The sequence below is a fragment of the Triticum urartu genome, chromosome 2A, assembly GCF_056163025.1.
Source record: "Triticum urartu cultivar PI428250 chromosome 2A, HENAU_Tu73, whole genome shotgun sequence".
Classification (NCBI taxonomy): Eukaryota; Viridiplantae; Streptophyta; class Magnoliopsida; order Poales; family Poaceae; genus Triticum; species Triticum urartu.
The window spans coordinates 99920770-99987210 of NC_141874.1; the positions used below are offsets into that span (position 1 = coordinate 99920770).

The 66441-nt window shown below is 46.5% G+C and overlaps 2 protein-coding genes and 3 pseudogenes across 6 annotated transcripts in view; 3 read left to right on the top strand and 2 right to left on the bottom strand.

Annotated features, from left to right (window-relative positions):
• Positions 1–34060: 34060 nt before the first annotated feature.
• LOC147984080 (uncharacterized) lies at positions 34061–36344 on the bottom strand (annotated as a pseudogene).
• A 1656-nt stretch (positions 36345–38000) lies between these two features.
• LOC125536023 (uncharacterized) lies at positions 38001–44289 on the top strand. 3 transcript variants are annotated; one of them, XR_015615843.1, is made up of 5 exons: positions 38001–38389; positions 38965–39692; positions 39766–39893; positions 39974–40059; positions 43893–44026. XR_015615843.1 is itself a non-coding variant. In XM_087543364.1 (4 exons), the coding sequence occupies exons 3-4, from the start codon at positions 42176–42178 to the stop codon at positions 44101–44103; spliced, it is 1803 nt and encodes a 600-aa protein (XP_087399490.1). In that variant the 5' UTR covers positions 39858–39893; positions 39974–40059; positions 41999–42175; the 3' UTR covers positions 44104–44289. The 3 variants fall into 3 exon arrangements, 1 of the variants encoding a protein (XP_087399490.1); XR_015615842.1 differs by lacking the exon at positions 43893–44026 and adding an exon at positions 41999–42173; XM_087543364.1 differs by lacking the exons at positions 38001–38389; positions 38965–39692 and adding an exon at positions 41999–43767 and having other exon boundaries at positions 39858–39893; positions 43893–44289.
• A 175-nt stretch (positions 44290–44464) lies between these two features.
• Positions 44465–45133, bottom strand: LOC147984081 (uncharacterized). The gene is made up of 3 exons (XM_087540974.1): positions 45077–45133; positions 44815–44991; positions 44465–44740 (listed from the first exon to the last, which is right to left on the bottom strand). Exons 1-3 carry the CDS (start codon positions 45131–45133, stop codon positions 44465–44467), a joined length of 510 nt encoding a protein of 169 aa, XP_087397100.1.
• A 1743-nt stretch (positions 45134–46876) lies between these two features.
• Positions 46877–60313, top strand: LOC125535212 (uncharacterized; annotated as a pseudogene). The gene is made up of 20 exons (XR_015615380.1): positions 46877–46906; positions 47487–47540; positions 47629–47688; positions 47853–47906; positions 48796–48864; positions 48998–49060; positions 49421–49468; positions 49547–50748; positions 51769–52763; positions 52853–53188; positions 53533–53791; positions 54110–54332; positions 55009–55408; positions 56523–56672; positions 56766–56987; positions 57069–57290; positions 57377–58027; positions 58350–58610; positions 58731–59087; positions 59793–60313. The product of XR_015615380.1 is annotated as an uncharacterized LOC125535212 (transcript).
• A 4422-nt stretch (positions 60314–64735) lies between these two features.
• LOC147984082 (SAGA complex/NuA4 acetyltransferase complex subunit Tra1-like) overlaps positions 64736–66441 on the top strand; it is a 4147-nt pseudogene continuing 2441 nt past the window's right edge. Inside the window, exons 1-3 of the transcript XR_015615841.1 lie at positions 64736–65085; positions 65160–65587; positions 65822–66441. The exon at positions 65822–66441 is cut by the window's right edge and continues 682 nt beyond it. The product of XR_015615841.1 is annotated as an SAGA complex/NuA4 acetyltransferase complex subunit Tra1-like (transcript). The remainder of the gene's footprint in view (positions 65086–65159; positions 65588–65821) is intronic.

A 66441-nucleotide genomic window follows, 5' to 3' on the forward strand; every position in this document is an offset into this window, starting at 1 on the left:
GCCCATGGGCGGTGGGCCCCTTCAGGCAGAGAGACACCCGGAGGCGGCCAGGCCTCCCCCAGTCGGCCCGAGACAAGGCCGGCTACCCATAGCCAGCTCGCTTCCTCCCTCAAAGGAGGCGCCCCATTAAGGAGACAAGACGAGGTGAGGCTACAGTGATCGCCCGCCGGGAAGCGGGACTGTAGCCACGATTACCTCGACAAAGCCCTCGTCACCAGGATTGAGGCAACAGTAACCAGCCCCCAACAAGGCCCTTGGCAGTGGGGCCAGCCTGTCGACCAAGGAGCCGGCGGGCCCCAGCAGCCGGCGCAGAAGCCGGCGGGCGTAGACACTGACGGCTAGGGCCCGCGCCCAGCCGGATTACCATTGTACCCCCGGGGGTAGGCCTATATAAACCCCCCGGGGCACCCATGCAAAGGGTTGATCTCAGCTAGTTTTACACACCACATAGAGAGAAAAGGAGAGCTAGCCGTGCCCTTCTTCTTCCTCACACCGAACAGCTCAAGGAGCATCTTGTAGCCACTTGTTCATCTAGTGATCATGCAGAGACCCCGCAGAGCAGCAGTAGGGGTGTTATCTCCGCGGAGAGCGCCGAAGCTGGGTAAGATTCGCTGGCGTGCATGTCTTCGCCTCATCCCGCTACCAGGCACCGGCGACGTCTTATTGGCTCCCACAATGATAAGCCACCCGTTGGCATATGTCGCACCTACCACCCGACAAGGCGACTTTAATCCTTCTTATGTGTTATGTCGTGCTAGTGATGGGCATGTTTATGCGTTGTTGGTTCTCCTCATGAATATATTGAATGGTCTATTTGGGTTCCCAAGACCCTTGTTACTAACATCAAAGGACCCAGTACAAAATGGGTACCTAAAACCAAGCATTGATCTCTTGTAGGTGTTTGCTTCCGGTGGGGGATCATGGTTGCTCGATAGTGGAGCTACAAATCATATGACTGGAAGCAAGGACTTGGTGGTGGACGTGCACAAGATTCCATCTATGCCCACCAATGTCGAGTGGGGTGATGCCTCGTCTTCTAAGGTATTGGGACTCGGCAAGGTTGTCGTTTCTCATGATCTCACGATCGAGAAGGTCATGCTTGTAGAGTCCCTTGCATACAATTTCCTTTCCGTTCGTCAACTTGCAATCATGGGCTTTGCCACTTTCTTTGATATTGATATCGTGGCCCTCTTGTGGAGCAAGACTCTTAAAGTAGCCTTTGTTGGGCATGTCGAGAACGGTCTATATGTGATTAACTTTTCGGAGCGACCCACTAAGACCGCGACATGCCTAATGGCTAAAGTTGACGTGGGATGGCTTTGGCATCACCGTTTAGCCCACGTTAATATGAGATCTTTGCAAAGTCTTCTCAAGGGGGACCATTTCCGTGGACTAACGAATGTTAGTTTTGCTAAAGATCGTGCTTGCAGTGCCTGTATCGAAGGAAAGCTACATGAGAAGGCTCACCCTCCCACGACTATCATTTACTCGAAGAGGCCTTTGGAACTCCTTCATTTGGATCTCTTTGGGCCTCCATCCTTTGATAGTCTTGGGGGTAGGAAGTATTGCCTGGTGATTGTGGATGACTATTCAAGATACACTTGGGTGTATTTCTTCAAGAGGAAGAGCGAGACCCAACAAACCGTCATTGACTTTGCGAATGAAGCCCAACGTCAACACAATGCAAAGATCTTGACTATAAGAAGTGACAATGGCACCGAGTTCAAGAACTACACCTTGGATGAGTTCCTTAGTGATGAGGGCATCAAGCATCAATATTCCGCACCTTACACCCCTCAACAAAACGGTGTTGCGGAGAGGAAGAACCGGACGTTGATGGATGCGGCAAGGACCATGATGGCGGAGTTCAAGTCTCCATACAACTTTTGGGCCGAAGCCATCAACACCGCATGTCATGCATCCAATCGGCTCTACCTACGCAAGGGCTTGAACAAGACTCCATATGAGATACTCACCAGTAACAAGCCCAACCTCAAGTACTTCCGGGTGTTCGGGTGTAAGTGTTTCATTCTCAAGAAAGGTGTTCGGTTGTCTAAATTTGAGGCTAGAGCTTATGAGGGCATATTTGTTGGTTATGCTACAAACTCTCATGCTTACCGTGTCCTCAATAAATCCACGGGACTTATTGAGGAGACGTGTAACGTGGAGTTTGATGAGAATAACGGCTCCCAAGTGGAGCAAAGTGGCACTTGTGATGTAGGTGATGAAATTCCTCCTCAAGCCATAAGAAGAATGGGTGTTGGTTTTATCCTACCCATTGAGGAACCCCTTGTGGCCGAAGGAGAAGGACAATGCTCCACTCAAGTGGAGCCATCACCAACCTAAGGCCCACACGCTTCCGATGAAAAAAGTGAAGGCCTTCAACCTCATGAACAAGACCAAGGGCAAGATCATGCTCAAGAAGGTGTTGACACACCAAGTGATGCCCAAGGTCAAGTTCTCTCCCCCGAGCAAGTTCAAGATCAAGAACAAGCTTAAGACGGCGCTCAAGATGATCAAGTGACCGCTCCTCAACTCACCGCCGAGGAGGAATTAGAGCGTCGTGCCGCCAAAATTGCATCCAAGCTCTCCACCAAGGGTCATCTCATGAAGAATGTGCTTGGAAGCATTCAAAAGGGGGTAAACACGCGTAGACAATTGGCAAACTATTGTGAACATCACGCGTTTGTCTCTTGTGTTGAACCCCAAAAGGTATATGAAACACTCGAAGATCCGGATTGGCTTAATGCCATGCATGAAGAACTCAACAACTTCGAATACAACAAAGTGTGGAGATTGGTGCCAAGGCCAACGGGGAACCACAATGTCATTGGAACCAAGTGGATATTCAAGAACAAGCAAGATGCTCATGGGACCATCATTCGCAACAAGGCAAGATTGGTGGCACAAGGCTACTCCCAAGTCGAGGGTATCTACTATGGTGAAACCTTTGCTCCCGTTGCTCGCCTTGAATCCATTCGTTTGTTGATTGCTTACACTTCTCATCACAACTTTAAGTTGCAACAAATGGATGTGAAGAGTGCTTTTCTTAATGGTCCTATTAATGAGTTGGTTTACGTCAAGCAACCCCCCGGGTTCGAGGATCCCTACTTTTTCGATCATGTGTATCAACTTGATAAGGCACTCTATGGCCTTAAACAAGCCCCACGTGAGTGGTATGACCACCTTACCGAGTTGTTACAAGATCGTGGGTTTGAAGTTGGGCTAATCGATCCCACTCTTTTTACTAAGAAGGTCAAAGGGGAGTTTTTGTGTGCCAACTATATGTTGATGACATTATCTTTGGTTCCCCTAACAAAGCTTTCAATGAGGAATTTGCCACACTAATGACCTTAAAGTTCAAGATGTCTTCCATGGGAGAGTTGAAGTTCTTTCTCGATTTCGAAGTGAAGCAAAGAAGAGAAGGTACCTTCATCAACCAAGCTAAATACACTCAAGACATGCTCAAGAGATTCAAGCTAAGTGATGTCAAGCCGGCTTCCACTCCAATGCCCACCAAGTGCCAACTTGACATTGATCCCAATGGTAAAGCGGTGGATCAAAAGGTATATCGTTCCATGATTGGATCCTTGCTTTACCTTTGTGCATCTAGACCGGATATCATGTTGAGTGTGGGAATTTTTGCACGGTTTCAAGCCGCACCTAAGGAAAGCCACTTTGTGGCGGTCAAGCGAATCTTTCGATATTTGGCTCATACCCCCAAACTTTGGCTTGTGGTACCCAAGAGGAGAAAACTTCAAGCTTGTAGGATATTCGGATTCCGATTGGGCGGGAGACAAAGTGGATAGGAATTCCACTTCCGGAGGGTGCCAATTCCTTGGTTGCTCTTTGGTAAGTTGGTCTTCTAAAAAGGAAAGTTGTGTGTCTCTCTCATCCACCGAAGCGGAGTATGTGGTGGCTGGTAGTTGTTGTGCACAACTCTTATGGATGAGGCAAACTTTAAAGGATTACGGTGTCATTTGTGACAAAGTGCCTCTTTGGTGTGACAATGAAAGTGCCATCAAGATTTCTCTCAACCCGGTGCAACACTTCAAGACAAAGCATATTGAGATTCGGTATCGCTTCATCCGGGATCACATTAGGCGAGGGGAGATCGAGCTCAACTACGTCAACACTCATGATAACCTTGCAGATATCTTCACGAAGCCTTTGGATGAAGCAAGATTTCGCGAGTTAAGGCATGAGCTAAATATCATTGATTCGAGCAATGTTGCTTGAACCCTTGCACACCCCACCATACTCAGCTTGTTGTCTTGTTTAGGTGTAGGCATGGACATAGGGGGAGTGTTGTTCTCTCAATGAACTCTCCCTCCCCCCATTATGCATAAATTGATCAACTCTTTCACATTAGCCATTTTTATGGTACTTGTGCTTCAAAGACGAGTTTTGGTCATGGGCCCAAGGATAATTCTTCGCGGTGCCATACCAATTGACTCAAACATAGGTGGCTCCGGCCACCACCCTCTCTTTGGAGAGGTGGTGTCTCGTGGTTGTCTCTTGTTGTCATTTTTTCTCTTCGTGTTGAGCGTGTTTCAGTGGTGTCTTGTTTGCTTGAAGTTTCCATGTGAAGATCTTTTTTTTCTTGTGTTTGAAACATGCATTTTCTTGAGCTCACGGTACTACCATGGCCCGCCACGGTACTACCGTGTGTGGAGAGTACGGTACTACCGCCCCAGCGCGGCAGTAATTTTTTACTGCCGGGAGAGCGGTACTACCGCTTTGGTGTGGTACTTCTGCCCGAACGGTAGTACCGCGATGAAGCGCGGTACTACCGCGCTGACGAGTGTGCGTGGGGGTTATGACTCGGGCAGGGGAGTTCCAACTCCCCATACCCATTCACTTCTTTCTCTCCACGCCGCCTCTCTCTCTCGCTCAAGACCGGCGCCGGAGGTCCTCGCTGGATCTCCGTCTCCGGCCACTCTCCTCGGATTCTGACCGGTGGGATCGTTCCCCACCACCTCCTCTTGCCATGGAACAAGGTTTCTCCCCCAAATCTCTCTCTCTTTTGGTTGTTCTTTTGCTTCTAGGTTTTTGGGGAGATGCATGTGTTCTTGAGATTTTAGGCCAAATCTATGCAAGAGTAGGATGTAGGAGAGTAGTGCTGCGTAGAAATTATACTTGATATGTTGTCCCGTGGTAGATTTGATCCACCGTAGTACCGCCATGTTTTCGCGGCTTTTCTCGGATTCAAACTGATTGGGATCTGTCGCCGTGCGGTACTACCGCATCTAGTACGCAGTACTACCGCCTATCAGGTGCGGTACTGCCGCATGAGCTGTGGCACTAAAATCCTACTACCGCTCCGAGCCCCGGTACTACCGTGCCCTCACACGGTACTACCGCGACTAGGAGCGGTACTAATATTTTAGTACCGCACGCCCTGGCAGTACTACCGTTGTTGTCCAATCTTTCTCGTGGCAATTACCACGTATGCTTTCTACTTGTTTCTCTTGTCTTGTTAAGGTCTTTGCATCGATTCTTCTCGCTCTTTGTGTGTGCTTCTCTTGTTCCTTAGGTGGTGGCTCTCGCCGTTCCAATCCCAGTCGTGACACTGGCTCCAAGCGACTACGTAATCAAGATGAAGCACCAGAGGGCTCCAGTGCCCCCAAGCGCAATGTCAAGACCTCAGCTAGCAAGTACAAGGAACTCACTAAGGGCATGGATTAGATTCCCCTCTCTGAGTTTATCCATCTCAGGCAGATCGACCCTTATGTGAATGCTCGTTGAGGGAGTCCTGGATTAGGGGGTGTCCGGGTAGCCAGACTATACCTTCAGCCGGACTCCTAGACTATGAAGATACAAGATTGAAGACTTTGTCCCGTGTCCGGATGGGACTTTCCATGGCGTGGAAGGCAAGCTTGGCGATGCGGATATTCAGATCTCCTACCATTGTAACCGACTTTGTGTAACCCTAACCCTATCCGGTGTCTATATAAACCGGAGGGTTTTAGTCCGTAGGACGACTTCATCATACAACAATCATACCATAGGCTAGCTTCTAGGGTTTAGCCTCCTTGATCTCGTGGTAGATCTACTCTTGTACTACCCATATCATCAATATTAATCAAGCAGGACGTAGGGTTTTACCTCCATCGAGAGGGCCCGAACCTGGGTAAAACATTGTGTCCCTTGTCTCCTGTTACCATCCGCCTAGACGCACAGTTCAGGACCCCCTACCCGAGATCCGCCGGTTTTGACACCGACATTGGTGCTTTCATTGAGAGTTCCTCTGTGCCGTCGCAATCAGGACGGATGCCTCTCCCCGTCTTTAAAGACGGCACCGTTATTAAGGGAGCCATGGCTGTCGGCCAAACTCTCCGGCTAGGCGGTTTTCCTATGACCGCATGTTTGGCTGTTGCGTCGACGGTGACCTCTCGGGTCATCAAAAGCAATCTTCACTTCATCTCGGAACTCGTCGAGCAGTTGGATCCAATGGAGCTCTCTTCCGTAAATGAGCTCTTGGATCGCATCGCCGCCCTGGGAGTCACTACGGATTAAGACCAGGTTGGGCTTAAACCCGATCTAAGAGAGATTAATTCTCCCCAAGTCACCAATCATGTTGCCGTATTAGAGGCGCAGTGCGGTGACCCTTCATCTATCCTAAGGACTAGCTACGTCCGGATTACCGATCCCTCCAAGCCGGATAACCGCGGAGGGGAGGATGCAACTCAAGACCTGAACTTAGAATCAGGCAACGGGCTAGACTCATTGGACAACATCCGAGAATCCAAACTTCAGAGTTCGGAAACTCCTTGGCCTCTGAGTCTCAAATTGGGCAAGGTCTCGGATTTAATTCCACCCACCCACCCAAACATAAGCGATCTATCCCAGATCAGGCAAAAGCCCGAAGAAACAGTACATCATTACAGGGCAAGGTTCCTCCTGGTTATGAACAGGATAAAGGACTGCTGTGAGGAAGACGCAATCTCAATCTTCTGCAATAATTGCACGGACAAGGGAATCCTCAACGCCATAAGTCGTCGTGATATTACACGGTTCGCTGACTTGGCATCCATAGTACAAAAGTACTGTGCGATGGAAAGCGCTTGGAAAACCGAAATAAAATTTTGGGACAATCCGGCCCTGAATAGAAACCTCGTCCAAAACAAAAGGGTGCATCATCATCAGACACCCGGGTTAAAAACCAAAAAACCAAAACCCTCTACATGGCATGGAACCGTACTGGAGGGATGGCTTAATGGACCCTGTAAGATTCATAGTACAGAGGACGCCACACCAACTCACAGCCTTAGAGCATGTTGGATACTCCGGCAGGTGGCCAAAATGGGTAAAGATCTCCTAATTCCGGAGGCCGCAGAAAGCCACCTCAAGGACCCCAGTACAGTCCTAACAGTCTTCGAGACTTTCGCATCAAATAATATGCGAAAAAGAACACTCCGCAGCCTCGCCGAAGTCTATCAAGTAGCAACAATAAACCCATGGAGTGACACGGCTATTACTTTTAATGCCAGTGATGAACCTAAATTCCGAACAGCTCGAGCACCAGCCGCACTGGTCCTCAGTCCAATAGTGGACGGCTTTCGCCTCACCAAGGTACTCATGGATGGAGGCAGCGGATTGAACCTCATTTATGAGGAAACCCTTCAAAAAATGGAGATAGACTGGAACCGCATTGAGCGAAGCAGCACAACCTTTAGAGGAATAATCCCCAGTCGGGAAGCGCGCTGCATAGGAAAAATCACACTAGATGTGGTGTTCGGCACGCCGGATAATTATAGGTCCGAAGAGGTCACATTCCAGGTGGTCCGGTTCAGTAGCGGATACCACGCTCTGCTAGGGCGGGAAGCGTTTACAATCTTCCAAGCAATACCCCATTACGGGTACATGAAGCTCAAGATGCCCGGGCCGAACGAAATCATCACTCTTGCTAGTGATCCGGACATAGCACTCCGCGCCGAAAACAAGACAGCCGCATTGGCCCTTGAGGCACTGTCCGAAGCCCTAGCGGCTGAGGAACTGACTACGCTGCGCTCCATGGTAAACAGGGAAGATGTGATACTCGACAAAAGATCCAAGTCCACCTCCTTTAAACCAGCGGATGAAATAGTCAAATTCCGGGTCCATCCAATGGACCCCAATAAAACAGCTTCCATCGGGGCACGATTAAACCCTGATGTAGACACTGCACTGCGAGAGTTCCTATGTGAGAACTGGGACATTTTTGCCTGGCACCCTTCAGACATGCCAGGAATCCCACGCAGGCTGGCCGAACACAGCTTAAATATCCTTAAAGGATTCAAACCTGTCAAACAAGCCCTTCGGAGTTTCTCTGAACCCAAGAGATAGGCTGAGGGAGTCCTGGATTAGGGGGTGTCCAGATGGCCGGACTATACCTTCAGCCGGACTCCTGGACTATGAATATACAAGATTGAAGACTTCGTCCCGTGTCCGGATGGGACTTTCCTTGGCGTGGAAGGCAAGCTTGGCAATGCGGATATTCAAGATCTCCTACCATTGTAACCGACTCTGTGTAACCCTAACCGTATCCGGTGTCTATATAAACCGGAGGGTTGTAGTCCGTAGGACATCAACTCCATACACAACAATCATACCATAGGCTAGCTTCTAGGGTTTAGCCTCCTTGATCTCGTGGTAGATCTACTCTTGTACTAACCATATCATCAATATTAATCAAGCAGGAGTAGGGTATTACCTCCATCGAGAGGGCCCGAACCTGGGTAAAAACATCGTGTCCCTTGTCTCCTGTTACCATCCGGCCTTGACGCACAGTTCGGGACCCCCTACCCGAGATCCGCCGGTTTTGACACCGACATTGGTGCTTTCATTGAGAGTTCCTCTGTGTCGTCGCCTTCAGGCCCGATGGCTCCTTCGATCATCAACAACGATGAGGTCCAGGGTGAGGCTTTTCTCCCCGGACAGATCTTCGTCTTCGGCGGCTTCGCACGGCGGGCCAATTCGCTTGGCCGCCTGGAGCAGATCGAAAGCTACGCCCCTGGCCATCAAGTCAGGTTTGGAAGCTTAAACTACACGGCTGACATCCGCGGAGATTTGATCCTCGACGGATTCGAGCCACAGCCAAGTGCGCCGCATTGTCTCGTGGGGCACGATCTAGCTCTGCCGCCGAACAGTGCCTTGGAGGCCGCAAACGCACCGGTTCTGACCCTTAATTCGGAGCCAGTTGCGTCACTCGAGGATGAGCGGTTGGACGTCACCTCAGGGGCTGCGATCTCAAAGGCGATCGAGCCAAACGCCAGCCCCGCACTCCACGTGACTCATGACTCCGAACCCCCCGTGCCCCTGCCAATCGAATCCGATTGGGCGCCGATAATGGAGTTCACCGCCGCGGACATCTTTCAGCACTCGCCTTTTGGCGACATCCTGAATTCTCTCAAGTCTCTCTCTTTATCAGGAGAGCCCTGGCCGGACTACGGTCAGCAAGGATGGGATACGGGCGATGAAGAAATTCAAAGCCCACCCACCACCCACTTTGTAGCCACTGTCGACGATTTAACCGACATGCTTGACTTCGGCTCCGAAGACTTCGACGGTATGGACGAGGAGGTAGGGGACGAACAGGAACCAGCACCTTTAGGGCGCCGGAAGGCCACCTCGTCATATGACATATATATGGTGGATACTCCAAAAGATGGAGATGGCGATGGAACAGCGGGGGATGACACCTCCAAGAAACAGCCAAAGCGCCGGCGTCAGCGGCGCCGCTCTAAATCCCGCCAAAGCAAAAACGGTGATTCCGGCACGGGAGACAATACTACCCCGGATAGCGCCAAAGAACACCCACCTCAGCAAGATTCGACGCAGGAAGATGGAGAAGCCAGCCCTCATGAGAGAGCGGCAGACCGAGAGGTTGAGGATGATAACTATATGCCTCCCTCCGAAGACGAGGCAAGCCTCGATGACGACGAATTCGTCGTACCATCAGACCCCGCCGAACAAGAGCGTTTCAAACGCAGGCTTTTAGCCACGGCAAATAGCCTCCAGAAAAAGCAGCAACAACTTAGAGCTGACCAAGATTTGCTAGCTGATAGATGGACTGAAGTCCTTGCGGCCGAAGAGTATGAACTCGAACGCCCCTCCAAGAGTTACCCAAAGCGCAGGTCGCTACCCCGATCAGAGGAGGAAGCGCCTACATCACCAGCGCATGACATGGCAGACTGGCACCTCGCGACCGCGACAGAGAGGCCTCTCGGCCCTCCACCCAAGCCATGCCCCGACGCCGCTCAACTAAGGCACGGGAAAATGCGCCAGACCTGCGAGACGTACTGGAGGATAAGGCAAGACAAACAAGATCGATCTACGGATCGCGCAGGCGCCCTACGGCACGCGACGATGATCTCCACTCCGGATACAACAAATCCGGCCGGGCCGAACACAACAGACATAGCTCTTCCGAGCTGCGTCGTGATATAGCCCAGTACAGGGCGCCGCACACCCACTATGCTTCACAGATGAAGTAATGGATCATAAAATCCCAGAGGGTTTCAAACCCGTAAACATCGAATCATACGATGGCACAACAGATCCGGCGGTATGGATCGAGGATTATCTCCTTCACATCCACATGGCACGCAGCGTTGATTTACACGCCATCAAATACCTCCCGCTCAAACTTAAAGGACCGGCCCGGCATTGGCTTAACAGCTTGCCAGCAGACTCAATCGGTTCTTGGGAGGACCTGGAAGCCGCATTCCTTGACAACTTCCAGGGCACTTACGTGCGACCACCGGACGCCGACGACTTAAGCCACATAATTCAGCAGCCAGAGGAATCGGCCAGGCAATTCTGGACACGGTTCCTAACAAAGAAAAACCAGATAGTCGACTGTCCGGACGCAGAGGCTCTAGCAGCCTTCAAGCATAACATCCGCGACGAGTGGCTTACCTGGCACCTGGGACAGGAAAAGCCGAAATCTATGGCAGCCCTCACGACACTCATGACCCGCTTTTGCGCGGGAGAAGATAGCTGGCTAGCTCGCAGTAACAACTTAGCAAAGAACCCTGGTAATTCAGATACCAAGGACAAAAGTGGCAGGACACATCGAAATAAGCAAAAACGCCGCGTTAGCAGCGACAGTAATGAGGATACGGCAGTTAATGCCAGATTCAGAGGCTATAAATCCGGTCAGCGGAAAAAGCCATTCAAAAAGAATACTCAGGGCCCGTCCAGTTTGGACCGAATACTCGACCGCTTGTGCCAGATCCATGGCACCCTCGAAAGGCCAGCCAATCACACCAACAGGGATTGTTGGGTGTTCAAGCAGGCAGGCAAGTTAAGAGCCAAAAACAAAGACAAGGGGCTGCATAGCGAGGACGAGGAGGAGCCCAGGCCGCCGAACAACAATGGACAGAAGGGCTTTCCCCCACAAGTGCGGACGGTGAACATGATATACGCAACCCACATTCCCAAGAGGGAGCGGAAGCGTGCGCTACGGGACGTATATGCGATGGAGCCAGTCGCCCCAAAGTTCAACCCATGGTCCTCCTGCCCGATCACTTTTGATTGAAGGGACCATCCCACTAGCACCCGTCATGGCGGCTTCACCGCATTGGTTCTCGACCCAATCACCGACGGATTTCATCTCACAAGAGTCCTCATGGACGGCGGCAGTAGCCTGAACCTGCTTTACCAGGATACAGTGCGGAAAATGGGCATAGATCCCTCAAGGATTAAGCCCACAAAAACGACCTTTAAAGGCGTTATACCAGGTGTAGAAGCCAACTGTACAGGCTCAGTAACACTTGACGTGGTCTTCGGATCCCCAGACAATTTCCGAAGCGAAGAGTTAATCTTCGATATAGTCCCGTTTCGCAGTGGCTATCACGCCCTGCTCGGACGAACCACATTCGCAAAATTCAATGCGGTGCCGCACTACGCATATCTCAAGCTCAAGATGCCAGGCCCTCGAGGAGTAATCACGGTCAACAGAAACACCAAATGCTCCCTCCGTACAGAGGAGCACACGGCGGCTCTCGCAGCGGAAGTACAAAGCAGCCTTCTTAGGCACTTCTCCAGTCCGGCCGTCAAAAAGCCAGACACTGCCAAGCGCACCCGGAGTAACCTACAATAAGACCGCCCGACACGTTCTGAGCAGGCGTAGCAATACGGCCCCAACCCCAGCCCTCACAACATAGCGAAACCAGTGCCTCGCGTACATAACTACGCCCTTGAAATACCATGGGCACAGGGGAAGGGGCACAATAACGGCACGCCCAAAATACGGCTTAAAACGTACTAGGGGCTGCCGGATTCTTTTTCAATTTCTTCTTACTTTCAGGACTCCACACTTTGGATGACCTGTTCGGCAATTCGACTGCCGCACAAACGATGCAAGATCCAGGGAGGCAGACAAGCCATACCGCATTATGGAACTCTCAGGTGGTCTCTGTTACGAGCAGTACACCTATTTTAAATACAACTCTGCGGCCTGCCCCTGGTCAGGACATGTTAAATAGTCCAATATCTTTTTTGCTTATCGCACTACTTGTATCGTCCGGCTTTGATAAATAGCCTCTTTATAAACAATGCACAGGTTTTGTCTATTTTTTGCATTATTCTCTTTTCATACATATGTTTATTAAACGACATGATTGCACCCGTACACCATGGTACGGCAAACACGCCAGGGGCTTCAGTACCCCTCATTATGGTGTGAGAAGTCCGTACACTCTCACAAGTATGGCACCCCGAACTTATAGCACTATATGCATCGGCTCCGAATCATGATTTGGGTCAATAGTTGGGTTTTCCCGGCTCCTATGTTTTGGTGCCTTACGTTCCGCTATATCGGCTAAGGTAGCACTAGGAGAACCACTGCGATTGTGCCCCGGTTCAGCTGGGTTAAGCACCTCAGTGGAGAAAGCTAAAACTGACTGTCATGATGAGGCGAGAGACCGGTCGCTGTTCGAGAGGTTTTTCGAGTCCCTAAAGACTTATGCCGCTTTGAGCGAGGAGCTGGCTTTGTCCGGCCAAGGCGTGGATAGAGCCCCGAACTCGGTCTTCCAAACTAGGGGCTTCACCGAAATTTAAAATTATAAAGTTCTATGGCTAAGTGAGAGTGTTCAAGCATTATAGTCCGATTGCCTGGTTCGTTGTGCTGAGCGCCTCCCTCGAAGGACCCAACCATGGGAAAAAGAGCGCTCAGGTTTATCCCGAACACTCCAGCACTAGTGGCACGGGGGCAGAAGCCGACGACTGGCCATCTCTCAATTTTTGATAAACGGCCGCACAGAAAATAATATTTTAAATTCAATAAGCATTGCTTAGCGCATATGAACAAGTTTTCAGCGCACAGGATAAACACGAGCGAGTTCATTCAAAAATTACATCCTTGGTACATTCACCCGCCACAAGGCGGGCACCTGCAAGAACATCCTTGTAGTAGTTCTCGGGCTTGCGATGCTCCTTCCCCGGCGATGGCCCGTCCTTCACAAGCTTCTCACCGTCCAGCTTACCCCAGTGCACCTTTGCACGGGCAAGGGCCCGACGGGCACCTTCGATGCATTCGGAGCACTTGATGACCTTGAGCCTCGGACAGGCCTCCACCAGCCGCCGCACCATCCCGAAATAGCTCCCAGGCAGGGCCTCTCCGGGCCACAGCCGAACTATGAAGCCCTTCATGGCCTGTTCGGCCGCCTTGTGGAGCTCGACCAGCTGTTTCAGCTGGTCGCTCAGGGGCACAGGGTGTCCGGCCTCAGAATACTGAGACCAGAACACCTTCTCCGTCGAGCTGCCCTCTTCAGCTCGGTAGAATGCGGCGGCGGCGGATACGCTGCGGGGAAGATCTGCGAATGCCCCTGGAGAGCTTCGGATTCGGGTAAGTAACAAGTAGTTTACTTTTATATTTCTGCTTTGCATAAAGAATGCCTTACCCGCTGCTATCTTCCTCATCTCCTCCAACTCTTGGAGGGCCTTTTGGGCTTCAGCCTTGGCAGACTTGGCAGTCTCAAGGGCCGTCGCGAGCTCGGATGCTTGCGCCTTTGACTCAAGCTCCAAACTCTCATGTTTTTTCATGAGAGCCTGAAGCTCTTGCTGCACCTCGCCGACCTGAGCCCCAAGTCTCTCTCGCTCGGTGCGCTCCGCGACCGTTTTCTTTTCGACCTCAGACAGCGCCTGCTTGAGGGTTGCCACCTCAGTCGTGGCCCCTACAATAAGCAGTACAATCCTGTTATTTTTTTTGCAATCAAGCCTTTTTATAGGCACCTTTTTTGTAAGGTATTTCTTACCCTCTTTCTCCTCGAGCTACCGCTTGGCAAGGCCGAGCTCTTGCTCGGTCCGCCCGAGGTCCTGTTTCAGGGCACCCACCTCTGCAGTCAGTGCGGCGGTGGATAGCAGCGAAGCCTGCATACGCATATCGACTCCTTGCTGTTAGACTCCTACGAAATTTACTAGATCCTCTATTCAGCTTTTCTTTCCGAATGCCAAACAGAGCATCAGGGGCTACTGTCTATGCGGTAATATTCTTACATATTTTTACTTACCTTGAAGCCTGTTAGAAAGCTAGCGCAAGCTTCACTTAGTCCGCTCTTGGCGGACTGAACCTTCTGGATCACCGTACTCATAATAGTATGGTGCTTCTCGTCGATGGAGGCGCTGTCAAGCACCTCCAGCAGATTGTCCGGCGCCTCCGGTTGGACGGAGGCCGCCGGCTCAAAAGGCTTGCTCCTCTTGGAAGGAGTTCGCCTACCGCGGTCCGGAACTGCTGAAGATTCTGGCGCGGTGTCCGGCTCAAAGCCGGACTTGGAGCCCTGGGGGGGTCTTGTCCCCTTTACTCCTGGAGTCCGGGAGGTCGCCTTGCGGCTCCTCCAGGACCACCTCCTCCTGCCCCGGAGCTCGTTGCGACGCCACTTCGGCGTCGTCCGCAGTGCGGGGGGAGACAGCGGGCGGAACTGAGTTCACGTCCGATGAATCCAGGGAGCCGCTCGACGACTCGTCGAGTCCGGTCCGGGGCGGGCTGCATAATTATGTTCGACATTAGCGAAAGTTGTGCACCAAAGGAACGTCATGAGTTACTCTGATATCCGAATACTTACGATTTCGCCGGACGCTTGGCCCTGTCTGGCCACTCCTCTTCGCCTTCTTCGGCGTCGAGGGAGCAGTCCGGCGGAGGGGTCTTCCTTTTCCTAGACCCCTCGGCCTCCCCTGTTGGGGCGGCCTTCCTCTTCTCTCCCCCCTCCGCTGGGGGGGAGAGTTTTCTTCTTCCTCCTCCTCGTTTTCACGGGAAGAGGGCGTCTCGGACTCGTCGGATGACGAGTCCGACACCACCACGTTACGGGCACTCTTTCGGGTCCCCGTGGTCTTCTTATTCTTGGCCTTCTTCTCCGGCACCACATAAGGCGCCGGGACCAGTAGCTTCACTAGTAGAGCTGGGGCTGGGTCATCGGGCAAGGGAGCTGGACAATTAATCGGTGCGGATATTTCCTGCCAAGCCTGTCAAAGGTAAGGGAGTTTAGATCTCGCACAGAGTCAAACTGTGAAAGGAAAAAAGAGCTTAATATCCTGTAAAAGGTGAAGATAGCTTACCTCGCTAGCGTGACGCTGCGAGCTGTATCCGCGGTCCTCGGAGGCGGATGCGGGAGCCTCGGCGCCCTTGAATAGCACCTTCCAAGCATCTTCGTATGTCGTGTCGAAGAGCTTGTTAAGGGTTTGGTGCTGCGCCGGGTCGAACTCCCACAGATTGAAATCCCGTTGTTGGCACGGGAGGATCCGGCGGACGAGCATAACCTGGACTATATTAACAAGCTGGATTGGCTTGTTCACCAGGGACTGGATGCATGTTTGCAATCCGGTCACTTCTTTTTCGTCACCCCACGACAGGCTCGTCTCTTTCCAGGACATGAGCCGCATGGGGGGTCCGGATCGGAACTCGGGGGCTGCGATCCATTTCGGATCGCGTGGCTCGGTGATGTAAAACCACCCGGCTTGCCACCCCTTTAGGGTCTCCACGAAGGAGCCCTCGAACCATAGGACGTTGGCCATCTTGCCCGCCATGGCGCCTCCGCACTCCGCCTGGCTGCCGCGCACCACCTTGGGCTTGACGTTGAAAGTCTTGAGCCAGAGGCCGAAATGGGGCGGACGCGGAGGAAGGCCTCACACACGACGATAAATGTCGAAATGTTGAGGATGAAGTTCGGGGCCAGATCGTGGAAATCTAGGCCGTAGTAGAACATGAGTCCCCGGACGAATGGGTGGAGTGGAAAGCCTAGTCCGCGGAGGAAGTGGGGAAGGAACACTATCCTCTCATGGGGCCTTGGTGTGGGGAGAAGCTGCCCCTTCTCGGGAAGCCGGTGCGGGATGTCCTTGGACAGGTATCCGGCCTTCCTTAGCTTTTTGACATGGCCCTCGGTGACGGAGGAGACCATCCACTTGCCTCCCGCTCCGGACATTGCTGGAGAAGGTTGAAGTGGGAAGTGCGGGCTTGGACGCTGGAGCTCGAGTGCGCGGGGGATGGATAGGCAAAGGAGGAAGAAGGCGTAGGTAAAAAGGTGGATCCTTATCCCCTTATATGGGCGGATGCGGCTGTGCGTCCCCACCAGCCTAGTAAAACTCGCTTACCTCCCAAGCGCCATGATAAATGGCGCGGTTGGGTTACCCACGTCCGTATTGATGAGAATCCCGTAAAAAGGGGACACGATCTCTGTTTTGACAAGACATGCCAAGGAAACCGCCTCGCGAAACGTGCTGAGGTGGAAAAGTAAAAACGATTCGAGTAAAGGACTTGGCCGTAGATGACGCATTGCGGAATACGTCAGCAGATTTGATTTGTGTTAATATTATTCTCTCTATGGCAATACGTGGAAATTTACTTTGTAGAGCCGGACACTATTCTTGGTGTTTATAATCTTCTATGAAGGACTTCGAGGAGGAACCCGCCTTGCAATGCCGAAGACAATCTGCGCACCGGACTCGTCGTCATTGAAGCCTGGTTCAGGGGCTACTGAGGGAGTCCTGGATTAGGGGGTGTCCGGATGGCCGGACTATACCTTCAGCCAGACTCCTGGACTATGAATATACAAGATTGAAGACTTCGTCCCGTGTCCGGATGGGACTTTCCTTGGCGTGGAAGGCAAGCTTGGCGATGCGGATATTCAAGATCTCCTACCATTGTAACCGACTCTGTGTAACCCTAACCCTATCCGGTGTCTATATAACCAAAGGGTTGTAGTCCGTAGGACATCAACTCCATACACAACAATCATACCATAAGCTAGCTTCTAGGGTTTAGCCTCCTTGATCTCGTGGTAGATCTACTCTTGCACTACCCATATCATCAATATTAATCAAGCAGGAGTAGGGTATTACCTCCATCGAGAGGGCCCGAACCTGGGTAAAAACATCGTGTCCCTTGTCTCCTGTTACCATCCGGCCTTGACGCACAGTTCGGGACCCCCTACCCGAGATCCGCCGGTTTTGACACCGACACAGGCCATGGGAGAGGAGCTAGCCAAGCTATTGGAGGCCGGATTCATCAGAGATATAAAACATCCGGACTGGCTAGCAAACTTGGCGATGGTACCAAAGAAGGAAAAATCCTAGCGCCTGTGCGTCGATTTTAAAGACCTTAACAAGGCTTGCCCAAAGGATCCCTTCCCCCTCCCCCGCATCGATCAAATTATCAACACCACTGCAGGACACGATTCATTGTGTTTCCTCGACGCATACTCCGGCTACCATCAAATCAAGATGGCAGAGTCAGACCAGGCCGCAACGGCATTCATCACACCATACGGCCCATTCTGCTTCAACACAATGCCTTTCGGGCTCAAAAACGCCGGCGCAACATATCAGCGCATGATTCAGACATGTCTGGCAAACCAGATCGGCAAAACAGTGGAGGCGTACGTGGATGATGTGGTCGTAAAAACAAAACATGTCGAATCTCTAGTAGACGACTTGAGGCTTACATTTGATAACCTCCAAGCATATGACATCAAGCTCAACCCGGAAAAATGCGTTTTCGGCGTTCCAGCCGGAAAGCTCTTGGGCTTCATTGTATCCGGTAGAGGAATCGAAGCAAATCCAGCCAAGATCCGAGCTTTGTCACAATTGGATATCCCAAAGGACCTCAAACAAATACAAAAATTAACCGGATGTGTGGCGGCTCTAAGCCGCTTTATCTCCCGTTTGGGAGAAAAGGCACTACCCCTCTATCGCCTCCTTCGGCGCACCGAACACTTCGAGTGGACGGATGCCGCCACGGCCGGACTCGAGGAAATAAAAGCCATATTGGCAACAAACCCAGTCCTGGCCGCGCCAAACATCGGCGAACCAATGCTATTGTACATTGCAGCAACCCATCAAGTTGTCAGCGCAGTACTCATCGTCGAGCGGGAAACGGACGGACACAAATTCCCCCTTCAAAAGCCGGTCTACTACGTGTCCACTGTCCTCACTCCATGCAAATCACGGTACCCGCGTTATCAAAAGATTGCATACGCGGTGTTCATGGCATCCCGGAAGCTACGACACTACTTTCAAGAGTGTTCAATCACAGTAGCATCGGAAGTACCACTCAACGACATTATAAACAACCGCGACGCAACGGGACGGATTGCAAAATGGGCCATTGAGCTCCTCCCTTTCGACATAACTTATAAGCCACGGCGAGCTATCAAGTCGCAAGTTTTGGCCGACTTCGTCGCAGAATGGACGGAGGCCGAACTCCCTAAAGAGTACGGCACATATTCAAACTAGATCATGCATTTTGACGGCTCCAAAATGTTGGCCGGACTAGGGGCCAGCGTCGTTTTGACGTCCCCCACAGGAGACACAGTTCAATATGTACTCCAGATTATGTACACGGACTCCAACAACGTAGCCGAATATGAGGCCCTTTTACATGGTCTCCAGATGGCAGTATCCATGGGCATTCAACGCCTAGAGGTGCGTGGGGATTCGAACCTCGCGATATCCCAAATAAATGGAGACTTCGATGCCAAGGATCCAAAAATGGCAGCTTACCGCAACGCCGTCTTAAAAATGTCAGTTCGGTTCGAGGGACTCGAATTTCACCATATAGCCCGAGAAAACAATCAGGCGGCAGACGTCCTGGCACGCATCGGTGCAAAACGCGATGCAGTCCCCCCCAACATCTTCTTGGAAAGGCTATTCAAGCCATCCATAGTATGGGAAGGGGAACCCGACAATAATAGCCCGGACCCAGCCGCACTGCTCGACACCGAACAATCTGACATAATTGGAGGTTCTGCCAATGAAATTGCAACTTCAGCCCACGCAATAATGGCCATCATTGCCCCGTGGGCAGAACCATTCCTAGCCTACCTTACTCGGCAGGAACTCCTAGAGGACCAAAACGAAGCACGCTGCATAGTGCGGCGATCTAAAGCCTATAAGGTCCATGAGGGAGAACTTTATAAGAAAAGCACTACCGGAGTCCTTCAAAGGTGCATCTCCGAAGAGGAAGGGCGGAACCTGCTGGCTGAAATTCGTGCCGGACTTGGTGGTCATCATGCTGCAGCTCGGTCCCTTGTAAGCAAGGCTTTCCGTATAGGCTTTTATTGGCCAACGGCCCAGGCAGCCGCTCAGGACTTGGTCCAACGATGCGTCGGTTGCCAGCTTTTTGCAAACCAAAGCCATATGCCACCCACCGCCCTCCAAACTATCCCCATCACCTGGCCCTTTGCAGTCTGGGGGCTTGACATGGTTGGACCCCTTAAAGGTGGAACCCACAAGAAAAAATACTTAGTGGTCATGGTGGACAAATTCACCAAATGGATAGAGGCCAAGCCTGTTAAATCGGCCGAATCCGGACCGGCGATAGACTTTATATCCGGGGTCGTACACCATTATGGCGTCCCCCACAGCATCATCACCGATAACGGCACGAACTTTACGGCCGATGAGGTAAAACTCTGGTGCAAAAACATGGGCATCAAGCTTGATTATGCTTCCGTCTATCACCCACAAACTAATGGTCAGGTCGAACGTGCAAATGGTCTTATCATGAGCGGCATCAAACCCAGATTAGTGCGGTCCCTTAAGGAATCTAACACGCACTGGTAGAGGAGCTAGACTCCGTACTCTGGGGGCTGCGGACCACGCCGAATTGCACCACCGGATACACCCCATTTTTTATGGTGTACGGCGCAGAGGCAGTCTTGCCCTGCGACATAATTCATGACTCACCTCGAGTGCGCATGTACGAAGAAAGAGAAGCCGAGCTCGATCGGCAGGACAGTTTGGACGCCTTAGAGGAGGAGCGTGACGTGGCAAAAGCCCGTTCAGCATTCTATCAACAGCAGGCTCGAAGATATCAAAGCAGAGAAGTGCAGGCCAAAAACTACAACGTTGGCGAGTTAGTTCTATGCCTGCCGGACAAGAAAAAGGACTAGCTGAAGCCCAAGTGGGAAGGTCCCTTCATAATCGACCAAGTCCTGACTGGTGGAGCGTACCGCCTGCGAGATGCATCGGATAACCGACTCAAGCCGAACCCATGGAACGCAGCCTGTCTCCGAAGATTCTATGCCAAGCGCCGGACTCTGTGTTTGTCTCCTTCCTCTGTCCATTTTTTACATTTTCTGTCTTACATTTCTCTCCTTCCCCTCTTTTCTCTTATAGCCCTTAAGGGCTCATCAAGTGACGCACTACTCGCGCTCATTAAACCTGGGGGCTTCTTTACACAGAAGCTTATTTATACAGGCTTCATGCCCAACACATGTGTTACACTTCCGCATGTACCTTTTCTTCACCATTATATGCATCGATATGACTTAAGTTTTGGCCAAGCTGGGTTGCCTGGCTCCTGTGCTTACCCCTACGTTCCCGATTGTTCGGCTAGGTGGTAAAGGGAGCACCTCTGCGATTGTTACTGCCGGGTCAGCCGGATGTGTACCTCAGACTGGGTGAAGCCGAAAGCTAGCGTTCTTAAGGGAATATTCAGTCGGTGAACTAAAGATGATCTTTTTTACTTATTTATATGCCCCCAGATGCTTTTTCTGCATTCGCAGTCTGGACATGCACTTTAGGGCATGCCTCCCAGGGAAAGGAACCCCTAATGGAACTATTCTCCCTGGAAGATGTTTCTTACTAACCATGTAATATAACATAACTAGTTGGGCACTTGTCTGATAAAGCACTAATGACCCCTACGCCTGGTCTCCACGCATACCCCGGTTCTTATATAACCGCAAGGGTATTCGGACACACTCCGGACCGTCAGTTCCCGAGGTCGAAGCGAAAAGGTCGGCAACGACAAACGATCTACAATCCAGCTAGAAGGCATTACACATGTCAATTAAAATTACATAGTCATTATGACTGATTGTATTCTTCTTCAATACCATCCAGCAGGCTGTCTAACTTACAGTCCTGCTGGGAATACTTTGCGGCCAATTCTACTTGGCCGTACACTAAGCTTAGAGGGATCTCCTTCCCATCGGGCCCCACAGGTCCGACCACGGCCATGTGGTTTGGGTCAGCCTTTGTTTACCGTGTTTTCACCACGGCCCAGGCCTCCCTTGCGCCTTGACGGCAGGCCGATATCTTCCACAATCGGAAGCGTCGCCGCGCTCCCTTCAGCTTCTCTGCAAGCTCTCCAAGGCCCTCAGGTATGGAGAGGGACGGCCATAAGGCTTGGGCAACGCCTTGCATCGCCTGCCGCACTCGCTCGTGCAGCTGCAAGAGCTTGGGAAGAAGATCACCCGTAGAACCGGGCATCTCCTCTGCAGGACGACCTGTTAGCATACCTACAGACATTACTCTGTTATTTGACTTCCTCGCTGAACTCTTTTTTCCAAAGGTTCGTTCAAGCACTTACTGAATATGCCACGTCGAAGCCGTTGATTCTCCTTAACGGAGTCCGACAGCTGGGCACGAACATCTTTTAGTTCGACGTCCAGCTTGGTATTGGCATCCTGAAGATCGTTCTTCTCCTGCCTCACCCTTGTCAGCACACTCTCACCAGCCTTTAGCCGGCGCAGGAGTTGTTGCCTGTCCGGACTAGTCCGGCACCCTCTGCAATTTTATTTGTTAGATTCGCACACACGCCGCATAATACTTCTCCTTGTGAAGCATATATTACCAGAGGGGGTCTCTTCGGGCTCCCCTGTCACGGCTAATGCGGCCTCAAGTTGGGCTTTGCACTCTTTGAGCTCCTGGGACAGTTGGGTATTCTTCTCTGAAAGAACCTGTGTATTATATGATCCTTAAATCAGTTATTCTAACTGCTTCAAGTCTCGGGGGCTACTGATATGTATAACCATTAAAATTCTTACCCGCATGTCTTTTACATATTGCTCCGTGGCTCTGGCTAGACCATCTTGAGCGGCACGGAGATATGCATCTCCCGAATTGAAGGCATCTAACGCCTCTTGGGAGAAACAAGCGTCGCGGAGAACTGTCCGGCGACGCTGATGATTCATGGCACTCTCCACCTCGGAACGGGTGGCAGACAGCCTGTCCGCATCCTCTGTCGGAGGACCGGACCGTGGAGCCTGGCTGGTGGAGGCACGATTGGCAGCCTCTCCGGATATAGTCCAGCGAGGTCTCTTTGTCCTGCACAAGGGCATGAGTGTTAACATGCTTTACAAAAATAGCACCTGGGAATAAGAAGCCGCGCTATACCTTTGCGCCGGCGCCTCAGTCCGGACCACATTCCTCTTTACCCCATGGGGCCCTGCGGCACCTCGTTGGCTAACCGCCGCAGGCTCGGCCTCTCACCTCGGGAACCTCCCCTGCAAAACACGGTTGTTATCAGGAAAACTGAAACATTGGTGCGTATGGATCCCTTTTCAAAGTGATGGGACTCTGGTCTCAGTTACCTGGGAGGCCGGAATTAACCCGGGGTAATCGTCCGTAATAGCCACCAAGGTATCGTCCTTGCTCAGCTGATGAAACACCCCGTCAATCAGCTCCACAGATATGTCCGGATCCTCCTCGGAGGCCGGATCAAGGGACCATTCTGGATCCTCAGGCTGTGGAGGATGGTTGTTTATATCCTTTACTTCCTGACGCAGTTCCTGCGTTGAAGTCGTTAGACTGTATATTTAATCATGGGAATATAGAACGGATGGGCAAGCAAAATTGTCCGCTTACCCAACTCGGAGGGTTGTACATAGTAAATCCACCCTGGGGGTTGACACGGAGGAATTCCTCCTCTTCTCCCTTGTACAAAGAGGACAAGATCTTTATCAGAGCGGCAGCCGAGTTTGGACCCTTACGACCGTAACGGGTGGCATCATCCTCCCCATTAAAATCCCACATGGGGTGGCCTCTATACTGAAGTGGCTGCACCCCCCACATGATGCATGCGGCCATGACTCCAATCATGGTTAGTCTGGAATGAGCCAATAGCCTTATCCGGCTCATCAGGTATAGGACGTCCCTGTCACTTTCTCTCTGAGAGCTCTGTGGACGCCAGCTCAAGCGTTTCTTCAGGGGAGCACTGCTAAATTCGGGGAGGCCGATCCAAACAGGATCCGGCAGAGGGACGTCCTCCATATAAAACCATTCTGAAGGCCAGTCCTCGGGCGCCTTCTTTGGGGTTCCGGATAAATATCCGGTCCCGGCGATGCGCCATACTTCGGCTCCGCCCACTTGATATATAGACCCCCCCTGAGAGCGGGGCACCAGGCAGAATAGCCTCTTCCACAACGCGAAATGAGCCTCAACGCCCAGGAACAGCTCGCAAAGGGCAACGAAGCCCGCGATATGCAATATGGAGGCGGGCGTGAGGTTGTGTAGCTGGAGGCCATAGAACTCCAAAAGCCCCCAAAGAAACGGATGAATTGGAAATCCAAGTCCTCTTATTAGATAAGGGACGAGGCATACCTGCTCCCCTTTGGAAGGATTGGGGGTGCTCTCCGCTTGCTCTCCACCATTATAGGTGGCGAGTCCGGCTCGGACCGGGACCATATAGGCCTGAGGGAGGAATCCCTTGGCTTGAAGCGATACTAGCTCGCTGTGCAGGATGGAGCACCTCTCCCAGTCTCCAGGCTTAGAACTGGAGGGGCGGGAGGAGGAGCTGCGACGGCTGGCCATGGTGGGATGGACCTTTGCTGGAGGCGCTCTGATGATTACTCGCGGAGAGGAGAAGGTGTGGTTTGGATCTGAATCCCCATCCCTTTAAATAGGCAACTCGTTTATGTGGCTAGGGGTGTGAATGTAAAAACACTCAGACTTTTCGTATTCATTGGACGCGTGGAAGACGACATTATTGGGCGCAGAAGCCGAGAAGCGCCACATTACAGAAAACCGGACATTATTCAACAGGTACACGAAATTTGGAGAAGAACCCGCCTTGCAATGCCGAAGACGATCTGCGCGCCGGACTTGTCATCATTGAAGCCTGGTTCGGGGGCTACTGAGGGAGTCCTGGATTAGGGGGCGTCCGGGTAGCCGGACTATACCTTCAGCCGGACTCCTGGACTATGAAGATACAAGATTGAAGACTTCGTCCCGTGTCCGGATGGGACTTTCCTTGGCGTGGAAGGCAAGCTTGGCGATGCGGATATTCAGATCTCCTACCATTGTAACCGACTTTGTGTAACCCTAACCCTATCTGGTGTCTATATAAACCGGAGGGTTTTAGTCCGTAGGACGACTTCATCATACAATAATCATACCATAGGCTAGCTTCTAGGGTTTAGCCTCCTTGATCTCGTGGTAGATCTACTCTTGTACTACCCATATCATCAATATTAATCAAGCAGGACGTGGGGTTTTACCTCCATCGAGAGGGCCCGAACCTGGGTAAAACATTGTGTCCCTTGTCTCCTGTTACCATCCGCCTAGACGCACAGTTCGGGACCCCCTACCCGAGATCTGTCGGTTTTGACATCGACACTCGTGCTACCTTCAGAGGCAATGAATTGTTTTGGACCAAGCAGCAGACTCTCATTTATCTGGATGTGATCAAGGCCAAGCAAAATACCTACGTGGATGTCAAGTGGATTGACATGAATCACATGAGGAAGGACAAGTTTCGTGAGTACTTTGGAGAGGCTCTGGATTTGGTGGAGCAGTTTGGTATTGAACATGTGATGTCTTTCCACCTGGACTATGACCCTGAGCTTATCTGTCAGTTCTTTGCCTCTGTTCACTTTCACCCTGGGGAGGAGCGTGGATGTCCAATGGCCGTCAGCTGACTGCTACCTGGAAGGAGTTCATGGATCTGCTACATGTTCCTGATGACGGGCTCACCACACCCGTTGGTGTTCGCCCCCATGCCAATCCTGAGTCCGCTAACAAGAACAAGATCCAACAGTACTATGTTGAGAAGGTGCTTCCCAGTGGCAAGTCAACGTGGGTGCTGAACCCCTTTCTGGATATCATGTATCACATCTTCCGCAACTCTCTGTTTCCTCGCATTGGCGACAAGGACAAGGTTCATGCTTATCTGGTAGATATGATACTCCTATGCGAGGAGGCACGTGTCTCACAGACTCAGCCACTTGATGTCTCACACATCATGTGGTGTGAGCTTTGGTTCGCGGTGTTCAACCGCAAGGTACCTATCTATGGACCGTACTTGTTTCTGCTGATCTCCAAGACTTGGGAGAAGTTGTTCCCTGGCGATGAGTTCCTTGCTCCAGACTGGATTCGGCATGAGTCCATCAGTCTCCATGTCAAGCCCAAGTGGGCCAACACTACTACTCGTGCTGAGGCGTCTGCTGCTAGGAGGGCTGTTGGTGAGGAGGAGGCTGGAGCAGAGGATGTTGCTGAGGACCGTGGTGCTGGGCAAACCCATCATTCCTCTGAGCCCTCGTGGGCTAAGAAGCTGAAGGACAAGATGAAGACTCTGTTCTGCATGCAGGCAAAGGGGCAGTACAGGTCTCGCGTTGCCTCCAAGGAGGCTCGCCGCCGTGACAAGAGGATCATGAAGGTCTTTGGTGAGGAAGAATCTAGCGGGTCAGAGAGGCACATCACTCCGAAGGCCGAATGGATGGCGAAGCAAGGCTATAAGTGGACTGATTCGGAGGAGGACATCGAGGAGACGTTCCCGCCGCCGAGTCTGACGAGGAGCGTTGGGATGATTTCTCTGCTTGAGCCACCCCTCGTGTGTAGGTGCCCTCTCTGCCTTTTTAGCGTCTCGATGCCAAAGGGGGAGAGAGTGTAGGGATTTGTGTTCTTGCAAGTCGTGTGACGTGTTCAATGTGTTTGCTTTCTCGTTTGAACCTCGTTTGCTTTGGTTTGGTTTGAGACTTATCCTTCATATGATGTAAGACATATGCACTCTATCTTACTTAGTGAGCTTGACATATTGTGCTACTTATGTTTTATGCTCTTGTTTAATGTTAGCCTTACTATTGCAAGATATGGCTTGTCTCTAAAATATAGGGGGAGTGTTGATCCTAGTTTGTGTGATGTGCAGTCCAAAGCGTCCATCTAGATTGCACACATCTAGGGGGAACCCGTCTATATTTTAGAGAGGAGGGGTTTGCGTTTGCTCAATATTATTTCCCTTTGTGCAAATCCCGTATTGTCATCAGTCCACCAAAAAGGGGGAGATTGTAAGGGCATATTTATCCCTAAGGTGTTTTGGTGATTGATGACAATGCCTTTGCGGACTAATCGTGTGCCTTGAGTTTCTCAAACATTTCATCGCTAGGCACAAGACAGTTTGGTGCCCCTCGAAGACTATTGAAGACGGCGTTTTTCTACGTTTCTTTTTGGTGGATTTGAGTCGTAGGAAAGCCGTACTATTAAGAGGGGGTCCGCATCGGAAAGGTTCGGGTGGAATCATCACGTACACGTTTTCTTCCTTGTCTCCTCCTTTCCCCTGCACTTTGGAGCATCCTCTGTTTAACCTCTATGCAATTGTCCTGGCTGCTGATATTGGGCTTGCAGTAGTACTGCTCCCTGGAGCGGTAGTACCGCAGGCACCTGCGGTAGTATCGTACTTCGGCGCGGTAGTACCGCAGGAGCCCACGGTAGTACCGCACCTCTGGAGCCGTATTACCGTGGCCCCCAGGCCAAGTGCCGCTGCATCGCGGTAGTAGGGGCGGATGTAATTTTTTACATCCGCGCCTCCGTGGTAGTACCGCACCTCGTGCGCGGTAGTACTGTGCGCGGCCTGGTTCAGCTGCCATGCGGTAGTACCGCTCCTCAGCGGTAGTATTGTGATGGATTTTTGCATCGTTTGGTTTTCAGCGGAAGTAGGCACGGATGTATTTTTATTCATCCGCGCCCTTCCCAGGCTAGGACTTTCCTGCCTTGCGGTAGTACCGCAAGGGGGAGCGGTAGTACCGCGCTTGCGGAAGTACGATTCTCAGTCAGGCTTGTTCTAGTTCCTGCCGTTGCCACGGTAGTACCTCGGTCCCTCACGGTAGTACCACATGGACTTGCGGTAGTACTGCTTGTCAGGAGCGGTAGTACCGCAAGTCACGGGCTGGTTAGGTGGATAACGGTTGGATTTTGTCCATAGCTATAAAAGGGGTGTCTTCTTCCTCTAGTTGACTACTTCTTCCACCTTTAAGCTCCATTGTTGCTCCAAGCTCCATTTTCGCCCGATCTCACTCCCTAGCCAATCAAACTTGTTGATTTGCTCGGGAATGGTTGAGAAGGCACCGATCTACACTTCCACCAAGAGAAATTTGATTCCCCCCACTAATCCCTTGCGGATCTTGTTACTCTTGGGTGTTTGAGCACCCTAGACGGTTGAGGTCACCGTGGAGCCATAGTCCATTGTGGTGAAGCTTTGCGGTGTCGTTGGGATCCTCCAATTAAGTTGTGGAGATTGCCCCAACCTTGTTTGTAAAGGTTCGGTCGCCGCCTCCAAGGGCACCAATAGTGGAATCACGGCATCTCGCATTGTGTGAGGGCGTGAGGAGAATATGGTGGCCCTAGTGGCTTCTTGGGGAGCATTGTGCCTCCACACCGCTCCAACGGAGACGTACTTCCCTTCAAAGGGAAGGAACTTCGGTAACACATCCTCGTCTTCACCGGCTCCACTCTTGGTTATCTCGCGCCTTTACTTATGCAAGCTTATTTGTGTTATACCTCTTGCTTGCGTGCGTGCTTATTGTTGTTGCATCATATAGGTTGTTCACCTAGTTGCATATCTAGACAACCTACTTTGATGCAAAGTTTAAATTGGTAAAGAAAAGCTAAAAATTGCTAGTTGCCTATTCACCCCCCTCTAGTCAACTATATCGATCCTTTCAACTTCCTTGTGGATATCTTATTCTTTCCTTTTTGTCGTGTTTACATCCTTGTTTGTGGATTGATATCATCATGATCTTCATCTACCTATAATCTTGTACACTTGAGAGAAGTTGCATATCTAGTTGATATCCCTTTCTTTCACGTCCACCTTTTCCTTCTTGTATTATTTCTTTGGTGGCTTCGTGTAAGTGTGTGCCTTATGTGCGGGTCTTATCTCATTACATCTTGATGCACTCTTGTGTGGTGAAGATACTTGTTTTCTCTTGCTTGTCTCGATGAGGCTTTTGCCATTCGATTGGTATCCCTCCTCTTGACAATGCTATCATTTTCTTTCTTCACCATGGGTTGTCACAAGCGTTGGTTATTCTTTTTGCATATTGAGTGTACTTGTGAGCCCTTTGCTTGATGTGTGTGGGAATTACATTTCTTGCACCTTGTATCTTATTTATTCAAGACTATGTTGATGCTTAATGCTCATCCTTATATTAGTCTTCTCAAGTGCTTCGCCATGATTTGCACACATCATTTTGGTTGATCCTATTTATAAGTTGCCTCTTTTATATGTTGGTCAACCATTTGTTTGTTGCAAGTAATAGGCTTAGTTTCTTACATGCCCGCTTGCACTTGTTGTGAGGTTCTACTGTTTTTGGGGGAGTGATGATCTTATTTCGTGCACTTTGTATCCAAATTCAAAAATTCTTATTTATGCACAAATCATGGGGATCTTCTCTAGTTTCTTTAGAACACTCTTATGCTCATATCATAATATCTTTTATTCATGTGGCTCGTAGGATCATTGGTCTAGTTGGTTCAATTGGTATCTTTTGATTGCTTGTTTCAGTTGGTATCTTTTAATTGCTTGTTTCTCTCTTTGTTATGTCGCTGTGACATATCATCCTTTAGCAATCTTTGGATCCTCAATATAGTTTGTCTTCCTCCTAGTATTTATCTTTGGATATATGTATTGCATTCCACTCCTTTTGAGAAATACACAATCTATTAAGGAACACATTTTATATTGGCCTTCTAAGCTTTCGCCCATTTTGGCAATCGATGCCAATGGGGGAGAAGTTTCAGAGAGTTTTGTGGAGAAGTTTAGAGAGTTATTTCTTCTTGCTTTAGTTTTGGTCCTAAACTTTTGCATCTCATACGCATGCATTATTGGTTGTTGCATTGCATGCTGATGCATAATTCCTTTTATAAACTCTCTTGAAAGTGATTTTCATCCATTACCAAAATGGGGGAGATTGAAAGAACATGCGGTGCCCCCATGTTTGGTTTTGGTAATTGATGACGTTCTCTATGGACTAATGGTTGCCTTGAGTTATATTTGAAGGATTTGTCCATAGGTTTTTCTTGAAGTCCATGTGTTGGTTTCAAGGAGTTTATGTGTTGACCAAGGTGCTATTTAAGGAATTATCCAAAGATTGGTCATGTAGAAGACATGATACAAGGTTGATCAAGACTAAGTCAAGTGTGAATCAAGTTGATCAACACGCAAAGCATATAAGATGTACCGAAAGGGATCAAGTGATCCCATGGTATGGTATGTTTCCACGGGCTTGCATCAAGAGGAAGATCTCATACAACCCACGGAGGATGACATCAAGTGGTGATCCTCATCAAGATTGCGGTGTGCAAGTTCAAGTGGAGCATCTCGAAGAGTGGGGCATCATGAAGAGATCATGCTTTAAGCTTGCCGTCCATTATGGTGACAATGGACTTGTGAAGATATTCCGAAGACTGGCTCACCCATAGTGGAGTATGGGAGAGCAATCTACAAGTCTTGATCGAGCCAATGCAATCAAGAAAGGTGGTCCAACTTGAGGGAGTCAAGACCGTCATCATCTAGCTCAAGTGGACTATGTGCAAGGAAAAGGTTTGCCCTTGATAGGTTTTTATTTTACCAGTCTCATGGTGTTAGTTGGGAGACCAGATTATATGATCGATAGTCGTACTATCAAGGAGGGCTCTCGAGTGAGTAGCTAGATCATATCGTTCGGTGAGAGATCAAACCATTACATTCTTGGCATCATCATATTTGTTGGTTCTTGTTTGGATATTCTCTTTTTGAGGTTTTAGAGCTTGTGGTTATCTTTGGGACAAGCTCTAGTTCATTGAAACCCGATTTCCTATGCATCTTCTTTTGCGTTTTCGGTGTTTGAGTTTTTACCGGCCTTATTTGATAAAGAGCTCTCACCATTTTATTTTGGGTATTTTCTCAATTGGTATTTCTTGATATTTCTATCAAGATTGTGTTAGCCCTTGTCTTTAGCTTTCCAAAAACTTGGTTCCATCAAATCCGGAGTTCATTTGCAAAAGTTGTGGTCGTTTCAATTTTACCGGTTCCTGCTTCTCTCTGCCTACTGCGGGTGCCCGAGGTCACCCGAGCCCCTCCCCATAGTGACCTCTCTAGCCGGTCCGGGTGCCTGGGGTCATCCGGGGCGCTCCCTCACCTCCTCTGATCACCTCGGGTGCCCGGAGTCTTGGACCCGGGTGCCCGGGCTCCTACGCCTCCTCCTCTCGCCCCCCTCCGGGTGCCCAGGGTTGGGACCCCCGGGTGGCCGCCCCCCTGCCGCTGTGCTTCCCTTGTTCGTCCGAGTGCCCGGGGTTTTTCCCCCGGGTGCCCGGAGTTTAGTGGCTTTTTCTCTGGGTTGTCCGGGTGCCCGGACCCCTTCTTCCTCCTCCAACCTAAGAAATCTGAGCAAGTCCCCCCCCACCATTGTTGACCTCTTGGAGCTTGCTATCTCCCAATCCCTCCATGGTTTCTTGCTAGTTTTTTGGGGAAAAGAGAGAGAAGATCTAGATCCACATTTCCACCAATCACTTTCTCCTCTATGTGAGGGGAACCCCTTGGATCTAGATTTTGGAGTTCTTGGTGTTCTCCTTCTTGTTCTTCATCTCATTTTTGTCCATAGCTTTCATTGCTTTGGTGGGATTTGGGAGTGAGGGACTTGGGCACTCCGTGTGCCCTTGCCATTGCATTAGTTGCATCGGTTTGAGTTCTCCACAGTGATACGTGAAAGTGAAAAGTTGAGAAGCTTATTACTCTTGGGTGCTTGGTACCCTAGAGCTTGTTCCTCTTGGGTGCTTGGGCGCCCTAGACGGTTGGTGGTGCTTCGGAGCTCAATCATTGTGGTGTAAAGCTCTGGGCAAGCGTCGGGGTCTTCAATTAGGTTGTGGAGATCGTCCCGAGCAATTTGTACGGGTTCCGGTGACCACCTCCAAGGGTTGCCAAAGTGTACGGGTTCGGTGACCGCCCCAAGGGTTGCCATTTGTACGGGTTCGGCGACCGTCCTCAAGAGTCCCTTAGTGGAATCACGACATCTTGCATTGTGCGAGGGCGTGAGGAGATTACGATGGCCCCAGTGGCTTTTTGGGGAGCATTGTGCCTCCATGCCGCTCCAAACGGAGATTAGCATCCACAAGGGTATGAACTTCGGTATACATCATCGTCTGCGCGTGCCTCAGTTATCTCATTCCCGAGCCCTTTACTTATACACTTTACTTTGTGGTAGTCATAGTATGACATGTTATATATCTTGCTATCACTTAGTTGTTTATCTTGCTTAGCATAATTTGTTGGTGCACATAGGTGAGCCTAGTTGATTTAGGTTTTGTGCTTGACAAATTAAACGCTAGTTTTATTCCGCATTTGTTCAAGCCTAAACTGTAATTATTTTAAAGCGCCTATTCACCCTCCTTCTAGGCGACATCCACGATCTTTCACACTTTCTGTTCTTCCTCTAATATACAACTCAATGACAACGAGCCAACTACTCCCTTCGTCTCATGAGATGTAACAACGCCTTACATACGAGACAAAATGGAGTAGTTCATTAACATTAACCCCGACTTTAGTGCTTATACTTACTTAGTTATTCTTTTTAACTTGCAAAATATGTTGTGGTGCAAAAGGAGATGGTTATATAATCATATTAACAAGTGTCCGTCTCATACTCAATTCACTATAAATCTATGAGAAATTGCATATTGAAACCAAACCTATTACATTCCGTCTTTACAAAAACACTGAAACATCACCATTCCATTCCACCTATCATCCTCAACCAAATACAGAAACGAAACCGACCCATTCCGATAGAATGTAACCATGGCATTTCATTCCACTTTGTTCCTCAACCAAACACACCCTTTGATTCTTGGACAAAAACACACCCTACACACACGACAATAGTTCGGTGGTGTATTCACTGGATCTCTTCGTCCACATCATGTTTTTGCCATGTGTTTTATTGACCTCTTCGGTGACCAGAAAGATTAGCGGTATGTAATTCCACAATGGCTGCATATATTTTTGTTGGGAAGGGAAATTCCGCCAAGACAGATAGGAGTACTATAGACAAATTCAGAAGCAGAGAACTGCATAACTTCAGAATCCCTTCTTTTGGAGGGGGTGCGTTGACCTGAGAGAGGCACCCCGGCTTCCTTCTTTCCTAAGCCAGAGCCCGACCGCACCGGAGGGACCAAACCCAATCCAACCCAACCAAGCCCCAAACGCACCACCATCGCTCTCTCCCTTCGTCTCCATCTCTCTCTCCTCCCTCCCCCCTCCCTCAAACCCTCGGCTTGCCCGCGAGCGCGAGGTCAGCTCTGAAATGGGAGGCGCGGCTCGCCCCGTGCCGGAAAGATCGAACGCGCGTCCTCCTCCTCCGCTCCTCGGGCAATTTGAGAAAATGCCACATCTTTCCTAGGACTTTGCTCCCATAGCACACCTTTCTTTTTATTAGATTATATAGCACACCTTTAACTAATGGCTAGATAAAATACCACAGATTGATTTTTTTCCTTCTATTCCACGTCCAAACCCACATCTCTTTTTTGTTAGGACAAAATTGCCCCCGGCTGTTTCCTGGTGATATGAAACGATCACAGAACGCAGAGCACAACGCCTCATCGTCGTGACTCCTCCCAACGCCGCCGCCTCACTGTGCCAGCTCCCCGGCGAGCCGCCGTCTCACCATGCCTCCTTTCCGGCAGCACCGCCTTGTCATTTGTCCTGTCCCACTTGCCGCCCGTACGTATGCAGCGTGTCCCTCGTCCAGACGTAGCTGCTCGTGGCTGTGCTGGCTGGAGAAGTGCTTGTTGTACATGCTGCTCCATCAGTTGTAGTTGTAGCTACTGGTTGCTCTGGTTGCTAGCTTTGTTAGCATATGGCTCAAATGCCAGTGAGATACACTAACAAATTTGTTACGTGTTGACGGCTGTAGCAATTGTTGTAAGAAGATATGGATGCTTGTTCGTATGGATGTAATCAAAATTCAGATTGGGATGTAGCATGTAATGATATATTATTTTGTTGGTATAGATATAATCAAAATTTCTACAGCATTTTCACGTAAAATTTTGACATGACCTCTCTATATTTCTGTACCTTCTTCACATATCACAAGAATATATATGACAGTCCAGAACTAATAGATATGAATTTATACTGGAAGCATAAGGCGAGTCCTAGTCTCACAAGTTGCATCCAGAACAAAAAGTGAATAATCATCTCAGTACACACACGACAAGATCACAAGACATTATCCTAGAAAAAATATCACAACACACTGAAAGACATGAATTCAATTGAAAAGCATCGACTTCTTAAAGAAGTGGCATCGACTTAATGCAGATCACTAAAGGCATAACAATATCACGGAATGGCATGCTACACTCTTTTTCTCTTCCTTGGTGTGAGCTTTTTTGCGGCCTTCGCAACTACTTTTGGTGGAGAAGCGGGAGTCCCTGTTTCCATAGAAAGTTGCCTGCATAGTACATCAATTTCATGCATTAAAAAATAAGACCGATGTTATACATAATTCAATAAAAACATCAGATTTCTTTTCACCTCCTTGTGGTTGGACCAGGGCTGCCTTGTAGGACAGTGAACGAAGATGTACCTCCAAGAGGGCTACGAAGAGATGATTGACTACACAAAACAACATTGTTTAAGATAAAAACATTCCATGCTTGTAGAGATATTAAAGATAAGCCAAAAGAAATTTACCTCCTCGTTATAGGTCGAGGGCTAGCTTGTGGGACACCCAATGAAGACATCCCTCCAAGAGGGCTATGAGGAGATGATTGACTACCGAGAAAACATAGTTTAAGGTAAAAATATGCCACATTTGTAAAGATATTAAAGATAGGCCAGAATAAAATTACCTCCTCGTCATAGGTCGAGGACTAGCTTGTGGGACAGCCAATGGAGACATCCCACCAAGAGGGCTACAAAGAGATGATTGACTACAGGAAAGGGCATTTTTTAAAGATAAAAACATGCCACATTTGTAGAGATATTGAAGATAATAAGCCAAAAAAATACCTCCTCGTCATAGGGCGAGGGCTGGCTTGTGGGGCAATCAATGGAGACATCCCTCCAAGAGGGCTACAAAGATATGATTGGTTGCACAATATGTAGTTTGAGAAAAAAATACCTCACGCCCACTTGAGAAATTGAAAAGAAGCATTATTTTTACCTCCTTGTAATAGGACGAGGGCTGACTTGTAGGAGAGCATCTCCTGGGATTGTACATTCAACATCTACTTCGGTGTTTGGTTTTATCTTTCTAGGTTTCGGTTTCCTGTCAACAAATTGAAACAATGTTACAAACTCGAGCAATAGAAGTGAAAATATGAGTTGAGCAAATGTGAATAAATATAAATAACCTTTTCTTCACTCCATTAGTTGGGCATCCAGCTTGCCTATGTCCAAGTTGGTTACACTTCTTGCACCTGTTTTGGCTTCCTAATTGACCTTTTGGTGGTGGTTTCTTTTTATAATGTCCTCCTCCCTTTTCAAGGCAACTTCTAAATCTCAACTTCCTTTTTCTTCTTACGGAACTTTTGGGGAGTGGTGCATGCAATACAAAGTCTAATTTAACATTAGACCATTATGATCTATCTGTGAGGGGCTCTACAACCCCCCTATATGCTGCCCTAAACCTTTCTAGAGAGTAGTACTCATGAAGATAATCTTCCATCTTCACGTTCCTTTTTCCAATCAAGAAAACAAGTGCATGCTCACACGGTTTACCTGTGTGCTGCCACTCAAGGCACGTGCACTCGCTTTTCTCTATGTTAACCACATGCCTCAAATTGTCTTTGTTGATGTCCCTGACCTCACCTTTCCAATTACTTGATCTGGTAACTTTCAAGTGCCCAAGCCCCCTTGTTCTATTATTCACTTGTTGTACAACTGCTGGCAACATTCGTCCTTGTAACTTCTCCCCAATTGTTCTCCTTGTTGCAACCAATTTCATTATCTTTCCATTAAGCGTGTCAGCTAACACATCTACGGGAAGATCTTTGGTTCCTTTTATCCAATTATTGAAGGTCTCTGCAAGGTTGTTATGAATGTAATCGCACTTGATCTCAGTGTCAAAACTAGACCTCATCCACTTCAAATTATGGTACTCTTGCAAGTACTTGCCCACAGTTTGGCTAGATTCTAGGCCCTTGGAGAAGTGATACTCAAACATTGAAGGTCTATGTGTCTTACCAGCAGCCCACATGCGTCCAATTATGTCACCATTATATCTTTTTGAAAAACTCTGCATTAAATGCCTAAAGCACTCCCTCTGTTCTGCTTGAGGGAAAACTTTCTTAACTGCATTTTCTAGGCCTTTGCATGCATCCGTACATATAGCAAGCTTTGAAATTGGCCCTAATGCCCTATGCAACTGTGTCATGAACCATGTCCAATTATCTTCATCTTCAACCTCAATAAAGCCAAATGCAAGTGGAAACATCCAATTATGTCCATCTAAAGCTGTGCATGCAGGTAAATGACCATTCCACTTTCCATTCAATGCAGTTGAGTCTACGCTAAGATAAGGCCTACATCCAGCATGGAATCCATCTACACAAGGCTTAAGTGCCATAAAAAATCTGTGGAAGTAAACTTTACCTTTCGTTAGCTTAGTATCGACCTCAACAATGCTTCCAGGGGATCTAAGTTCCATCTCTGCTTTAAAATTATATAGGTAACAGAAGCTACTACCCCAAGAACCATATATCTCATCCTTTGCTCTCTCCCTCCCCTTCCATACAGTGTGATAACCAGTGGTTACATTCCAGTCTTCCTCTAACTTTTCTTGTAAATCCTTGCAACCAATGTTTGGAGTTTTCCTTAAAATTTTCTTAGACCTTTCTTGAACCCAATCTTGCGAGGCCATTGCTGAATTGAGCCTACTACTTGAAACACATGTGTGTGCCGATCCTATCTGGTTAACCTGCATACATAACAAAGTTGTTAGCGTTGCTACAATAACATGATGCTACCATAACAAAAATAATAGAGAAAGTGAAATATTAAACTGTGTTAGTACCCTGGTCTTTGTCTTATCAGCCATAATGCGACATGTTATTTTCCATGGACAATCTTTAGCCATACAATGTGCCATCCACCTACTTTTGTCAGCTCTGTGAGTCCCAAGGTTGAATTCTTCATTGATTGCCCATTGCCTCACAGCCCTCCTACAATCGATCATTGTTGGAAAGATTGAACCTTTCTCATCTTTTGGATGATCTTCGTCATAGGACATTTCTATGTCTTCGGGAACTTGGTCATCAACTGGTATAGCTCCCTCGGCCATTAAATCCTCATTAGCATGGCACACAACAACTGGAGCTGGATCATTTATTGGTTGAGCATCCTCAACCTCATCCTCAATTCCAAGTACCTCACACATGTTTTCCTGGGACATAGGAGCTATTATATCATCACCTATAGGAGTTATCTCAAGATTGGACCAGTCAATAATAACTTGACCATCACATTGCACATATCTCTCATTATTACGAAGCACATTACCATCGTCAACACATGATGCACTACTAGCATTTGACTGGTAAACATCAGAACTTGAGAAAATGATGTTGTCGACTATCTCACTAGATGGGATATTTTCTGAACAAGATGATGCCGTAAACCCCTTTGCAATTTCCACAACTTGAGCAAGCACAAGCAATTCTTTCTCTTCCCATCTCTCAAGAAATGATGTCAGCAACTTTCAGTAGTTATCAATCCTCTCAACTGAGTCAAAATGCTTGTCCTTGCATAAAATATGGACCTCTTGTCCGCTCCCCCGAACAATTTTGGACCCAATGAGTTCTATCATTTTTTCAACCGAAAAATGTTTCATGTTAACCTCAAACTCCACATCATGTTGGGCAACTTGATGCTCGCTGCCATCATCAAGCTTTGCAACAAATCGAAGAACTCTAACAATTAGTTTATAAATGACAACGTGCAATTCTACACCTTCTTCCCTACAAAATTTCGAATAGAATCAATGATTAGGCATAAATATTCGTCAATATTTGAGTTAACAATTCACGTAATCCTCCTATTCAAAAGCATAGGTTGAACGACTAACCCTTCCGGAACTGTGCCCTCTGGCTCTAACTGTTTCGGAGCTGCACCTTCTGGCACCATCTTGGCGAACAACACCCTTCTACTCCTACTTGTGAAGCCTGCTCACTAGTTCTCCTCCTCCACCATAATCTCCATGGCCTAGGGTTCCACAATACACATGTCAGATCAAATGTGTGTGTGTGTGTGTGTGCGTGTGTGTGTGGAGAGAGAGAGAGAGAGAGAGAGGGGCAACCTGTAAGGGGCGGCGGCAGAACGTACGTGTGGACTGTTGGGGAGGAGAAGAAACGGGATGAGGCGGCGGCGGGATGAAGCACGTCGACGTGGCGGGGCGCCTGGGAGGATGGAACGGCAAGGCGTCGGTTTAGGGAGGAGGCACGGCAAGGCGGCGCCACGCTGCAGAGGAGGCACAGCTAGGCGGCGGCGCTGGGAGGAGGAACGGCGAGGCGGCGGCGTCGTGCTTCGTTCTGTCTCTCGTGGTTTGATCGTTTCGTATCCAGGAAACGACCTGGGGGCAATTTCGTCATAGCAAAAAAGAGATGTGGGTCTGGACATGGAAAAAAGGAAAAAAATCAATTTGTGCTATTTTGTCCAAGTATTAGTCAAAGGTGTGCTATACAATCCAATAAAAAGAAAGGTGTGCTATGGGAGCAAAGTCCCAAAAAAGACGTGGCATTTTCTCAAATTGCTCCCGCTCCTCACCCTCCCCGCGCCCTCGGTCGGCGGCGGCGGCGTCCCCCTCCGGGCGGCGCAGATCTCCAAAACCCTAAGCCCTGGCGCGGTAGGGTTTGTGGTCCGCCATGGCGCCCATCAACAGCTCCAACATGGAGATGCACTCGCAGAAGCTCTTCGAGCCCGACCTACGTACGTCCCCGCGTTCCCCTCCGCACATGCCCTGTTTATTCGTCTTTTTTGTATGCGCCGCCGCGTCAATTTTGCAGCAGTGCTTGCGCGACGCGCTCGCGATTTCGTTCGGGGGCGGCGAATCGTATGTAGTTTACCCGCCCATTGTTTCCTCGCAACCTTTTCTGTTCGTTTGCAGTTAGGCTGTCGCTCTTGTAGTCCTGTTTACCTTACTGAATCTCCGCATTCCCCTTCTGGTTTATTAAGCCTGTATCTTTTTCCTACAGCGTAGATTAATTAGAGGTGTATTGCCCCCCAAATGTACAGTTTTGCAGCTTCAGGTTTCCGCTGCCTGGAACCGAATGAAGCTGTTCCATGTTTTTTAGTTGATCTAGCATGTAGTTCACCATTGTAGAATTTTGCCAAAGGGCCTGCTCTCCACTTTCCTGTCGAAATTCACCATACGAAGGAGTAAAATGACACCTTTTGTTCAATCCCAAGTTGCAAATTTTGAAAGCCATAATACTTTCTCTGGAGTTGGTGACTCTTTTGGCTCAATGGTCCGATGCCTAATCATCCGTTTGACTATTTTGCAGCTGTGCAAGTCCGGCTGCAGCTCGTGATGGAAGTTCGGGACAGCCTGGAGATGACACATACTCCGGATTACCTCAACTTCCTTCGATGCTACTTCAGGGCCTTCTCTGCCATCCTGAGCACCTACACCTCACCACAGGCCACAGAAAACGCTGAGCACAAGCTGCGCAATGTGGTGATCGAGATCCTCAACCGGCTTCCGCACAGTGAGGTGCTGCGACCATTTGTGCAGGATCTTGTCAAGCTCTCTCTCCGTGTGCTGACACAGGGCAATGAGGAAAATGCCCTTCTTGTCATTCGAATCGTATTTGACCTTCTCCGCAACTTCCGCCCTACTGTTGAGGCGGAGGTCCAGCCATTTCTTGATTTTGTTGTTGCAATATACCGCAACTTCAAATTTACCGTCAAGCATTTCTTCGATAACCCCAATGCCACAGCCAATGTCGTTCCTCCCGTGTCCAATCAGCATTTGGACCCCACTGCCGATGGCCCAGGCATGTTGGCAGTGCCAAGTGGTGGACAACTCAATCCAAGCGCACAGTCTTTCAAGATAGTTACCGAGAGCCCTCTTGTGGTGATGTTCCTCTTTCAGTTGTATGCTAAGCTGGTGCAGACAAATATCCCGTTCTTATTGCCACTCATGGTGTAAGCAATTGCTGAGAACGGGCCAGACAAGGTGCCGCCTCACCTGAAGACGCCCTTTGTTGAGTTAAAGGGTGCACAAGTCAAGGTAGGGCTTAGTTCACTATACTTCTGTTGCCTTGCCTGCGGAGTTCTTAACCGATTGATGGTTTGTGCTGCAGACATTGTGTTCCTGATGTACCTGCTAAAAAGCAACGCAGATTATATAAAGCCATATGAGAACAGTATATGCAGCAGTATTGTGAAATTGCTTGTTACATGCCCCGCAGACTCAGTCTCCATAAGAAAGGTTACTATGCTTTGCAAACTCCCTTAGTTAGGTGCTGCATCATGCATTATTTTAAAACACTTCCATTTATGTAATTCCAGGAGCTGCTAGTTGGGCTGAAGCAAGTTCTCAACACTGAATACAGGCGTGGGCTGTTTCCCTTGATTGACACACTTCTTGATGAAAGGTACATAAACCATTTCACTTCTTGAATGCTCACTACCATATTTTGTTCCATGATTTTTAAATGCGGAGGCAAGATGGTTTACCATGTGGTGTGCTAGCTAGCTATTGATCTGATGTCATAACTCATGACCACCTGTTTCTTTCGAAGTTACTTTTAGAGGGCTGAATATTTCTAGATATAGTCCAAATAAACAAGGTCACATAAACTCCTTTTCGTTGAAGACAATGATAATTCAAAGCAGTTGGAAACTAAGGAATTATAAAGAAGGGTCTTTTACATCTGTATCCCTAACTCGAACCCACTACTCACATTTGCCCCTAATTCGCAAGCCTGCTCAAAAATACCCCTCCGCCGTCATGTTCCCTTATAGAATTGCCTTTCCGTGCCATTTCCGTCCAGTCAAGGCTGTTTGACTGGTAAGCGGCCGTTTCTTTGACATTTTTGCCCCTCCGTCCTTACACCTGGGCCCAGGTCACCAGTTCACTCTCTCTCCCTCTCATTCTCTCGCCTGAGCCGCACACTCTCTCTTTCTCCCCCAAATCGCCTCCCGCTGTAACCCTAACCCTAGCTCGCTCGATCCAACTCGCAAGGCTCGATCTCCTGATGGCAGCCATGGTGGAGCTTCAGATTTGACTCTGCGCGACACTCTACTACGGCGGCGGCGGCGGCGGATGGATGGGGATAGCAGTTGCGGCGGCAGCGGCGGCGGCGAACGAGGGAGCACACCGCAGCCATAGAAGCATGCTTCAGCGGGGTAAGTTTCTCTTCTAATCTGGCGTAGTCTCATGCCATTTGTAGTTCGATTTGGGATTTGTTGACCTAGTTCATAGTGCTCATGGCGTTGGGATCTGTCTCTGTTTTCCATGGTCATCGTAGGATCGACCCCGATAGAGCAGTTGAGATGGAATGTAGAATGGAAACCACACTTTTAGCTAGAGCTGGCACAAAAGCAACCAATACAGGATTCTCTTTTCCTTTTGTTGCTGACAATCAATGGACTTTTAATCAGTTTAGATCTGCCATATGTGCTCAATATCCATGGGGTCTATATGATGCAGTGGAATTCAGGTACTGGGACATTGACAAAACAGCTTGGGTCCCTGTCCAGTGTGATGATGAGCTTGGTATCATGTTTGCAATACATGATTATTTCCCTGCTAAATTAGAAATCAGTGTCATACAAAGGAAGAGAGGAGAGCCAGAGAGCAGAGGAACAAGATCTCAGTCTAGGTCTAGAGATAAAGGTAGGACCAGCCAATCAAGGGGCAGGAAAAAAAATGCTCATAGTAGAGGCAGCAGCAGTTCCATGCAGGCACCAGGAACACCTACTGTAGAAGTTCCTAAGAATGCATGTCCCTCTCAGAGTAGAGATTCAGTTGACCCCTATACTGAAGAGGGACTACCAGATGATTGGCCAAGTGATGATGAGGATGAAAAGTTGTTTCCACAGTTTGTAACAAGGAAGAAGGGCAAGGAGAAAGATGATGAGGGGGAAGATTATGTTCCACCCCCTGAAGGCATGTTTGCTGAGGCAGGTGAAGATGAGAAGGAGGAGGACAGGGACATGGGATACTCTGAAACATCTGATGAGGAAAGACCAGATGTGCAATACAATAGAGATGATCCTTCTTTGGCACAGGGAACAATATTTTCTAGTGCTTTAGACTGTAGAAATGCTCTTGCAACCTTCTCAATAAAGACTGAAAGTGAATTTGTGATAGACAAGAGTGACAGTACTAGGTTGACAGTGCATTGTGCTTATAAGAGGTGTCAATGGAGGATGCATGCCTCCTTAATGAGACATAGCACACTGTTTCAGGTATCTAATATATAGCAACTAACATTGCATTGTGCTTATAGTTAGCAGCATTGATACTGTATTTTGTTTTCTTGTTGCAGTACATAGGTTCTAACATGTGTCTGAACTTTCATGATGCAGGTTAAGGTGAACAAAACTGCTCATACATGTCCCAGTGTGAACAGGAGAAAAATATTGAAGTCAGCTAAGAGTAGATGCGTTGCTGATGCTGTGAAGACCTGGGTTTTAGAGGATTCAGAAGTGGGACCAACAGAATTGCAGAAAAATTTGAAGAAGTATGGCCTGGCAGTTCCATATATGAGAGTATTCTATGGGAAGCAAATGGCACTTGACAATATCTATGGTAAGTGGGTTGACTCTTTCCAGTTACTGTATACCTTCAAGGCAGAAGTGGAGAAAGCATCTCCTGGTAGTGTAGTTACCATTGATAAACACACTGTGCAGTACAAACTAAATGGGAAGAGTAGACAGAAAGAGTGCTTTAGAAGAGTATTTGTTTCTTTCAAAGCATGTTGGCAAGGTTTTTTGAATGGATGTAGGCCTTATCTTGCAGTAGATGCCACTGCATTAAATGGCAGATTTAGAGGGCAACTAGTTAGTGCATGTGCTGTGGATGCTTGCAATTGGATCTTCCCAGATGCATATGGAGTTCTAGAGGGTGAAAACATAGACAGTTGGACTTGGTTTTTTCAGAACTTAAGAGAGCTTATAGGACACCCACCAGGTCTTGTTATCCACACTGATGCATGCAAAGGCCTGGAGACTGCAGTGGAAGATGTGTTCCCAGGTGTGGAGCATAGAGAATGCATGAGGCATTTGGCTGCAAATTTCACAAAAAAGTTTAGAGGAAAATTCTTTGATGAAAATTTATGGCCCTGTTCATTGACATACAGCATAAAGAAACACAACTACCATCTTAGGCAGTTGCACAGTAAGGCTGGTGTGAAGGAGTACTTAGAGGAGCATCATACCAAGCTATGGGCAAGGTCACTGTTCAATGAAGTATGTAAAGTAGATTATGTTAATAACAATCTAGCTGAGTCCTTTAATTCAAAGATTAAAAAATGGAAGGGTGTACACATTGTGGACTTGCTAGACAAAATAAGACAGTTTATAATGGAGAAGTTTGATCTCAGACAGCAGATTGCAGCTGCTACATTCATTGGCCACATCATAATCCCCAAAGTCATGAAAATGCTTCATGCAAAATCTAAGGACCTTGATATGGAGATAGTGAAGAGAAGCACATATGAGGCAGAGATCACAGCAGTTGACAAGGAAAAGAGAGAGTGGAGATATCCAGTAAATTTGGCCACTGGGACTTGCAATTGTAGAAAGTGGCAGTTAACTGGACAGCCTTGCATACATGCTTTGTATTTTATTACTTCAATGAGAGGCCCAGTAAGTGAGATTGATCAGTATGTACATGAGTACTTTTCTGTTGCTAGATTCAATGCTACTTATGCTGAAAATTTGCCTGCAATGGAGGGCAAACAACAGTGGGATGTGGTGGACCCTGGGTTTAAATTGTCTGCTCCATTGCAAAACAGGGCCCCTGGTAGACCTAGGAAGACAAGAATTAGGGCAAAATCTGAGGGAAAAGGACTTGGAGGAAGGAGAAAGAAATGTGGCAGGTGTGGAAGGCTTGGCCATCGTGGCACTCACTGCAAGGAATCCATTGACCCGGCTTTTGGGGAAGAAGAGCACTGGGGGGCTGAAAATGCAATAGATGATCATTTAGATGCTGAAACAGATGCTGAAAATGCTACTGAGGTTGAAACAGATGCTGAAAATGCTACAGAGGTTGAACCTGATGCTGAAAATGCTGTAGAGGTTGAACCTGATGCTCCAATTGCTACAGATGCACCAACAGTGTCATCTGCTGTAAGGTGAAACTGCTATAGATGTTCTCATTTCAATTTTTGCTTTATTTGATGTTCTCATTTTCTTTTTTGCTTTATTTGATGTTCTCATTTCCTTTTTGCTGCATTTAATGTTCTCATTTCAATTGTAGCCCAAGGAAGAACTACAAAAGGGCAGCTGATAGAGGGATGTCACCAGCCAAGAAGAGGCTCAAGTTTGCACCAGATCCTACAGTAGGATCTGTAACTGGAAGCAACCAGCTAAGCAAAGAAGTGAGCAAAACTGTCACCACAAGGAGGAGTTCAAGGCTCTTAACTAACCCTGCTTGCAACACCAGGAGCAAGAAGATGAAAGACCTGTGACCTTGTTAGCTGCTACCTTAAGTGTGTGATGCTGAGATTATGAACTTATGTAATGGTGAACTTGTGAGCTACTATCTTGAATGTGCAATGCTCCTTTTGTGACCTGCTAGTTTGGAATATTATGTGAGCTGCTATCTTGTGAGATGCTACTTTCAAATATTTTTGTGAGCTCCTATTTTGTCACAACAGATCATTTGTTCAAATATTTCAATCTATGCTATTTCAGTCATCGATCAAAGCAAGATTCTTGAGTCATTTCCAAATAGCAACATCACAACATTCCCAAATCACAGCATTGTCCTGTGATAATACATACCCACACCAAGCTCCATCACAACATACACTACAAAGAGAAATCCATTTAGTATGGATTATTAGACCACCCAGAAACAAATGTGGCCACAATGCTAATACCAAGAACTATGATAAATCCCCATGCTTGCATAAGCTCGTTCCTCTTTTTCATCTTCAGCTTCAGTTTCTTGTTCTTCTCGGTTAGATACATCACCCTCCTCTCTAAATCATGAGATTTTAGCCAGCTCTTCTCCAATCCTGCATGAAGCTCCTCAAATGCACGAGCAACACGTTCGGTCGGTGGTGGGTCAATCCATACAACCCACTCAGATTCATCAGGAAGCTGCAAAATCAATGATCGAATTAGAAAGAGGGGAAAGAGCAGAATCGAATCAAGCTTAAAAGCCAAACACTTACATCAAGAGGGCAGCCGAGAAACCTTCTGCCGGAGCTTGCTCCTCCCCAGGCGACACGACGAGCAGGAATAAGCCCGTGGCCAGGGCACCGCTGCATCGAGCGAACCTCAAGGCCACAGAATGTCAGATCGGGGATGTAAAACTCCGATTGAAACTGAACTATGCCGACACCATCAACCTAACAGCAGCAAAAAAAACCCAAATTGATGAACCCTAATTTCGCAATATGCCCATCTCTCCCCCAAATCGACACTGAAACTTACATTGGCGGCCACCGACGAGCTCGTAGAAGACATCCCTGCCGTGCCCGCCGTAGACATCGCTCACCATGCCGTGCTTGACCTGCCCCTCTCTCTCTCTCTCTCCGATCGCGGAAACGCCCGATCCAGTACGTGCTCAAAAATGCCCCTGTCGTCGCGAGGAAGAAGAAAGAGGGGAGAGAGAGTGAACCGGTTAGTTGGGCCCAGATGTACGGCAGGAGGGGCAAAAATGTCAAAGAAACGGCACGTTAGCGGTCAAACAACCTTGACTGGACGGAAACGGCTCGGAGGGGCATTTCTATAAGGGCACATCACGGCGGAGGGGCATTTTTGAGCAGGCTTTGGAATTAGGGGTATATCTGATTAGGTGGTTCGAGTTAGGGACAGAAATGCAAATGGCCCTATAAAAAATCATCCCTCTCCTTGATTTGGATTGGTTTGAACTCCTCAATTTTAGTTTGTAGACAATCGCTGTAAAACTGTAAGCAGAGCAATACCATATCCACTGAGCTGTCAATGAGGCACTACGTGTTACGCTGACCTTATCCTTCTTTTCTTATGGTTGCTGTGTTATAACTCAACTGGGTACATGGTGATCTTATGCCATATATGCCCTGTTATGGACATTGGAGCACTTGATTGCTTGCTTTTTTGCGTGTCATGCTTTATTCTTAGTTTCAGACAAGTTTTAACTCTTGATTGCTTGTCTTCCAGGGTTTTGGTTGGCACAGGGCGAGTTTGTATCGAGACATTAAGGCCGCTTGCTTATACCCTTCTTGCAGAGTTGGTGCATTATGTTCGAGGAGACCTTTCCCTTCCGCTGGTTGATCTTATTCTTTAACTCTAGCACGTCAATCTTGTTATGTTAAAATATTTATTTTATTTCACAAGATCACAAATTTGGCACTGCTCAGTCAGAGGGTATGTCCGGCTTATGTCCAAAACATGCGTTACCTACTTTTTGGGTATGGCCTAATTTTTGGTCATTATTTGGATGCTTACCAATATTTTGACATGCCTTGCTCCTTTGCCTATTTTAGTTTATTTTTTTTGCCGACATTGGCCAAATCATGGGCATGAGAAACCATGGCCAAAATTTTGGCCAGGTAGAATTTGGTTTGGTAGACTTGGGCTTAAAATCAAACACACCCATGATTTCTGCAGTTCCATAGATTTTAGAGGGAGAACTACTATCTTATTTGCTCATTGTAAACACCATCAATATAAAGGCTTAGGCAGCTAGTTGTTTGATTGATTAGGTGCTTTGTCAGATGTTTCTTTTGCTAGCTGTAACACAGATACTGTAATTTTCCTTATTCAGCAAAGATTATGCAAGTATCTACCAGAGCAGACTTTTGCTTTGTTCTACTATATTCATGACCGAGTTTTGGGGATGTTTATACTAAAGCAGTAACTTCACTTTTGTGCAGTTGTCACGGATCATCTATTTGTTCTCTCGGAATATGCATGATTCTTCGTTAACTCTCGTAATTCATACGACGTCTGCCCGCCTAATGCTTAATCTGGTATGCTTACTATTCTTCCTTTCTTTAGTACAAAAAATGGCATTTACCAAGGATTTCAAATCCATATTGGCTGCTGGAGGCAGGCGTCAGTGGGCTTAATCAGGCCAGCTGGACTTAGGTGGGTGTTTGGAAGGAGTGGAAAGGAGGGGATAAGAGGGGGATAGGGGAGGAAGCGAGTGAAGTCACTGCCACCGTCACATCCGTTCCACGATAGCAGATCTTTAAAAAAAATCCTTGAACATAGACCTTTAACTTGAGCTCGATCTCGATCTCGATCATGGCTTTGCTGGCCTATGATGATGATGATGTCAGGATACGATGGTTGCCTGCCAACGATCATCTCTATCATCGAGTCTCCTCTCTACCTATGGTTCTGTGTTCTGCGGCGGTGACCTGCTGGGAGGGAAAATGCATACGTAAAAAATCAAGAGCTATCCCTAACATCGCCAGATGGTCCAAGCAATCACTCCTGCTACATTTTTGTGTTATTGCTTTTCCCATTCCTTTTTCTTTTCTCTTCTCTTCTCCAAATATGCTTATCCTATATTATGTACCTTACGTTTTACATTAGGTAACCTTGGATGCTATGTCTCCTAACTTCCTACCAAAATGGTATATTTATTAAATAAAGTACTTGGTATCATTTATTGTTTGTATTTGCACTGTCTAACTCTCGCCGAAGATGACCCTATACACTTAGTTGTCCTGGTGCCCTGGGGTCGCCGTGATTTTCCAGAGTGCCGAGATAATTCTAGTGATTTGTACATTACTTTTGTTGTTGAGTTTTTCCTTCTGTAATTCAATATTCATGCATAACCATAAAGCTAAACAGTAGTTTTAGTGAAAATAGCGTTTGTAAACCGCTAATTTTTCTGGTACCACTCTAGGTTGAGCCCATATATGAAAAAGGTGTTGACCAGCAAAGCATGGATGTAGCACGAGTATTGTTGGTAAGAATTGTTTGTTCATAATGTACACATGAAAGATTACTTTTTCTCTAACAAATACTCCTGATTGGCCAATTACCAGGGGCGCATATTGGATGTATTTGTTGGGAAATTTAGGACACTGAAGCGCACGATTCCTCAGGTATATGGAAACTTCAGAATCTTTCTTCAATCCATTGGCACATTATACACACATGGCCACATTGGTTAGATATTGCAATAATTCAAACTGCAGAAGTACGGTACACAGCTATAAAACATAGGCAATATTTTCTAATGCTTCTATGTTCCAAAACAATGTGGCAGTTCTGCTCGGCTGAATCCCTGCAGGGTCTGTATGGAATGGAGTACGAGTTAGCTGTGTGAATTTCTAATGCAAATGTGTGTAGGATTGCGTTGGTAGTCTTGGTCCCTCTAATTTTTTGGTATGCAATTTTTGTTCCATCCCATATCAACTGTCGCTCAAACGAATGTATCTAGCACTGAAATATGGGACGGCGGTTGTATAAGTATACAACTATATACACAACAGAAGATTCATATTATCAGTGTTTCAGTCTTATTCTAGCAGAAATCTACTATCCATTCGGAATTTCCAAGGCCAAAGTGCAGGCCTTGGTGTGTTGCAGTAAAGTAGCTATCATAAGATCTCCCCCAACTATCCTTATGCCTTCCCCTGCTAGTTACCGGCATGATATATTCTCCCTGCCGTCATTGCCTATCCACATGATAAGTTTCTGTTTGGCGGCATGCTTTACTTTCCCTGTTAAATATCCACAAAAGCAGGTGATGAGGTAGGAAAAGCATGGGGAATAATGTTGTTAGTACTCCTAATTGTTAAGGCCCAATCATCAACTGTAGGGTTGACCTAAGGGCTCTGCTCACTCTGGCTAAGAAGATAAGGTTCCTTTTAAGTGTCATGTAGCTTTGTGTGATTGGCTGGGTGCCCTGTCTCTTTTGTATCTACATGTTTTACATATTTCCATCTTGTCCTGCAACAGAACATATCAGTTCTTAAGATTTCTATTATGAACAACAATGAAAGGTAGCTATCATTTACTTCAATTTCAGCTTCTTTATACATGAGAACTGAAAATGTAATGGTAGATTCATGTTGTGCTTACTAATATGCGTATCTCATGATCTACTTTTGAGCATAGTACATAAATTGGCTTTCAAGCACCCATTATTACTGCGTCATTTCCATTTAGTGTTTTATATTATGTTACCTTTCTCTTGTTCTCTGTAGTTGCTTGAAGAAGTTGAGGAAGGGAAGGAACGTCCAAATTTGAGAATGAAGCTCGAAGTCCCATTGCAGGTGTGTTTTATGTGATGCAGCTGAATCTGATAAACCAAGCACCATTAAACATAATTAGGGATCCATGCCTAAATCTGATAGAGCTGCTGCTTTTTTGTTGTTGTTTATTAAACCATTTTGACATCTATTGCAGACTGTGTTGAATTTGCAACCACCCTTGGAATATACGAAGGAGGTTAATGATTACAAAAGTCTGGTAAGGACACTCGTAATGGGTATGCATTTTGATATACAGTATTCACACCATTCAAAGTTTTTAAGCGATGACATGCATCTTGTGGCTACACGTCTGAACTATGAATTTTCATATTGAACACACCAGGAATGAAGACAATAATTTGGAGTATAACCCATGCTCATTGGCCACACCCACAGGTATTATGGACTCTCTGAATTGCTAAATACTCCCTCCGTCCCAAAATGTAAGAAGTGTCAAAAATGGTCTTACATTTTGGGACGGAGGGAGTAGTAAATTTGTCCGCTTGTCACTTTCTTTGTGCTCTAGTCCTTGAGTTCTTATATCCTATCATGTGTTGTGCAGCAACAGAATCAGTAATCTGCTAATTTCTCTGTTCAACCCTTCAGGGGACTGCGGGAGGATGAGGTACATCACTCTGTCCGAGCCTTTTCTCCTCTTGGTTTGATTCGAGTTTTTGTAATAAATCTTGACCATCTATTCTAGGTGCGGAAGACTTCAGGTGTTCTAAAATCTGGTGTTCACTGTTTAGCTCTATTTAAGGAGAAAGATGAGGAGAGGGACATACTGCAATGTTTTTCACAAATGCTAGCTATAATGGAAGCTCGTGATATCATGGATATGTTTTCCTTCTGCATGCCGGACCTCTTTGATTGCATGATAACCAACAACCAGCTTTTACACATATTTTCTTCCCTTCTGCAAGCTCCAAAGGTTCTTCGGCCCTTCACAGATGTATTGACTAATTTCCTTGTTAGCTCGAAGCTTGATGCTCTGAAACAACCAGATTCACCTGCAGCAAAGCTTGTCTTGCAACTCTTCCGCTTCTTGTTTATTGCTGCCGCAAAGGCTCCAGAAAGCTGCGAACGCACTCTTCAGCCACATGTGCCAGTAATAATGGAAGTTTGCATGAAGAGTGCCACTGAAGTTGAGAAACCTCTTGGTTACATGCACCTTCTCCGTAGCATGTTCCGTGCATTGAACAGTGCTAAATTTGATTCGTTGATGCGTGATCTTATTCCATCTCTTCAACCTTGCCTCAATTTGTTACTCTCGATGCTTGACGGGCCAACAACTGCAGATATGCGGGACTTGATTCTGGAGCTTTGCCTGATATTACCTGCCCGTTTGAGTTCGTTGCTACCTCACATTCCTCGTTTGATGAAACCTCTTGTTCTTTCTCTGAAAGGGAATGATGATCTTGTGAGCTTAGCTCTTTGTACGCTTGAATTTTGGATTGATAGCCTAAATCCTGATTTTCTGGAACCTAGCATGGCCAGTTTAATGTCTGAGGTCATTCTTGCTTTATGGTCTCACTTAAGGCCCCTTCCCTACAAATGGGGTACAAAGTCCTTGGAACTTTTAGGTAAGCTAGGTGGTCGAAACAGGCGAATTCTGAAGGAGCCCCTAGCACTTGAATGCAAAGAAAATCCGGAACATGGACTTCGTTTAGTTCTGACTTTTGAGCCTGCAACACCATTTTTAGTTCCTCTGGACAGATGCATACATTTTGCTGTTGGTGCTGTTATGCAAGGTAATGGTATGGAAGCTTTCTACAGGAAACAGGCTCTTTGTTAAATTTGAGGGAAAATGTACCTGCGGAGGGTGTGAGCTCTGGCGTTCTTGGGCATCTGCTCATTTCTTCATTAGATCCCTCAAGGCGTCGCAACGATGCTTCAGATATGAAGGTTGGTATACTATTTAAGACTCCCCTCAAGACATCCTGTGTATACTATTGAGCACTAGCATTAAATATTATTATGTACTCCCCCCTTTCTCCTTTTGATGTCCTTTAGAATGCATGAGTCTACATCTTAAAATTCTGACCCTAAGATGCACACAAGTATTTGGATCTACCATATGCCAATATTGTTGTGACACGTGTCATAAATGATACCCTCAATTCATTATATTAAGGACTGGATCAGTATCGAGCACAAGTTAAAGAGAATGGGTTGAAGTGTTGTTTAATCAGATCTTTTTTCTCTTATGGAATATGATATCCTTATTTCTACATTCCACATGGTTACCTGTTACCAAAGTTGCTAAAATGTATAGTCAGGTTTATTTTGACTTGGTGTTCATTTGGAGTTACTTGATATATCTTTGCAGATGATTGTTTGTTTGTGGAACTAACAGTTGGCTTTTATTTACCTGGTAACCTCTTTGTAAATGAAAGCCAATGTGGTACTACTCCCTCCATCCCATATTAATTGTCCCTCAAATGGTTGTATCTAGACGTATTTCAATGCTAGATACATCCGTTTGAGCGACAATTAATATGGGAAGGAGGGACTACTAAACTAAAAGCCACTATTAATAATTATCATTTTGAATTAGTAATTTCTACTAAACTAACCATCTTCAGTCTTTGGATTATACTGGGCCTTTATCATTGCCAAGTTGGCACACGTGATTTTTGGGTTGCATGCAATATCTGCACTTCTGATTGTAGCTAACTGCAACTAGGTGTTTAATCAGGTGTCGTCACACTTGCAATTCTATGCATATAGATCTTTTAGATTCTTATTTGCAGATCTGTTGATCAGTTAGCCCTTAAGTTTTAGTGATCCATGTCCAAAGCAAAATGATTTCATAGATTAGTGGTAATTGATTCTGGACTTGGAACCATAGTTTTTTTCTTGGCCTGTGTTCTAGCAATCTTATTGTTTCGTACTGATGCTTCCCTTTATTTTATCTGTATTTAGGGAGATTTAGGTGTCAAGACAAAGACACAATTATTGGCAGAAAAATCTGTTTTCAAGGTTTTGCTTGTAGCTATCATCGCCGCTAAAGCTGATACCAGTCTTCAAGATGAGAAGGATGACTTTGTTGTTGATATATGCCGGCATTTTGCTATACTTTTCCATGTTGATTCGTCATCCTCCAATCAATCTGGATTTGGGCAGCCTATTGGTTCGTCCCTGTCATCTAGCATCACCATGGGGTCTAGACCAAGAAGCACCACATCATCTAATCTCCGGGAGTTGGACCCTTTAATATTTTTGGATGCATTAGTTGAAGTTCTATCTAGTGAAAACCGTCAACATGCAAAAGCTGCTCTATCTGCTTTGAATAATTTTGCTGAGACACTAATCTTTCTCGCACGGATGAAACACACTGGTGTGCTAAGAGGAGGCCCAAGCGCTCCTATGCTCGTTTCTAGTCCATCTTTGAATCCAGTATATTCTCCTCCCCCGAGTGTGCGGGTTGCCGTGTTTGAGGAACTATTGCCCCGTTTATTGCACTGTTGTTATGGTAGCACGTGGCAAGCTCAGATGGGTGGTGTATAATAGGCCTTGAAGCATTGGTTGGTAAAGTGTCTGTGGAAACCCTATGTATCTTTCAGGTCAGAGTTGTGCGTGGACTTATATATGTTCTTAAGAGGCTTCCAGTGCATGCAAACAAAGAGCAGGAGGAGACAAACCATGTCCTAACACAAGTGTTACGGGTAGTAAACAACGCAGATGAAGCAAACAGTGAACCCCGCAGACAAAGTTTCCAGGGAGTTGTTGAGTTTCTTGCTTTCGAGCTGTTTAACCCCAATGCTTCAATTGTTGTGAGAAAGAATGTGCAGGCATGCTTATCACTGCTTGCAAGTAGGACTGGCAGTGAAGTCTCTGAATTGCTTGAGCCTTTGTATCTACCATTGCTTCAGCCTCTGATTTCACGACCTCTGCGTTCAAAGAACGTTGAGCAACAGGTTTCCTTGGATTCCTAACCTTTTACTCACCCAGACTAAACTTTGACAATATCAGTTGATAGATTTCTTTTCTTTTCTTTTTGTCACAGGTGGGTACTGTTACAGCCCTGAACTTCTGTCTAGCACTAAGACCACCTCTTCTGAAGTTGTCATCTGAGCTCGTCAATTTTTTGCAAGAAGCACTGCAAATTGCGGAGGCTGATGAAACAGTATGGGTCACCAAGCTGATGAATGCCAAAATAGTCATGACATGGAATAAACTAAGAACTGCATGCATTGAACTGCTCTGTACTGCGATGGCTTGGGGAGATCTGAAAGCTCCAATTCACAGTGAATTGCGGGCAAAGATTATCTCAATGTTTTTCAAGTCTCTGACATGTAGGACAACAGAAATTGTCAATGTTGCCAAGGAGGGACTTCGTCAGGTAATGTTTATCTGCACTTATGTTTTGTTATATTGACACTTTGCGATGGAAATTAGAATATTTGCTAATTGTTACCCTTTTGTTTGTTAATCTCTGCTTTACTAATAACTATTTCAACATAAAAAAATGTTTTCCATGTGTTATGTTAAAAGGGCAGCCCCAGTGCATGTAGCTCCCGCTTGTGCAGGGTCTGGGGAAGGGTCCGACCACTTTGGGTCTATTGTACGCAGCCTTTCCCTACATTTCTGTAAGAGGCTGTTTCCAGGACTTGAACCCGTGACCTCATGGTCACAAGGCAGCAGCTTTTCCATGTGTTATGTTCTCACTTGTAATTGCATTTACAGGTTGTTCAGCAACAGAGGATGCCAAAAGATCTTTTACAGAGTAGCTTAAGGCCCATCTTAGTTAACTTAGCACAGACAAGGAGTCTCACCATGCCGTTACTCCAAGGATTGGCCCGTCTGCTTGAATTACTGTCAAATTGGTTCAATGTAACTTTGGGTGCAAAGTTATTGGATCACTTGAAAAAATGGCTGGAGCCAGAGAAGCTTGCCCAGAGTCAAAAATCTTGGAAAACTGGAGATGAACCAAAAATAGCTGCAGGTGACATATTTTGCTATTCATCATGTATTCTATTTCTCTCAAATAGGATATTGTGTGTGGGAAGGGATTACATGCCACTCTACATTTATAAACCAAGACTTCACTAACTTTGTTAGTTGTGACATATTTTACATGAACCTACTTAGATATAGATGATTATAATCTTCATTGGGAAATATATGATTCATTTAAAAATAGTGATCCAATGTGAAGCCATCCTTGTATTGTCTGGCAAAATCATGTTATCCTCATTTCTAACTTTCTTTTGCTTGGTAGTTGTATATGGTCTTACGTAATGTTTTTTCTTTGCTTGGGCAGCTATGATTGAGCTTTTTCACCTTCTCCCCGCGGCGGCGAGCAAGTTCTTGGATGACCTTGTCACCTTGGTAATAGATTTGGAGAGTGCACTTCCTGAAGACCAATTTTATAGTGAAATCAACAGCCCTTACCGTGCTCCACTCTCCAAGTTTTTGAACCGCTATGCTGTGGAGGCTGTGGACTATTTTCTTGCTTGGTTAAGTCATCAGAAGTATTTCAGAAGGTAGACACTTTACCAGATCATGCGTTTATCGATGATGTATGAATAGTACTACTTTGTGCAATAATGGGAAGCTTCAAAAGCACAGTTTAGTACTGCATGCAGTTTGTGGTTATATGCTACTCCCTCCGTCCCATAATATAAGATGTTTTTTGACACTACACTAGAGTCAAAAAGCGTCTTCCGTCTTACATTATGGGACGGAGGGAGTACTACTCTACCAAACTTGGGTAGATTATAATTAACTTAAAAGACTTTTAGCTGGCTTAATCCAGAAGCGATTTTTTGGGTTATTATGGATTCATTTTTACATGTGTTTTCAAAACTGTACTTTACCACTGTACCTTCATAATGCAGAGGGAATTACTTTAGGCATTCTGCAAGTGCAATGCACATTTTTTGCAACATATCTCTGAAATTAGACACCGACCAGGTGATTGAAATAATAGGTTGGTAAAAAATAGCATCCCCAGAATCATTCTTCCATTAGATTGTCGTTATCTGCTGACATCTTATTTTCCCCTTCAAAGTTATATTGGGAGATATACATATGTGAACAGCCTTTGGTCCTGTGGCTTTATCATCTTTGAAATGCACCTCTTGCTCCTATGATTAACATAGGGGTAATTATATTTATCACGTCCAAAAATTGATTAATTCTTCCTTTTTGAAAATACAGGTTTATGTACATAATCTGCTCTGATACTGGGGAATTACGGGATGAACTTGCGAAGTCACCTCAAAAGATACTTGCTAGTGCCTTTTCACAGTTTAACTCTCAGACTGAAGCAGGTGCTGCTCAACTACCATCTTTGGGACCTGGTAATCAGTTGTTGTCCTCGGTAAAGGATGAAGGAGCTGGAGCCACAACCAATAGTTTTACTGTCCAATCTTCATCAAACATGGTTATTGGTTCAGATAGTTATTTCAATGGATTAGAACTTATCTTGACCCTTGTGAAATTGATGCCCGAGTGGCTCCGTGACAACAGGGATGTCTTCGACACATTGTTGCTTGCTTGGAAATCACCTGCAAGAATTGCTCGCCTGCAGAATGAGCAGGAATTAAGTTTACCCCAGGTAGGTGTTTTCTCTTTCCACTTACTCCTGATGCCTTTATACACTGGTCATGTACAACATCTTTGATATTTTGACCGCTGCCTTTCCTGTTTTAACATTTCTTAATTTTCTGTTTTGTGCATTACTTATATTTCATTTCCTGCATTCTTTGCTTTGCTTGTGTCATCTTTCTGTGTATCAGATCATATTTGGCTATCAAGTTGGACTCTTTTTTCGATTTTTTTTTGTTTTCAGATGTTCGTTACTTCAGTTTTGGCCTCTCTTTTTGCAACATCAATTTATGGCACAAGGAAAAAAAAATCTGTCGGACTCTAAAGGTTTTAATAACGCTTCAAACTTCTGGCAATTTTTGTGCTCCACAGATCCTTCTGAAATGCTACTTTAGTACCCTACCAGTGGCGCAGTTTGACAATCCTAACTTCCTAAGCAATTAGTACTATCACATGGATATTTTTTCTGGTTTCTGCGTTATCTGAATACTCTGCTGCACTGCGGAAATCCATTTTGGCTCTAGGGAGCACATGCTCCTGCGTGCCAAAAATGGATTTTACAAATGTCATTTTTTTTTGAAAAAAAAAAGATGTGTTCATTGTCGCACCCAAATGGTATGTGCAAATTTCTAGGGGAAAAACTTATGCATTTTGACCTGTGAAAGAAAAAACAAGTTGAACGCCAAATGTTACACGTTTTTTTGTTTTTTTCACTGACGAAGCACTGCTATCCCATATGGCATGAAAATTGTCAAGCACACTTGCTACACTAATATGAACATCTACAAAAAATTTCAGAATTTTTGAAATTTATTTACTATTTATTTTGATTTTACTGTTCATTAGGGAGCATATGCTCCCCAGAGCCAAAAAATTGCGCACTGAGCTTATTCACTCCGATGCACATACTTCCTCTTGCACTGAGTGCTTATTCACTCCTATGCACATACTTGCTCATAATTGAAGTTTGGTACTTGAGTTCCTGTTGCAAGACAAAATTTACTCTTTTGCAACTTATTAATGCTGTGGTAAATATTGTGAGTTACTTTGATCCCTTATCATATTGCAGATTTCCACATTCTATCCAGATCTTGTTTTTTTTAATATATTTGCTTTCTGACCAGGTGATGGAAAGCAAACGGCTCATAAAATGCTTCCTGAATTACTTAAGGCACGATCGTACTGAAGTTAGTGCACTCTTTGATATGCTATCAATATTCTTGTACCGAAGCCGAATAGATTATAGCTTTCTGAAGGAATTTTATGTCATAGAGGTAACCCCATTTCTTGTTTCTAATTCGTGCAAGTTGTTCGCTTGTATTTTCTGAGTGCTTACCATTTCTTACACATTTACATGTTGCATTTAGGTTGCTGAAGGATATGCTCCAAATTTGAAGAAAACTATTCTGACTCACTTTCTGAACATATTCCAACTAAAACAGTATGGGCAAGATCATTTGGTTGTTGCTATGCAGATACTCATTCCTCCAATGCTAGCTCATTCTTTCCAAAACGGACAAAGTTGGGAAGTTGTTGATCCTTCTATAGTTAAAATTATTGTTTACAAGCTTCTTGATCCTCCGGAAGAGGTGAACTGTAGTCCACTCCTTAATACATGCCTGGTCTTTTTCTCTTCATGAGGGTAATGGGATTTTTTTTCATGTGTCTAGGTCAGTGCTGAATATGACGAGCCTTTAAGAATAGAACTCCGTCAGCTTGCCACATTACTTCTGAAGTATCTTCAGAATGACCTTGTTCACCATCGAAAGGAACTCATAAAGTTTGGCTGGAACCATCTTTAACGTGAAGACAATTCCAGCAAACAGTGGGCCTTTGTGAACGTGTGCCATTTCTTAGAGGCATATCAAGCCCCTGAAAAGATAATTCTACAGGTAGGTTAACATAAATTTCTCCTGTAACAACTGTGCATTGTTACCAGCTTATCCAGCAAGCCAGTCTGACCTGTTATATTGCCCAGGTTTTTATTGCTCTATTATGGACATGCCAACCAGAAAATAAGTTGCTAGTGAAGCAAGCTCTTGATATCCTTATGCCTGCTCTGCCTAGAAGACTCCCTCCTGGGGATACTCGCATGCCAATATGGATCAGATACATGAAGAAAATCCTTGTGGAGGAAGGCCATTCTATTCCCAACATGATTCACATATTCCAGCTAATTGTTCGCCATGCAGAACTGTTCTATAGTTGCAGAGCACATTTTGTTCCCCAGATGGTTAACTCTCTTAGCCGTCTTGGATTACCATACAACACAACTGCTGAAAACCGACGTCTTGCAATCGAACTTGCTGGATTGGTAGTGGCGTGGGAGAGACAGAGGCAGAGTGAAATGAAAGTTGTGCAGGAAAGTGAGAGCCAGAATCAGATTGTTGATATGCTTAGCCCTACTGTTATTGGTGGTGATCCAAAACGCTCTTCAGATGTTCCCATGTTTGCTGATGATCTGAGTAAGAGGGTAAAGGTTGAGCCAGGCTTACAACCTCTTCCTGTGATGTCACCTGGTGGGGCATCCATACCTAATATTGAAACACCAGGATCTTCTGGGCAACCGGATGAGGAATATAAACCCAATGCTGCAATGGAAGAGATGATTATTACTTTCCTTATAAGGGTGATTATCTTTTTTAGTTTTACGCCTTTTGTTTTAAATAACACACTGCATCAGTAGATTGTGTGCGTTAAATTAATATTTTTCTTTCAAAATACGTGCATGTTTCTAAGGTATACCTCTTGTTTTGTGGTGTTGTATACTTGCGGCGTATATCACAACTTGATAACCTGTGCTTTCTCCCCTTAAGGGGACCTGTGGATTAGCTGGCTCATTGCTCTTTTGTCATATAGCACTCTCCTAAACAATCAGCATGTCCACGTCGCATTTTATATTTGGTTTGAAGTAGTGGATACTCATATAAATTCATTGATTTGGAGAATAGGTGTCACTGGTGATTGAACCCAAGGAAAAAGAATCTAGTTCAATGTACAAGCAAGCTCTTGATTTGCTGACACAAGCTTTGGAAGTCTGGCCCAATGCCAATGTTAAATTCAATTATCTCGAGAAGCTGCTTGGGAATCTGACACCCGCCCAGTCAAAGGACCCTGCAACGGCGCTTGCACAGGGTCTTGATGTTATGAACAAAGTCCTGGAAAAACAACCCCGCCTCTTCATTCGGAATAACATCAATCATATTTCTCAAGTAAGTTACTCCAGAATTATGTCTCCTCTCTTGACAAGGTCTTCCTTAGATTCCTATTTTTGAGGGGGTCTACACAGATGTTTCTAATCTTTGATATGTTCTGTGAACTCTTGTGCTTAGATACTGGAACCTTGCTTCAATAACAAAATGCTGGATGCTGGAAAGTCCCTTTGTTCCTTGCTAAAGATGGTATTCAGCGCTTTTCCACTTGAAGCAGCTACGACGCCGCAGGATATAAAAATGTTGTATCAAAGGGTTCAAGATCTCATTCAGAAGCATCTTGCTGCTGTGACAACTCCACAGATAACACTCGAAGCTAGCAATGCTAACTCTATAATAAGCTTTGCACTGTTCGTCCTCAATGCACTTGCAGAAGTACAAAAGAATTTCATTGATCCATTTATTGTGCTGCTTCTTCGTGTCCTGCAACGTCTTGCACGGGATATGGGATCTTCTGCTGGCAACCATGCCCGACAAGTATGTTGACTTAATTTTGTTATGTTTTTTAACTTACCTTAATGCACTAATACGCTGACATATTTTGGTGCAAGCAATCTGCATTTTTGATCTCTTATCCTTGGATCTCACTTATCTTTTACTTCTATGGCTGTAGCAAACCTTATTATTGATTAATTATATTTGGTGAACTGAATAAACAGTGACATCAAGATAACTTATCCAGGGTGAAACACAGGTCACTTTAAATTAGTTGTCCAGCAAACTTTGTCGCATCGTGTACCCATGTACTACCTCCGTCCGGGTTTATTTCCCCCCTTAGTATTTTGTGCCCAATTTTGACCGTAGATTTGACTAACAGAAACAAAATACGTTGTATGTCACAAAGTTTGACCCAAAAATACAAGGGAGAGTAAGAAACCCAGGCGGAGCTTAGTACATGATTGACTAGTTGTCACTCTACCCTTAAAATGTCAACGCTATAGTCCGTTTCAGTCTCAGCTTCCACTTTGTCCCTTAGTTTTCTTTTGGTTATTTTTTTCCTATGACCTACAACTTTTTACGTCAGAATTAGAATTAGGATTACCCATTTAATGACCAAACCTGCTATTTGTTATTATTGTTTAACTATGTGGTATGGTTCCTATTCCATGCACAATTTTTCTGATAAGACTCAGTGAACACTTGTTTGATTAACCTTGGCAATTGACATTGCAATACTTTTAGGGACAGAGGCCTGAAATGGATTCAGCAGTTAGCTCGCGCCCTACTGTGGATTCTGTTAGAAAACGTGAGGAAGAGAGAATGACTGAACAGTTTTCTGTATTGAGGAGGAGAGAGATATATACAAGGTTACATGGGCCTGGGCCTCACTCTAGACTATGGGCCTGGGCCTGTACAAGACAAACACAACATATATACTTAACACCCCCCTTCAAACTTAAGGTGGGTCAGGAGCATCTGATACACCAAGTTTGAGAGTGTGAAACCTATGCTGATCTCTAGTTTGTGCCTTGGTGAAGAAATCTGCGACTTGAAGCTCTGATGGGACATATTGTAGCTTGACAGTGGATTGTTGACAATGAGATCGAGTGAAAAAGGCATCCACACCAATGTGTTTGGTCAACTCATGCTTGACTGGATCATTAGCAATCTGAATAGCAGCAGTGTTGTCACAAAGAAGAGGTGTTGGTGTATGACATAAGACACCAAGATCATCCAATAGCCAGCGAAGCCATACAATCTCTGTTGTAGTAGTAGAGAGAGCCCTAAGCTCTGCCTTGGCGCTGGAGCGAGACACGGCAGTTTGCTTCTTTGATTTCCATGCAATGAGAGATGTACCAAGAAATATGCAATAGCCAGTGACCGAGCGACGATCAATAGGATCACTCGCCCAAGTGGAATCAGAGTAAGCATGAAGCTGGAGCTGACTGGAATTAGCATAGAACAAGTGGCGAGATGTAGTTCCCCTTAAATACCTAAGGACTCGAAATAGGTGACCATGATGAACTGAGGTGGGAGCACAAACAAATTGACTGAGAATATGGACTGCATGTGCGATGTCAGGTCTGGTCACTGTGAGGTACACTAGACTGCCGATAATGTGACGATAGCGAGCGGGATCCTCAAGAGGAGTGCCATCAGTAGGACGCAACTGCAGATGAAGCTCCATAGGTGTAGCAGCAATGCGCGTGTCAGTGAGACCTGAGCGAAGAATCAAATCCTGAGTGTACTTTTGCTGGGAGATATAGTAACCATCATCAGTATGCTCGACCTCAATCCCGAGAAAATAGCTGAGAGACCCCAAATCTGACATCTGGAATTGTTCACTCAATTTTTTCTTAACAAAATCAATATACCCAACATCATCTCCAGTGATCAACATGTCATCTACATAAAGTAGAAGCAATGTACGGCCATGCTCAGATGTATGAATGAAGAGTGCAGGGTCATGTTCACAAGGAGAAAAACCGGCAGCTTGAATCACAGAACTGAACCGCTCAAACCAGGCACGAGGGGCTTGCTTAAGCCCATAAAGAGCCTTTCGAAGACGACAAACATGACCTGATGGAACCTTGATACCTGGAGGTGGCTGCATATATACTTCCTCATGTAAATCACCATGAAGGAAGGCATTCTTCACATCCATGTGGGAAATTTTCCATGACCGAGTAGCAGCCAGAGCAATCAGAGTTCGAACTGAAGTCATGTGAGCAACAGGAGCAAACGTCTCATCATAATCTTTCCCATGAGACTGCTGAAAACCTCTTGCAACAAGGCGAGCCTTGTAGTGTTCCACAGAACCATTTGACTTGGTTTTAACCTTATACACCCATTTGCAAGTGATAGGGACTGAACGAGGAGGTAATGGTACCAAATCCCATGTACCAGTACGCTCTAAGGCTGCAAGCTCCTCAGACATAGCCAGTTGCCACTCAAGTGACACAACTGCCTCCTCATAGGTACTAGGCTCAGAAACAGCCCCTGCATATAAGTCCTTTTTGTATCGCGTTGCTAGAGAAGAGCCGTCAGTGCAAGGATCAGTAGTACTGGCTGGAGGAGTAGAAGACAAAGGCATAGATGACTGCGTGTCACATGGAACTTTAGAACGACGAGTGTAATGGAAAGTATTGACTGGAGGAGTAGAATAACGACGAGTGTAATGGAAAGGAAGACTATCTAGAGGTGGAGCTAGTGGAAGAGAGAAAGGAGCTGGTGAGGAAGGAGATGAAACATGTGGTGGAGATGGTTCTAATGTTAGGACAGAGGAAGGTTGTTCAGCTATGGACTCATCTAAAAAGATAGGTGGGAGTGAAAGAAACGAGGTAGACTCTAAAGAAGTTGAGGATGATGGTTTAGTGGAAGGGGAATAGAAGAAGGGTTGATCCTCAACAAAAGTGACATCGCGAGAAAAGCGAATGCGGCGAGCAGAAGAATCATAGCAACGGTAGCCCTTATGTTCAAGACTATATCCAAGAAAGACACACTGTGCAGACTGAGCAGTCAACTTGGTACGCTCACGAGGAGCTAAAAGAACATAACAAGTACAACCAAAGACACGGAGGTGGTCATACGTGGGAGGAGAACCAAACAAAACCTCACCAGGACACTTGCCTTCAAGGCGAGTAGAAGGTTGGAGATTGATAAGATAAACAGCAGTTGAGATAGCTTCACCCCAAAAATGAGTGGGGACAAAGGAAGAAATCAGAAGGGTACGAGCTGTCTCAACAATATGGCGATGCTTACGCTCAGCAACGCCATTCTGAGCATGGGCACCAGGGCATGAAAGCTGAGGGAGAGTACCCTCAGATGAGAGAAACTCGCGAAAAGCAGTAGATAGATACTCCCCCCCCCCCCCGGAGTCAGAACAAAAAACACGAACAGCACTGGAAAACTGAGTATGGACCATATGTACAAAAGCCTTATATATAGAAAACAACTCAGAACGATGCTTCATAAAATAGACCCAAGTATGTCGAGAGTGATCATCAACAAATATGACATAATGTTTGTGGCCACCTTTCGAAACAAAGGGGGAAGGACCCCATACATCAGAGTGCACTAAATCAAAAGGATGACTAGAATGAGTAGTGCTGGAAGAGTATGGAAGCTGTATTTGTTTGCCTAGCTTACAACCCTTACAGTGAAAACCAGCATCTATGGAAACATGACCCAAAACACCTTGTCGAACAAGGGTAGAAAAACGAGAACCACACAAGTGAGCTAAGCGATGGTGCCACTGGGCAAAAGAAACGACGAAGTGGATCTTGATGTTGATGCAGCCATCCGGAACGCGGATGTGGTGGAAGCTGAAGGAAGGTGTAAGGTGTCAAGGATGTAGAGGGATGTGGATCCTCTACGGCGATGGCCAGTTCTAATGACCCTCTTGCTCTGACGGTCCTGCACATAACAAAATGAGTCATCAAAACCAACAAAGTAGTTCATATCAGCAAGCTGGCCAACAGACATAAGATTCATGGACAGCTCTGGAGCGAAGGAGATGGCAGGAACAGAAAACTTGGATGTGCAAAGAGAACCCTGATGAGTAATAGAACAAGGTGTACCATCAGCAGTCTGAACAGAGGCACCATCCCGCACTGGCTGGCAAGACACAAGCTGAGAGTGATCAGAGGTCACATGGAAAGAAGCTCCAGAGTCCAGAACCCAAGGCTGGGTTACAGCAACAGCGGGCTGAGAGAGAACAGATGCAGAAGCACCCCTCGCTTGCTGCTGATAAGGAGCTTGCTGCTGATAAGGAGCCTGGGGTGCACGACGCTGCTGATTGAGGGCCCGTCTAGCCTGAAACTCAGCTAACAACTCTGGATGAAGCTTGAAACAACCATCTCTGTGGTGTCCTGCCTTCTTGCAGAACGAGCAGACGACAGCTGAAGGTGTGGCCTTGGAGGCACCTGGCCGCTGAGGAAAAGCCAGAACACTAGTGTGCAGAGTCTGCGCAGAAGTAGCCCCAAGAGAACGGAGACGAGTCTCCTCAGCGATCAAGCTAGCAAGTGCCTCTGTCAAGGTGGGAGGAGTCGTACGACCAAGCAATTGAGTGCGAATGTTCTCAAAGTCTGGCTTGAGACCCATCACAAACTGAAACATGAGAGTCTGATGGTCATACTTTTCCTTTGCTGCACATGACTCACAACCAGAATTACCCTTTGGAACCATGGAACCTAGCTGCCCAGTGATGCGAGTGAAAGCTCCATAGTACTCTTCTATGGACATGTCTTCTGGCTGCCGAGTGTTGTGTAAATTCTGCAACAAGGAGAAATGAAGTGCGCTGTTGGGCTGAAGGTAGCGCTGCTCAAAGTACTTCCATATCTCTTTAGCTGAAGTGTGATGCTCAAGACTCATTCGGAGTGAGGGTTCAACACCCAGAATTAAAACTCCCATCACACGATCATCGATCTTTTGCCAAGACTTCCTTGCTGCATCATCATTTGGACTAGGTGGATCATCTGTCAGATGAGAAACAAAACCAGCCGTCCTCAAGACAGTCCGGGCAGAAAATGCCCATTCCCTGTAGTTTGAACCATCAAGCTTGATATCTATGATCAAAGAACCAAATCCGAAATCATTTCTTGCCATAGTGGTGAGCGGCCAGCAGCTGGAAACACCCAATCTGATAGCAACTGCAGGCAGCAACAAGAGAAGAGCAGCAGACAGCCACAAACAGGAGCTGGATCTGGATCTCACTGGATAGAAGGTGGAGCTTGCTGGATCTTGCTGGATAGAAGGGGAACGCCTGGAGCTTGCTGTAGAGCAGAGAAGGCACCAAGAGCTTGCTGGAGATGGCTGCTGGAGAGCAGGGGAAGTATTCTCACAGAGTAGCTGTGAGGACACACAGAGGAGCTGCTGGAGAGCAGCTCCTACAGGTTGATGACAAAGATGGGATGGGGCAGCGATGTGGATGTCTCCTCACCAAACAGATCCGCCTGAATCACCTCACCGGCGGCGATTTCATGGGTGGCGGCTGGAAGAGGGACTAGGGTTTGGTCCTGGTCTGATACCATGTTAGAAAACGTGAGGAAGAGAGAATGACTGAACAGTTTTCTGTATTGAGGAGGAGAGAGATATATACAAGGTTACATGGGCCTGGGCCTCACTCTAGACTATGGGCCTGGGCCTGTACAAGACAAAGACAACATATATACTTAACAGATTCTACTGTCATATGCAACATGAAGACTGTCCTGAAGCTCATAAGTGAGAGGGTGATGGGCTTTTCTGAGTACAGACGAAATATGGGACAAATACTTCAAACACTTCTTTCAGAGAGAGGCACCGATTCCAGTGTTCTTCTATGCATACTAGACATAATAAAAGCTTGGATTGAGGATGACTACAGACTTGTTTCATCAGCTGGCTCTGTTAGTTCTCTTAACCCAAAAGATATAGTAACTTATCTTCAGAAGTTATCAGTGGTTGACAGGAAAAGTTTCTCCTCATCCGCACAAGAAGAATGGGATGCAAAGTATCTGCAGCTTCTTTATTCACTTTGTGGTGATTCTACCAAGTAAGAACATCTCTATGCAGCAAGTTTTTATTAGTAGTTTTTGGTTTCTATTTGATATTTATTTGTTTGTGCAGATATCCATTGGCTTCCAGGCAAGAGTATTTTCATAAGGTTGAGAGACAATACATGCTTGGATTTAGGGCTAAAGATCCAGAAATGAGGAAGCGGTTCTTCAGGCTTTACCATGACTACGTGGGAAAGACGTTATTTGCTAGATTGCAATTTATAATAGACTCAGGACTGGGAAGCAGTGAGTGATGTTTTCTGGTTGAAGCAAGGCTTGGATCTCATTTTAGCTATATTGGTTGAAAATGAACCAATTTCTCTTGCCTCAAATTCTGCTCGACTTACCCCGCTTATGATAGTGGGTCCAGTTCCAGATCGCATTGTCATGCCACAGCAGGTTCCTGACGCTCGTGAAAGCTTGGATGGCACTTCCCTGTCATTTGATTCTCTTACGACGAGGCATTCTCAGTTCTTAAATGAAGCAAGCAAGCTTGTGGTAAATACCATTCTAAACTTTCATAGAGGCAGGCTAATCTGGATGGGGCTATGTTTTTATTTAACCCTTTTGCCAGTTTCGCTTGCAAGAAATCTTTGTCTTGAATGTAATCCATGTTAAGAACTACTCCCTCCGTAAACTAATATAAGAGCATTTAGATCACTATAGTGATCTAAACACTCTTATATTAGTTTACGGAGGGAGTAATTCCTTTGTTATCTGTAATTTATGCAGGTCGCAGATGTCATGGCTCCATTGAAAGAACTTGCTTTTGCTGATCCCAGTGTCACGTATCATTTGTGGGTTCTTGTCTTCCCAATTGTTTGGGTTACTTAACAGAAAGATGAACAAGTTGCGCTAGCCAAGCCAATAATTGCACTTCTCTCAAAAGACTACCATAAGAGGCAGCAGGGATGCAGGCCTAATGTAGCCCAAGCACTTCTTGAAGGTCTTCATTTGAGCCACCCTCAACCACGCATGCCGAGCGAGCTTATCAAATATATTGGAAAAACTTGCAATGCCTGGCACACTTCAATCGCATTACTTGAGAGTCACATGCTGCTTATGAATGAGGCTAAATGCTCCGAGTCACTGGCCGAGTTATACAGGCTTCTGAATGAAGATGACATGAGGTATGGATTATGGAAGAAAAGATCAATCACTGCAGAAACTAGAGCTGGGCTATCACTTGTCCAGCATGGATATTGGCAGCAGGCGCAAACCCTCTTTTACCAGGCAATGATCAAAGCAACTCAGGGCACATACAATAATACTGTCCCAAAAGCTGAAATGTGTCTGTGGGAAGAACAGTGGTTGTCTTGTGCAACTCAGTTAGGCCAGTGGGAAGTATTGGC

What these genes read in the sequence shown, in the direction of transcription:
- LOC125536023 (XM_087543364.1), top strand. Translation starts at nt 42,176, where the DNA reads ATGAGAGTATTCTATGGGAAGCAAATGGCACTTGACAATATCTATGGT. An exon ending in ACAGTGTCATCTGCTGTAAG is followed by an intron (nt 43,768 to 43,892) that starts GTGAAACTGCTA and finishes TTTCAATTGTAG; the next exon opens with CCCAAGGAAGAACTACAAAA.
- LOC147984081 (XM_087540974.1), bottom strand. Translation starts at nt 45,133, where the DNA reads ATGTCTACGGCGGGCACGGCAGGGATGTCTTCTACGAGCTCGTCGGTG. An exon ending in GCTCGTCGGTGGCCGCCAAT is followed by an intron (nt 44,992 to 45,076) that starts GTAAGTTTCAGT and finishes TGCTGCTGTTAG; the next exon opens with GTTGATGGTGTCGGCATAGT. An exon ending in TTCTCGGCTGCCCTCTTGAT is followed by an intron (nt 44,741 to 44,814) that starts GTAAGTGTTTGG and finishes TTGATTTTGCAG; the next exon opens with CTTCCTGATGAATCTGAGTG.